The 54,259-nt window shown below is 40.4% G+C and overlaps 1 protein-coding gene across 1 annotated transcript; it reads right to left on the bottom strand.

Annotated features, from left to right (window-relative positions):
• Positions 1-18,392: 18,392 nt before the first annotated feature.
• LOC123858347 (cytochrome P450 2J2) lies at positions 18,393-53,814 on the bottom strand. The gene is made up of 9 exons (XM_045895409.3): positions 53,570-53,814; positions 42,201-42,363; positions 39,219-39,368; positions 38,659-38,819; positions 36,011-36,187; positions 33,838-33,979; positions 31,214-31,401; positions 25,282-25,420; positions 18,393-19,475 (listed from the first exon to the last, which is right to left on the bottom strand). Exons 1-9 carry the CDS (start codon positions 53,777-53,779, stop codon positions 19,297-19,299), a joined length of 1,509 nt encoding a protein of 502 aa, XP_045751365.1. The 5' UTR covers positions 53,780-53,814; the 3' UTR covers positions 18,393-19,296.
• Positions 53,815-54,259: the final 445 nt, after the last annotated feature.

Genomic DNA, 54,259 nt, shown 5'->3' with positions numbered 1-54,259 from the left:
AAATATAATTTGTGTGAAATGTCTATACCTGTTTTAATATGATGATTGTAATTATTGCTTTTAAGCATAAGATTATCAGGGCTTTTGCTGAAAAACATACTATAATAGTTTTTTCCTTGCACTGCAAGGAGATGGTGCAGTGAGAAAACAGTCTGGAATCCATTTGACTTTTGTTTACGAATTAAGGAATCTGTCCGGGACTCAGTTTATGGTCTTCAGTCCACTTCTGTCCAAACCTCTTCTTTTCAGAAATGTTATTTTATAATTTTTTTGGCCATTTTTAAGAGTCACACTTTAGAACTTTAGTTGAGTTAAATCTCTGCTGTCCAGTATTGTGGCCACAAGCCATGTGTGGCAATTTCTATAAAATTAAGATGAAAAATTCAGTTCCTTGGTCACATCCAGTCACGCATTTCCAGATGCTCGATAGCCGTGTGTGGCTGGTGGCTACAGTACTGGAAAGTGCAGATATAAGAAAAGTCCATCATTGCAGAAAGTTCTATTGGACAGTGCTCTGCTAAACCTTTTTATAGTAACTTGGAAATACTCTTTGATATTTGACGACAAAAATAAAAAGAAGAAAAATGTTAGAACTGTTTCAGATATGAAACGGAATTGAATTGTGACATAAAGAGCAGTTTGCATTCCTTAGAGTTGAATACCTTATGTTGTGACGTTCATTGTTAATCTTTCCAGCCGTTCAACAACTGCATCCCTCTCAGTGGATGTCTGGACCAGGGGTCAGCAAACTTTTTATAAAGAGAGAGATGGTAAATATTTTAGTAAATATTATAGGCTTTTTGAGCCATATGATCTGTCCCAAGTACTGGACTCTGCTATAGGTGTGAGAGCAGCAACCGTAAACAATGTATATGAGCAAAATGGATGTTATTGGGTTTCAATACAGTTTTATTTACAAAAACTGACAGTAGGACAGATTTGGCCTGCAGGCTATAGACCCTGGTCTGGATATTGTCAGCCTTTCTTTGCATATATGAGTATTGTTCCATTTACAGTATTATTCATTTAAACACTTGGTTTGTAGATTCTCTACCAATACATTTTTTCTAATCATTGACAGTACAAGAATTTCCTACTGCAGTTAGGTCTCTTAAGATTTAGGGAGCAGCTACCAGGATGTGTTGTCGCATCAGGGTTACTTCTGTTGACTACCTCTTAGATTTTGATGTTTTTTTATTGGTGCAATTATATTGTTGGTTTGCATTTTTGTATATTCTTAGAGTCTGCTTGCCTGCAACTTTTAGTGAAATGAAATAGCCCTTTGAAAATATTTTAGCATGCTAATTAACATTTTCCAGATACTATGGCATTTTGGTATATTTTGGTCAGTGTAAGACATCTGCTCCTTTGGTGTTTACTACTTGCTTATAATTGAGATTTTACAAGCTCTTCAAGCTTCCTTTTATTGGAATTTATTGTAAAACATCAATTTCAATAAATTAGTATTTTCACAGTCAATTGCTCATAAATTTTCAATTATATTTGGAATTTCTAAATAATTCATGCAATTTCTGAATTAGGACAGAAGGCTAGATTCTTTTTTTTAATAGAGAAAAAAACGAATTTTGTGATTTATCACTTTTCTAGTTGATAATTAGAATTTAAGATGCTCAATATAGAAGTATTTATACAAGAGTAATGTAAAGTTCTGTATTATTGTGATTAACCGTACAGAAATTCAGGAACTGATCAGAAGTGAGATTCTTTTCCACATCTGGTTAATGTAGTGAGATTGACACCCTGTGGGTGGTGCAGCATTATAAATATTCATCACGAACCATGATTTATACATGTCTGTGTTGTGAGGCTTGAGTGCATATGCCAGGGAAGAGAAATCCAGCATTTCTCTGTTTGATAAGGAATTGAATGTCCCAGTGATAAAAGATTAAACTACAGACCAATTTGGAAATGATCCTTAATTTTGAGCATTTGCTCTAAGGTTAATATTCCTCTTTTTAAAATAAAAAGTGTGTATATAAATGACAATGATCACTTAATGTATTGAGAAATATTTGAAGTTCATTCTATTTTTTCAATGAGTAAGGCTATTGAACTGATGATTTAGTATAGATTAAGAATTAATGTCTTATCTAGAAACATTAAACTGATATCCTTCATTAAAATGTCATCATCTTTGGTAACTGGATTGCTAATTTGAATGTTAGATAATGCTTCTACATCTACACCTCTTTCTGTATTTTGGCACATTTGGCTCTGTGGGGGTGGCTTTTAGGCCGCAGTACTGTGTTAGGTTCTCCGTATGCATATTTAATAAGAAACATTCCTATGTAAAAAATGTGTGTGTATGGGTGTATGCATACATGCCTATTGTGAACCTGTACATTGCAAAGAAGTAGTTTGGAAATTTGTAAAGCACAACCATTAAAGAAAATAGTGTGCACTTACTAACTTGATGTATCTTAAATGTTACATTTAGTTTATAAAAGGTTCTTTCTATTTTCTATGGCAAAGACTTTGACACTTGAAAAATAGAAGCAATACTTGATTTATTTTTGTAAGTATTTAGGATATTATTTTAAATAAATGATTGCCCAATAACAATATAATAGTTGTGAAAGGTTTTAAATAAACTTCCTGATTTCTGTGTCTGACAATTACAGTGGATTTTTTAGTGGGTATGACTGCACGTTTATTTGCTGCTTTAAATAAAGGACTTCAAATATTTAGTTTGTTAAAGAAAAATAATTGCATAAATTTAATTCTTCTAATTTTGTTTTTCATTTGAATTTTTTGGTGAATAAGAAGATGTGTAAAAGTGATTTGCTGGTGTTCCCTTTTATGTCTTTGGTTTCATCACTGTAATCTAGACATTTTGCATTATCATGAAATCCAGAATATTTCTGGGTTTTCTTTGGCAGAGATTGCTACTTATCTCTCCACAACCATTCTCCCTTTCTTTAGTAACAGAATGCCATATTTTTAGTTTGTTACATTTGCCATCCAATGATGGAGGGGTGGGGAAGGGAGAATAACTATTTCCCAGACTCCATTGTAACTAGGTGAGGCCATTTAACTAGGTTCTGGCCAAAAAGATGTGAATAGTAGTGAGGGGCAACCCTCAGGGACAGTGGAACAACAAGGAACAAGGCACTTGGATCTCTGATGCTGCCATTGAGTCATATCAGCTGTCACTTCCAGCCCAAATTTCTCTTAAGCAATTTTTTTAAAAGCTACTTTATTTTTTTTTTTCCCCAGCATCCTACTTATTTCCTAATCTCTACATGTTTGTTAAAATGAGTTGTGAAATTTTTAGGAAAATGCAGGTGTTCCACATTCTTGGAACATGTCTTGGAAAGGTTTAATTCTGTTGCTGTTAAGGGATGCTCAGTAAATACTTGTTTTATGACATGAATGAAGTTCATGTGCCAGATATGCAAAAATGGAGAAAAAAGTGAAATCCCATCTTCCTTTAGATTGATCCCGTTATCCCAAAACAACATGCTTCTATAAATCTAACTTTTTGAACTTAGCAATAAATGCTGGCCCAACATCATCACATAATTTTGTGATTAGTTCACTAAGAGCAACCAAAGGTTCTTGACCTGCACTGACCAATATGGTGGCTGCTAGCCACAGTGGGTATTGAAACATACATTTTAATTAAATTTTATTCTCTCACAGCCACACATGCCTGGTTGCTACAGCATTGGACAGTGCAAGTAAGGAAATTTCAATCGTCACAGAAAATTGAATTGGACAGCTCTGTTTTAGATGCGTAGGTTGAATGTATACATTCTGCATCTCTGAAGTTTCAGGTGATTTGTGATCACAGAAATGTAGTGAAGTAAAACTTTCAGACCTCTTCCTGTACACAATGACATGCTCAGGGATAGAGCTGCAGTTGGATTCTTAAGCTGGCTATGGTTTCGATGGCGAAGCACTCCACTCCCTTGTCACCTGGGCTGCAGCAACTTGCTATCGGTAAGTAGTAAAAGCTGCAATTTAGATGTCTTGCCTCTTGCTTCAGCTCAAATATTTCCGTCTTCCATAAATCTTTCCAGGGTTCCTCAAACAAGATGAGAGCTATTGTTCTGAAAATTTCCAACTCTGTCTTTGTGACCTTAATGTGATCTACTTTTTTTTTCCCTGAAATGTCTGTCCCACTACATTGGGACATATCTGAGACCATTGGCCATATCTGGTTCATCTCTGTTTCCCCCACAGTACTTGGCACAGTATCTTCTACACAGTCAATATATATGTACTAGCTGAACTAGACTTGTTGATTATGCACAGAACGTTTTCTTTAGAAGTCCAGTCTCAAGACGCTCTGAAGAGATAAGGGAAGTGCACTGAAGGAGCATCTGAATAGACAAGAAATTAAGAAATGCTCCATCCATGGACTCAGTGAATAAACTGCCACACATGGATCCATACCTCTGAGAGAAATCCAGAAAAACTGTTGTGAGAGACTTGTGCATACTAGGTGACTAAGGAAATAACCACATTGAAACAGGTAGGAAAAGCTGAAACATACTCTCACCATAAACCCTGCCCCCCCCAGCAAACAGTTTCTCCCTGGGGAGGAAAGGTTTGGACCATACATCCAGCATCCCAACTTTTACGGCTGCTACCTGAAGAACGAGGTTTTAACTAAGCCATCTCTGGGAGCTGATGGGGCCTGGTATTTGCTAGTCTCCTAGGACTTCAAAGAACAAGCATGTGGTTTTATTATTTTTTTTTATTTTGTATTTATTTCAATTTAACCAACATATAATTCATCATTAGTTTTTGATGTAGTGTTCAGTGATTCATTAGTTGTGTATAATACCCAGTGTTCATCATGTCATGTGTCCTCCTTAATGCCCATCACCCAGTTACCCCATCCCCCCTTCCACAACCCTCAGTTTGTTTCCCAGAGTCCAGAGTCCCTCATGGTTTGTCTCCCTCTCTGATATCTTCCCCTTCAGTTTTCCCTCCCTTCCCCTATGATCCTCTGCGCTATTTCTTATGTTCCACATATGAGTGATGAAACCATATAATTGTCTTTCTCTGATTGACTTATTTCACTTAGCATAATCCCCTCCAGTTACAAGGATATGGTTTTAAACGGGTGCACAAACACTTCCTGGGGCTCTTCCCCTGGCTCAGTGCTGAGTGACAGGCAATAAAGCTCAGCTCTGAGTTTCTCCCTGGAGGGGCTTAACTGCACATCTAACACTCTAACTTTCCCTGCTGCCTGAGGATTTGCCCACTAACTAGCCTGCATGTAGAAGCTGATGGGGTAGGCAATTACCAGTCCTCTGGAGCTTGAGTAGGCTTGTGAGCACTTCCTGTAGCTTCTCCCCCTGGCTCACTCCAGTGAAAAAACCAAGATTTCAGCTTCTCCCTGGAAGGAGTTGAACTATACATCTACTACCCTGACTTTTCCATCTGTTGCCTGATGGTCTAATTTCTAACTTTCTTGTCTCTAGGAGTTGACAAGAGGCAGCCTTCACTAGTCCCTTTGGGTCTATAGAGAAGGCGACAGTTTTGAATGGCCCTGCAGGCTCTTGTTATGACTCCTCATCTCAGCTCATTCTGCAATAAAATCCAGCATCTCTCTGGAAGAGGGACTGTATACTACTGCCCTGACTTTTCCAATTGCTGCCTGATAATTTGGCTTCTAACTTGCCTGTTTCTGGGAGCTGACTGCACAGGTAATGACTAATCTTTTGGGATTTTTGAACAGGTGTATGGGCACTTATACTCCTATATCCAGCATGATACAGCAATAAAACCAAGTCCCCAGCTTCTCCCCAGAAGGAGTTGAACTTCACACCTAACCTCCCTCCCCCCAGCCTTTTCAGCTGCTACCCAAGGGACTGGCTTCTAACCCAGCTATCTGTGAGAGCTAGCAGGACCCCCGCACTTGCTAGGACCCTGGGGGCAACCGAAAACAAAACAGCCATTTCAAAGAGTGTGTGGTCTAAATGAGGGAGCAGGAATTAGCCACAACTCCAGCTAGTGTAGAGCAAATGAGTGATAACCTCCTGTTCCCAGCTTCTCCCTGAGGAGAGAAGGAATTGGACCACACACCTAGTGCTCCAAACTTTTCTAGCTGCTATGTGAGGAACTGGCTTTTATCTCACCTTTCTTGAGGCACTGACAGGACTTGGCATACTCTGTTCTCTTGGGGGCCACTAAAAGCAAAGATGGCAGCTTGGACAAGCACACAGGTTTGAGAGGCATTCAGAATCTCTGGCCAAGCTGATTTGTGAGGCTCATCTCCTATACGAGGCCAGTCTGTGAAGACTGGAAGAGGTGGGTGTTTTAGCTAATGTGCAGAAACCAACATAGAATGTCAAGGAAAATGAAGAAAGAGGAAAATCTGGGGGGTGGGGGAAGCTGGCGGAGGAGTAGGGGACCCTATTTCCACTGGTCCCCGGAATTGAGCTGGATATCTACCAGACCACTCTGAGCACCCACGAAACCAGCCTGAGATGTAAGAAGATCTGGATCTCTACAAACAGAATATCGCAGGCAGTTGGTTTTGAGGTACGAAGCGGAGAGCCCTGATTCTGCGGGCAGATATCGGAGGATAAACGGCAGCGGGAGGGAGCCTGGACGTGGGGATCTGACACCGCCGGTGAGTGACAGCCTCGCGCTCTGGGGATGGGGCACAGACTCGCAGACCGGTAGCATCGGGAAAGGACTTTAGGGCAGCCCCCGGGGTGGAGGACCAGACCGCCGGGGTCGCGCGCACCCGAACTGCAGCCCCCTGGGACAGAAACCGGAGCGACGATCGCGTGCACGCAAACTGCAGCCTCCGAGATGGAAACCTGGTGCGCCGGGGTTGCACCTGTGAACTGGAAACCCCAAGTGGCGGAGTCACGTGCACATGAACAGGGAGTGGCTGGCGATTTTAGAAGCACAAAGGGCAGAGACGTGCCCCGACCTGGAGGCAGGACTGGGAGCGCTGCGGAGGGGCGCACAACCCAGGCCGCTGCAGCTTATAGCAGCACGGACAGAAACGGAGACGGTATGGCCTGGAGAGCTCACTGAAGAACAGACTGCGGTGTCTCTGCTCTGAGGCAGAGGATTGGAAACAGTCTCTCTGCTCTGACTCGTGGAAGAGGTGCGGAAAGCCGCCAGGGAGAGCCGCCAGAGAACAAAAGCCCCAAAGACTGATTCCCACTGAGCCCATCCCCCGCCACAGGGGCGCAGGGCAGCTCCGCCCAAACAGGGTTGCCTGAGTAACAGCGCGGCAGGCCCCTCCCCCAGAAGACAGGCTGGGAAAACAAGAGGCCAGCAACCCTAAGGTCCCAAGAAAACAGGTGCATCCTGCTTGGGTTCTGGTCAATAATTTGGACTCTATACATTCCCTCAAACACCCATCAACAGAATGACTAGGAGGAAGAGCCCCCAAAACAGAAAAGACTCAGAGATTATGACTTATGCTGCAGATTTACAAATGGATGCAGATATAATCAAGATGTCAGAGATGGAATTCAGGCTAGCAATTGTGAAGACAATGGCTAGAATGGAGAAGTCAATTAATGGCAACATAGAGTCTCTAAGGGCAGAAATGAAAGCTGAATTGGCAGAACTTAAAAATGCTATCAATGAGATCCAATCCAATCTAGATAATCTAACAGCTAGGGTAACTGAGACAGAAGAGAGAATAAGTGATCTGGAAGACAGTATAATAGATAAAAAGGGAAAAGAGGAGGCCAGGGAAAAACAACTCAGAATCCATGAAAATAGAATCAGAGAAATAAGTGACACCATGAGGCGTTCCAATGTCAGAATCATTGGAATCCCGGAGGGAGTGGAGAGAGAGAGAGGGCTAGAAGATGTATTTGAGCAAATCGTAGCTGAGAACTTCCCTAATCTGGGGAATGAAACAAACATTTGAGTCCTAGAGGCAGAGAGGACCCCTCCTAAGATCAAGGAAAACAGGCCAACACCCTGGCATGTAATAGTAAAACTTGCAAATCTTAGAACCAAGGAAACCATCTTAAGGGCAGTTAGGGGGAAGAGATTCCTTACGTACAGAGGGAGGAACATCAGAATAACGTCAGACCTATCCACAGAGACCTGGCAAGCCAGAAAGGCCTGGCAAGACATATTCAGGGTACTAAATGAGAAGAACATGCAGCCAAGAATACTTTATCCGGCAAGGCTTTCATTTAGAATGGATGGAGAGATGCAGAGCTTCCACGACCGGCAGAAGTTCAAAGAATATGTGACCACTAAGCCGGCCCTGCAAGAAATATTAAGGGGGGTTCTAGAAAAGGAGAAAGACCCCAAGAGTGATCTACAACAGAAATTTACAGGGACAATCTATAAAAACAACGTCTTCACAGGCAACATGATGACAATTAATTCATATCTTTCAATAATCACTCTCAACATGAATGGCCTAAACGCTCCCATAAAACAGCACAGGGTTGCAGATTGGATAAAAAGACAGGACCCATCCATATGCTGTCTACAAGAGACTCATTTTGAACCTAAAGATACATTCAGACTGAAAGTGAAGGGATGGAGACCTATCTTCCATGCCAGCGGACATCAAAAGAAAGCTGGGGTAACAATTCTTATATCAGACAAATTAGATTTTAAACTAAAGTCTGTAATAAGAGACACAGAAGGACACTATATCATTCTTAAAGGGTCTATCCAACAAGAAGATCTAACAATTGTAAATATCAATGCCCCCAACATGGGAGCAGCCATATACATAAGCCAACTGTTAACCAAAAGAGTCATATTGATAACAATACGTTAATTGTAGGAGACCTCAATACTCCACTCTCAGCAATGGACAGATCATCTAAGCAGAAAATCAACAAGGAAACAAGAGCTTTAAATGATACATTGGACCAGATGGACCTCATAGATATTTACAGAACATTCCACCCTAAAACAACAGAATACACATTCTTCTCGAGCGCACATGGAACTTTTTGGGTCACAAATCAGGTCTCAATTGATACCAAAAGATTGAGATTATTCCCTGCATATTCTCAGACCACAATGCTCTAAAACTGGAACTCAATCACAAAAAAAAAATTTGGCAGAAATTCAAACACTTGGAAGCTAAAGACCACTCTGCTCAAGAATGTTTGGGTCAACCAAGAAATCAAAGAACTTAAACAATTCATGGAAATCAATGAGAACGAAAACACATCGGTCCAAAACCTATGGGATACTGCAAAGGCAGGGGGAATACATAGCCATCCAAGCCTCACTCAAAAAAATAGAAAAATCCAGAATTCACCAACTAACTCTACACCTTAAAGAACTAGAGAAAAAGCAAAAAACAACGCCTAAGCCACGCATTAGAAGAGAAATAATTAAAATTAGAGCAGAAATCAATGAATTAGAAACCAGAAAGACAGTAGATCAGATCAATGAAACTAGAAGTTGATTCTTTGAAAGAATTAATAAGATTGATAAACCACTGGCCAGACTTATCCAAAAGAAGAGAGAAAGGACCCAAATTAATAAAATTATGAATGAAAGGGGAGAGATCACGACTAACACCAAGGAAATAGAAACAATTATTAGAAATTATTATCAACAACTATATGCCAATAAACTGAGCAATCTGGATGAAATGGAGGCCTTCCTGGAAACCTATAAGCTGCCAAGACTGAAACAGGAAGAAATTGACAACCTGAATAGGCCAATAACCAGTAACGAGATTGAAGCAGTGATCAAAACCTCCCAAAAAACAAGAGTCCAGGACCTGATGGATTCTCTGGGGAATTCTACCAAACATTCAAAGAAGAAATAATACCTATTCTACTGAAGCTGTTTCAAAAAATAGAAACAGAAGGAAAACTTCTAAACTCATTCTATGAGGCCAGCATTACCTTAATCCCCAAACCAGGATAAGACCCCATCAAAAAGGAGAATTTCAGACCAATATCCCTGATGAATATGGATTCCAAAATCCTCAACAAAATCCTAGCTAATAGGATCCAACAATACATTAAAAGGATCATCCACCAGGACCAAGTGGGATTTATCCCCGGGATGCAAGGGTGGTTCAACATTTGCAAATCAATCCATGTGATACAACACATTAATAAGAGGAGGGAGAAGAACCATATGGTCCTCTCAATTGATGCAGAAAAAGCATTTGACAAAATACAACATCCTTTCCTGATTAAAACTCTTCACAGTATAGGGATAGAGGGAACGTTCCTCAAGTTCATAAAATCCATCTATGAAAAATCCACAGCAAATATCATCCTCAATGGGGAAAAGCTGAGAGCCTTTCCCTTAAGATCAGGAACACGTCAAAGATGCCCACTCTCACCACTATTGTTCAACATAGTACTAGAAGTCCTAGCAACAGCAATCAGACAACAAAAAGAAATAAAAGGTATTCAAATTGGCAAAGAAGAAGTCAAACTCTCTCTTTTCACAGACGACATGATACTTTATATGGAAAACCCAAAAGACTCCATCCCCAAATTACTAGAACTCATACAGTAATTCAGTAATGTGGCAGGATACAAAATCAATGCACAGAAATCAGTTGCTTTCTTATACACTAACAATGCAACTGTAGAAAGAGAAATTAGAGAAGTGATTCCATTTACAATAGCACCAAAAACCATAAGATACCTCGGAATAAACCTAACCAAAGAGGTAAAAGATCTATACTCTAGGAACTATAAAACAGTCATGAAAGAAATTGAAGAAGACACAAAAAGATGGAAAAATATTCCATGCTCATGGATCAGAAGAATAAACATTGTTAAAATGTCTATGCTACCCAGAGCAATCTATACCTTCAATGCCATCCCTATCAAAATTCCAATGACATTTTTCAAAGTGCTGGAATAAACAATCCTAAAATTTGTATAGAATCAGAAAAGACCCTGAATCTCCAAGGAAATGTTGAAAAAGAAAAACAAAACTGGGGGCATCACGTTGCCTGATTTCAAGCTATATTACAAAGCTGTCATCACCAAGACAGCATGGTACTGGCACAAAAACAGACATATAGATCAATGGAACAGAATGGAGAACCCAGATATGGACCCTCAACTCTATGGTCAGATAATCTTTGACAAAGCAGGAAAAAACGTGCAATGGAAAAAAGACAGTCTCTTCAATAAATGGTGCTGAGAAAATTGGACAGCCACATGAAGAAGAATGAAACTCGACCATTCTCTAACACCATTCACAAAGATAAACTCGAAGTGGATGAAAGACCTCAATGTGAGACAGGAATCCATCAAAATCCTAGAGGAGAACATAGGCAGTGACCTCTTTGACATCGGCCACAGCAACTTCTTTCAAGATACATCTCCAAAAGCTAGTGAAACAAAAGCAAAAATGAACTGTTGGGATTTCATCAAGATAGAAAGCTTCTGCACAGCAAAGGAAACAGTCAACAAAACAAAGAGGCAACCCACAGAATGGGAGAAGATATTTGCAAATGACACTACGGATAAAGGGCTGGTATCCAAGATCTATAAAGAACTTCTCAAACTCAACACCCAAAAAACAAATAATCAAGTCAAAAAGTGGGCAGAAGATATGAAAAGACACTTCTCTGAAGAAGACATACAAATGGCTAACAGACACATGAAAAAATGTTCATCATCATTAGCCATCAGGGAAATCCAAATCAAAACCACACAGAGATACCACCTTACACCAGTTATAATGGCAAAAAATGGACAGGGAAAGAAACAACAAATGTTGGAGAAGTTGTGGAGAAAGGAGAACCTTCTTACACTGTTGGTGGGAAGGCAAGTTGGTACAGCCACTTTGGAAAACAGTATGGAGGTTCCTCAAAAATTTAAAAATAGAGCTACCCTATGACCTAGCAATTGCACTACTGGGTATTTACACCAAAGACACAGATGTAGTGAAAAGAAGGGCCATATGCACCCCAATGTTCATAGCAGCAATGTCCGCAATAGCCAAACTGTGGAACAGATGAATGGATAAAGAAGATGTGGTCCATATATACAATGGAATATTACTCAGCCATCAGAAAGGATGAATACCCAACTTTTACATCAACATGGATGGGACTGGAGGAGATTATGCTAAGTGAAATGAGTCAAGCAGAGAAAGTCAATTATCATATGGTTTCACTTATTTGTGGAACATAAGGAATAGCATGGAGGACATTAGGAGAAGGAAGGGAAAAATGCGGGGGGGGGGGGAAATTGGAGGGAGAGATGAACCATGAGAGACTGTGGACTCTGAGAAACAAACAGCGTTTTAGAGGGGAGGGCAGAGGGGGGATTGGTTAGCCCAGTGATGGGTATTAAGGAGGGCATGTACTGCATGGATTACTGGGTGTTATATGAAAATAATGGATCATGTATCACCACATCAAAAACCAATGATGTATTGTATGGTGACTAACATAACATAATAAAATTAAAAAAATAAAATAAAATAAAATACAAAAAAAAAAAAATTGAAAAAAAAAAGAAAGAGGAAAATCTGTTCTAGATAAAAGAACAAGGTAAATCTCCAGAAACTGACCCTAATGAAATGGAGATTTCTGATTTACCTAACAGAGAATTAAAAATAATGATCATAAAGATGTTCACTGAAGTCAGGAGAACAATGGATGAGCTAAGTGAGAATGTCAACAAAGAGAAAATATTAAAAAGTACCAAACAGAAATTACAGAGTTGAAGAACACAATAACTGAAATGAAAAATTCAAAAATAAGCTTTAGTGACAGACTAGATTAAGCAGAAGAAAGGATCAACAAACTAAAAGGTCATTGGAAATCATTTGGTAAAATGGGCAAAAAGAAAAAAGAATGAAAAAGAGCATATGAGACTTAGAGGATACTCATTATGGGAGTCCCAGAAGGAAGAAAGAGAAATGGGCGGAAAGCTTATTAGAAGAAATAATATCTGAAAACTTTCCAAACCTGGAAGAAAAAATAGAAATCCAGATCCATGAGGCCCAAAGGATACCAAATAAGATGAAAGAGACTCACACCAAGACACATTAAAATCAAATTGACAAAAGTGAATGACAGAATTTTGAAACAGCAAGAGAAAAATGACATGTTACACACACGGGAACTCCCTTAAGACTATGCGCAGATTTTTCAGCAGAAATCTTACAGTCCAGAAAGGAATGGGATGATATATTCAGAAAGCTGAAAGAAAAAAAAAATCCTGCCAACCATGAATACTTATCCTGACAAACCTGTCCTTCAAAAATAAGGGGGTGGTAAAGATTGTTAGATAAACAAAAGCTGAAGGAATTCATCACCACTAGACCTGCCTGAAAAGAAATACCAAAGGGAGTTCTTCAAGTTGAAATGAAAGAATGCTAAACAGCAACAGAAGAGCATAGGAAGTATGGAAGTCATCGGCCAAGGTAAATATAATACTATATTACTTTACAGTGGTGGGTAAATGACAAAGTATTAATAGCAACTATAAATGATATTAATGGATACACAATATAAATAGATGTAAATTGTGACATCATTAACATATAATGTTGGGGGAAAAGAGGTTAAAGTGTAGAGATTTGTTAATAAGTGAGGTTGCCCACTTGAAATTGTTATGATAGTTTATGTAAGCTTCATAGAAAAATACTTACAGAAGTTACATAAAAGAAAATGAGGACAAAACCAAAGCCTATCAATAGAAAAAAAAATACACAAAGGAAGACAGCAGGAGAGAAGAAGAAAAGAACTACAAAACAAATCATTTAACAAAAGGGTAATAATAAATTCTTCTGTATCAATAGTTATTTTAAATGAAAATTGATTTAGCTTTTCAATCAAAAGATATAGAGCAGCTGAATGGATTGAAAAACCTAGGACTATGTGCTATCCATAAGAAAGAATAAAGCAGGCTAGAAAGTAAAGGGCTAATAGAAATGGAAGACAGTCCTTTCCTATTGCAACCAGAAGAAATCAGGAGTATTTTTCAGCCTTTAAAAAAGAAGGAAACACTGCCGTTTGCAACAAGGGTGAACCTGGAGGACATCATACTAAGTGAAATAAGACAGACAGTGAAAGACAAATACTGCATGATATCACTTAAATGTGAAATCTAAAATGCCTAACTCATAAAAACAGAGAGTAAAACTGGTTGCCCAGGGGCTGGAGGGTGGGGGAAATGGGGTGGTATTTGTTAAAGGTACAAAGGTTCAGTTATGTGGGATGAATAAGTTCTGGAGATCTAATGTACATCATGGTGATGACAGTTAACAATATTGCATTTCATACTTGAAATTTCTAAGAGGCTAATCTTAACCCCCTGCCCACCCTCCCCCCCACACAAAGTTAACTATAGAGATGATGGATAAATTATGTGGCTTGATTGTAGTGATTTTTTTCACAATGCATACTTACATATAAAAACAAGTGATACACTATAAATAGATACAAAAATGTCTCATTAAAGCCTCTTAAATTGAAATAAATGTTAATTAGAATTTATTAATATTTTAAAGTTGTTAAAAAATAGCTTATCCTGTTTTTTGTATCATAAATCCAATTTCTGGGTGTCCTCAGGGAATTTCTGTTGTTTTCTTTGTATCCTGTGTGTCGGCCATAGTTTGCTATTTCTTTACCTGGTTCATAATTGGTTTGTTAAAAATTTGACATTTTAAATGATATGATGTGGAAACTCTGGAAATCAGGAACCACCCAGGTCTGTTACTGTTACTGTTGTCGTTTTTGTTGCTTCTTGTTTGGTGACTTTCTGGGACGAATTCTGTAAAATTTCTATTCTCCATCATGTGCAGCCACTGGATGCTCTGCTCTGTTAGTACTGCATTCAGTCATGTTTGGACAGAGGTTTCCTTAAGTGCCTTGAACCAGTAAATGTCTCAGGGCTCTGCATATGAGTTGGGTTACATCTTGGACACACTAGCAGGTAGCTTACAACTCTGTCTTAGCTTTAATTTCCTGCTTCTGCAGAGCCTCAAGTTCAGCCAGAATGAGAGATTAGGGCCTTCTCAGGTCCTTCCTGGCCAGGCACACAATCCTTACACGTGCCTGGCCTTTTAGATTCCCAGAAATATATTAGAGCTGTTTGAAGCTCCCATGGACATGTGGACATGTCCTTCCCCAGTTTTCCCTTTTAATCCTCTTGTGAGCACCAACTGGTATCACCACCCTGGTTACTGCAGTGTGTTGCACAATTGTTACCGATGTTTTTCAACAAATGCCTTACAGTGTGGTTCACACAGACTCAACTTTGAGTCAGGTCAAATAAAGACAAGCCCTGAGAATGGGGCTTTTCAGGGAACTGCCAGACAGGTCAAATAGTGACAGCTGTCTGGTGCTCCGAACCCGTCCTACTCCCGCCAGCGGTTACTTGGTGCTTGGTTTTCTCAGCCCCATGGCTGTGAGGTTGCTGATTTTTAAGGAGACTGCAGAGCTGGGGAGAAGAGAATGGGAATAGGGTAAGTTAAAATGCCACAGGGCTTGCTGTTCTTACTGAGATCCAGCTCTTTTATTTTGATTTTTTTTTTCCACCTTAAATGCTCAGATTGTTGCAAGACTTTGGTTACTTTTCAGAGTTCTGGAAATGTGAATTTTGACAACTTTTGTTAGTTTTCTAGCGCTTTTATGGAGGAGTGGCTTTTTGAAGGTCCTTGCTTTGCCATTTCAGAAGATCCCTCCACAGGTCAGATTTCTGGAACTAGAAGGGACCTTAGCGTACAGTCTTTGAATGTGAAGTTAAGGCACACAGAGCTCAGAAACTTGCTACATAGCAGCAGGAAATGTCTGACACCCTGCACTTTTAGTGCCCCTGCTCTGCCTTAGTCACTCAGCTGCTCTCCCCCATCCTATAGGTCCAACAAACATATACTGAGCATCTACTATGCACCAAAACTGTTAGGAACTGAGCCTGTGTGAGCAAGGCAAAATGCCTCCAAAAAGCTCAGTGTAACTGGGAGATTACATGGATAAAGAAAATGAAAACTTTTGAATAAAATCCTCAGAGAGTGAAGGAGGGAGCAACCAACTGGCTGAGAGTCAAGAAAATGTCATTGAAGAGTTGATGTCTAGGCTGGGTCTGCCATGTGTCATGAGATACTTCTTACAGGAAAAAAATTGCTTATCTAAAAACATGAAGATGTCAGAGGACCTAGTCTGTCTAGGGAATTGATAGGAGTTCACTTGTTTGGCAGAAATACTAAAAGATGTAATTGATGAAGTGAGCAAGTTTCAGATCACGAAAATTATCATACACCCAGCCAAGGAGCAGGCCCACACATACGGCCGTGCACAGTCCAAATGCAGAGGGTGCCATTCTCCTAGACTACCCATGATGGCACACTGGGATTTCAGAGTGCGGCAGCCCATCAAAGGATTTATGATGATCCTGTAGTCAATAGGGAGAATATATTGTTCTGTGAACCTAGCGAGGAAAAGATCAAATTGTATAGAAAAAAGGTGTAGAAATAACTAAAGTTTTTGTCTAAAATAACTGTAACATTACAACTACAATTTAATCTATTATATGCCAAACACACTGTGACTTTGTTTAATATAACATATAATAATTATATAATATATATGGTATATTATATAAATTTGTATGTTTAATATGTATTAAAGTAACATTTTATATATCGTATATATATTATATATATAATAGTATATATAGAGACACACACATGCATATTTGGTGTTCACAGTAACTACAAACATAAATATGTATGGTCCTCTCAATTAAAATGCTGATGTATCAGACAGTTTAGGATAACTTATGCTGCATAATCAACAATCCCAAAGTCTTAGTGGCTCACAAAAAAATAGGTTTGTCTTATTGCATGTCCATCTTGAATCAGCTGTCACTCGGCTTTATGTCTTTGTCAACTGGTTGTAGGCTGACAGACCTTTATCTGGGACATTGCTGGTCTCATGGCAGAGAAAAAAGAAACATGTTGAATCTGTGGAACTTTTGCTCATTTTATCGAGCAACTGACATGGCCACTCTTGGATGTATCAGGGCAATTATACATAATTGTCCCACCGGGAGGAGTACCACAAAGAAAGGCGACCCAGAGAGGGATAGTGGCTCTTTTGATCAGTTTCCTAATTTACCAGAGTAGGTATCATTTAATTCTATTTTACAGATTAGGATATGAGTTCAGGAAAGTAAAGTAGCCTGTTCAATTCACAGGTGGAAGTTAATAAATGGTAAAACCTGGAACTGAATTCAGGCCTGCCTCCCAGTTCATCTGACTCTCTGTGCTACACTCCTCCACCCCCTTGAATCTTTTAATGTTGTTTTATGTACATCAGAGCCGTGATATTTTTGGACCTTTGAACTATTTGGACTGAGAGAGGCCTCTGTTCTGACCCTGATTGTTGCAACGGCATCATCAATGACTCCATGCCAGCCCCTGAAAGTGGCCCTTTGCATTTGACCCTTTATTCTTGCTTAATTTCTTATCTGCTTCAAAAGCAGAGGGAAAAGTTCTTAGCTTTTCAGAGCAGAACACATAGCTCATGGTGAATGCACAAAAACACAGATAGTACAAAATACCCATCCAGGGACATCAGCCTATTCTTGAGAAGTAAGCATGAGGAAAAGGAATAGGTGGCCCTATTCCAGAAAGCCACCTGGGAAATGGAACAGCCACCTGGGAAATGGAACAGTGAGGTAAGAACAAGCTTGCACTCCTCCACTGTGTTCCTGAAGGATTATGCAGAAGTTGGCATGAGAACTGAGAAATAGGTCATTGGAATGAGGTGACAAGGACAGAGGGGTAGTGGCAGAGATCTGATTTGGAGTAATAGGTCCAATCTAGCACCAGCCCATAATTGTTCTACCTTATTTTATTTATTTATTTGCTATTTTTTTTTGAGCCCTATCATGTTCCAGGCACTGTTCTTGAATAAGATACCATTCCTGCCCTCAAGGAATGTATTAGTTAGCAATTGCTGTGTAACAATGCATCTGAAAACATAGTGGCTTAAAACAATAACCATTTAACTCATAAATCTAAGGTTGGCAGTTTAGGCTGGGTTCAGGTGGGCAATTCTCATCTCAGCTGGGATCACTCATGCGTTTGCATTCAGCTGCTGGATATGCTTGGGTCCAGCTCATCTCAGATGGTCTTAGAACAGCTCTGGTGGTCAGCCAGATGTCAGCTAGGGTTGCAACAGCAATGACTGGGCCATGTATTTCTCATCATCCATTGGGGTTACATGGGCCTGTTTAAATGGTGGTAGCACAGTTCCAGAAGAGCAGGCAGAAGCACACAAGGTCTCTACCTTAGGAAAAAAGATCTTCCATATGGTTTAGTCCAGTTTGGCAGGTGTTTTTGTGTTTGTTTGCATTGGGGTTGGCGTCAAAACTCTGTGGACCATCAGTGTTACCTGGCCTTCAATTTTCTGGCCATTGTCTCCCCTCAGCAAGTACATGCAGAAGGATTGGGCAGGATTCTGGCATTTCTGGCTCCCTACTATAAAATATTGCACCAGGGCCCAGTTGAATTTAGGCTGGTAACACTTAACCATTCAAAATCTGACCATCTATTTGCAAGAAAAGTTCACCTCCACCCCATAGTTAAATCCAATGTGAACAGCTTGAGAAGAGATGCCTGAAAGAGGAATTAAGACAAAGAGGTACCCTTAAGGACAGAACATAATTCCACATTGTTCCCCAAACCTGTTCCCTGGGTTTAGTTGGTAGTAGTCACACTCTGCTTGGTCCTGATTCCAAAGCCAAGGTAGTGTTTCCTTAGGTTAGGTAAACCACAGAAACTGCCTTCTCATAGAAACCTGAATATAAACAGGGAGTGATAGCTGCCTGGCTGACTTCCCAGAGGGCCATTCTAAGGTGGGAGCAAAATAAAGCCTGCATAGTGCCACCAAGTGTGAGAGCATTTGTGGTCAGCCTCTGGCTGCCCCAGCGTCCAAATTCTAACTCTTATCAATCATTTGGCACCACTGTGACCTGAGCCACCTCCACAGGCTAGAAGCAAAACCACCTCTAAAGAAGCAAGCAGGAAAGACGCCGATTTCAGCTAAAATTTTTATGATAAGCTGTATGGTTTCCCAAACCACTCAAAGTCCATTATTCCCTCTGATTCTCACAGCAGCTATTCCTTTAGAGGAGGAATCATTATCTGCTTTTCATCTCTTGGATGAAAAGGTAAATCATTCACAACATAAAAGATCTGCTAGCAAGGCTGGGATTTGGATCATGCTTCCTCTGAGTTCAGTTCCTACGATCGTCCCTCAGAGTCACTTTCCATTCCATCCCCTCCTTTCTGAGCAGGCGCCAGTGCCTTCAGAGGACACGGCACTTCTTGCTTTCCTTTCTCCTCTCCCTCTCAACAACTTCACGACCGAGGGACTGCACAGAGTTGGTGGTTGACTGGGGAGATGGTGAGGCCCGTTCTGAACTTCAGGCTCAGCTTTTCATTGTTGGGGGGCCTGAAGGTAAATTTTTGCACAAGGGAAGTGAAGAAAATAAACAGCTCAGACTTGGCCAACTGTTCTCCAAGGCATACCCGCTTTCCTGAAAGACAAAAGCATAAGACAAGTCATCTTCCCAACTGGTGTGGGTGCCCAGCCGGGACCGACATCTTCAACTTCTTGCAAAACCTAAGCAGAAGAAGGGGCTGGTAGGCCCCGTAGCTTTACATACAGAGGCTCATTTAATCTCACAATTACCCAGGCCAAAGTGTAAGTCTGGACTCGAAAACTCCAATGCTTTCAGGGGTCAGAGAGCTGACCCCCAGGGCGAAGGTACAGGGTGTAGGACAAAAGAGGAGGGAGGCCTGGGTTGACCTCAAAAGTGGATGTATAGCTGAAAGGCTTTTCAAAATCAATCAGCAAACAACAACATTAGACAGCAAAACAAAAAACTCTGTTGATTTTTTTTCATTCCTTAAAACTGTAGAAAAATATAAGCCAATAAATGTCAGAGCAGGGTTTCTAAAATGCAAGATAGCTTTCCCTTATGTCATGTTTTCCCCCCTAATGACTGTGGATCTGATAGCCATGGATGGCCCTCTGCATTGGAATTATCTCAGGCTCTCTGCTTGAATAGTCTTACACACAGCAGTCCTTCCCACAGTGGGGCCCTTGCTGCATCCGTTCACCCACAGTTGGCACCATCCTAGCCAAATCCCGCTCCCTGTTATGTGAGGGAGGAACTGGAGGCAGAAGGGAGATCCAATTCGAATCCTCTCACTTTCTAGCCATGTGATTTGGGCATCATGGGAAGTGTGTGTGTGAGCGTGTGTTTAAAATGGGAACCTTATTTTAGGGGCTTCTGGGTGGCTCAGTCAGTTAAGTGTCTGACTCCTGATTTTGGCTCAGGTCATGATCGCAGGGTCATGAGATCGAGCCTGGTGTTGGGCTCTGTGCTGGGTGTGGAGTCTGCTTAAGATTCTCTCTCTCTCCCTCTGTCCCTTACTCCTTAAAAAAAAACCCTAAAAATAAAATGGGAACCTTATTTTATATATTGTGTGGGCTACACACTGAATCCAAATAGACCAAAGAATTTAATAACTTAAATAGCAAAACAAAGTATTTTAACACATTACCTGAATAATAATAAACATTCTAGCTATAGAATAGCTTAGCATTAACTTCATCTAGTTAATTCTCAAAAAATGGAAGAATAAAATTTAAAAGACTACCTTTAAATAAAATGTTTTCAGTGGCAGCATTACTAAAATAGCTTTCTGTATATCACAGTTCTTCACTGTGATACTTTCCATATCATGCATTATATTCTGAAATACTTTCAAAGTACAAAAGACTTGTAAGAATAATACATAGAACTTGTTTCTTCTGAGTTATTTATTTGGAAGTACATTGTCTACATTACCTATGAAATCTTTAGTATGTATTTCCTAAAAGCAAGGACATTCTCCAGCATAACTACAATATAACCACCAATTCAGGAAAACATTGATGCATTACCATCACTTCACCCCCGAGATCCTCAATTAGGTTTTACCAGTTGTCCCAGTAATGCCCTTTATTGGAAAAGGACCAGTTGAGTATCAACTGTTGCATTTGGCTGTCATGCAAGTGACTCCTCAGCTTCCATGACTGGCTTTTTTTTTTTTTTCCTGAGCTTTTCATTTTAATTCCATACAGTTTTATATTAGTTTCAGATGTACAATATAGTGATTCAACAATTCTGCACATTACTCGGTGCTCATCACACAAGTGTACTCCTTAATCCCCATCAACTATTTCACTCATCCTCCCACCCCCCTCCCCTCTGGTAGCCATGAGTTTGTTCTCTTTAGTTAAGAGTCTGTTCCTTGGTTTGCTTCTCTTTTTTCCCTTTGCTCATTTGTTTTGTTTCTTAAATTCCACATATGAGTGAAATCATATGGTATTTGTCTTTCTCTGACTAACTTATTTCATTTAGCATAATACTCTCTAGCTCCATCCATGCTGTTGCAAATGGCAAGATTCCATTCTTTTTTTTATGGCTGAATACTATTCCATTGTGTGTGTGTGTGTGTGTGTGTGTATCCACACCAGGTCTATATGACTGGCTTTTTTGAAGATGACAAATTACTTGATAAATGCCTCTCATGTTTCCTCATGATTAGATTCAGGTTGGGAGGTCATGCATTTCTGAGAGAAATAGCACCAAAGTGAGGCTGTGCTCTCATTTCATCCTATTGGGTGGTACACAATTTTGATTTGTCCCATTTTTGGTGATGTTAACTTTGATCACTTGATTAAGGTGGTGTCTACCAAATTCTCCCCTGTAAAATGATTCTTCTTCTCTTTGTAACTAATAAATACTTTAGGACTATGTTAATAAACCATTCCCCATTGACTTTTCATCCACCAGTTTCCATTGCTATTTCTTGGCTAAATTATTTATTACTCTGATGGTTGCCAAAGCTTTAAAATTCCATCATTCCTTCCATATCTTTTAGCTAGAATTCTACTAAAGGAAATGCTTTCTCTCATCCCCGTTTTCCCACTCATTTATTTAGATCAGTATGAGTTCAGAGATTCCTATTTTTATTCAAAGGGTTATAAATTGTTATTATTATTTGTTTTGATGCTCAAGATGTTCCAGATTTGGCCATTAGATGCCCATTCAAGCTGGTATTTCCTTAACTTTTGGGCACAACAGTGTGTTTCAGGCTCATCTTACACTTTCCCTTCCCCAACCCTAGAATCACCTGTCTTTCTAGAAGTCTAAATTCCTTTCAGTGGGTAATAATATCTAGAAACCAAGATCTGGGCATTTGACATGCTTGTTGATATCAGGGTAGTGTTGCTCTCAGTGAATCAGTGGCTAGAGCTGGGGGATCTGTATGTATATAATGTGAGAATATATTTAAATTATATATATGCATCCATGTTTATGTCTATATTTATTTCTCTACCTACCTACCTATCAGAAATCTGAGGTCATATTGATAACCTCTGATTCCAATTCAACACCACAGAGTTCATTTTATCTTCTCTCTTTCCCTATTTGTAACTTCCTCCCATTATCATCAGTGGGTTTGCTTATTGGATCAGTATCCCTTGTATGTAACTTCTCTCTCATCACTGCCACAGCCAACCTGTGCAGACGCCATCTCATCTCACTTGTGCTCTGACATCTGCCCTAGGCTTCTATTATTCCCTCCCTTGCAACAACCTCCCACAGTTTCACTACCACCGTCTCTTTCGTGTGTGTGCTGTGATAACTTACTTTCTCCCTAAGTAATACGTATTCACTGGCAGACATTTTTTTAAAAAAATGCGTGAAAAAGAAAAGCATAAAGAAGACAATAAAAAATGTAAAAGATGGTTGTAATTCCAGACAAGAGCCCTTGTTAACATTCTGACATATTTCCTCACTGTCCTTGTGGGGATTCCCCTGGACACTGTAACTGGTATAATTCTCTGTAGTTAATTCTGTGTGCTGCATGTTACTTTGTATTTTCCCTTGTAATTAAATACCCTTGAAAACTCATTAATGTATGCATGCCTCCATTTTGTCCTTTGCCTATAAGGGGCTGTTGAGGAAGTAAAATTAGGTAACACCTGCAGAAGTGTTTAGTAAACGTGCTGCACAATTATGCTGCTATTATTTTTTGGGGGGCCTGTGTTTCCTACCAGCATGTGTCTCATTCATCTCCGTTCCCTCCGTGTTTATCTCTACCCATCACACATAGCATGATGAGGAAATTTGTTAAAATGGTACCTAGTTGGCTGTCCCGTAAATACTAAGATTCTCCTAGAAGAATCCATGTATGATGACAAAACTGGACCCAGAGCGTCAGGAACCAGGGTTAAAGTACTGGTTCCATCAGTAACAGCTGTGGGTAGTGAACAAACTCATCTTATAGAGCTAAATTTTTCCCACCTGTCAAATCCATGAAATAATCTCTCTTCGAACTGATTCATGTGGCCGGCTGGGTAATGATACCAAGAAGATGACAAGTAGGAATTTACTATTCAAAGCATGAAAATGAGGACTACTTGTTTTCTAAGCTTCCACCTGGATCACAGGAAACTGGTATCTTCTTGGTACTCCCACCACCTGGCTATCACCACCATCTAACAAGGTCAATTCTTCATTGGTAAAATGAGAGAAATGACCTAGGTGTTTTGGGATAAGTTCTTCCTAACCTCATCCTCTATGACTGAATGATTTTATTTGAAAAATAAGGAACCAAACTCTTGCCTTTCATAAAGCTGCCTGCTGCTGTGTCAGGTCAACCTGGAAGGACTTCAGTGAGGAAAAGAAAATAATAAATTTGCAATAATAGCTTCACAATACGCCCTGGCTATGCAGAAGTAGTGATTTCACACATGGTATTCTTTTCCCAAGAAAAGAGAAGGAGCCGTCCATATCTCATTCTTTCAGGGAGGCTGTCTTCAGAAGGTGCTAGACCAAGAACAAGGAAAAGCAACTGTGTGCCAAAGATGGGAGTGGGGTGGGAAAAAAACAGTGTGTCGACATTTTCTTAACTCACTGGATTTTTTAGATTTCTATTTCTTCTGTTTAACTAATCCTCATTCTGTCACACCTCCTGTGGGAATCCCCAAATTGTTTGCCTTCTTTGAATTTCATTCTTCTCAATCACAGAGATAAGACTGACTGCAAAAACAGCTCCAATTCCCCTCTTCTCCGCGTGCCCACATCATTTGCAACGTGACTTCATACCCTTTCCCACCAAAAATTACAGTATTTTCCCCTCCCTTAATTGGGTCTGACCTTACGACTTGCAGGGGCCAACAGAATGCAGTGGAAGTAACAGAATGTCAGTTTGCAGCCTGAGCCTTAAGAGACATTGTGTGTTTCCATTCTCTCTCTTGCGATCTTAACACTAACAAGTAAACAAACCAGACTAGTTTGCTAGAGGGTGAGAGAGAATGTGGAAAGCTTTGTTGTTCCAGCTGGAGTCATCCTAGATCAGCTTTTCAACCAGCTGACCTCCCAAACACATAAACAAGCCCAGCTAAGACCAGCAGAGCTACCTGTAGCTGAACTATAGACTTGTAAGCCATAATAGTGCTCTACACCATGGAGTTTTTGGACTGACTGATGCCTATGGAATGAATTCTGAATCAAAGTGGAAGGGCCCTTAAGTGGGAAGATGAGTTACATTCTAGTTGTGGTAAAGAGAGCAGTAGACTAGAAGTACAAAGCCTTGAGTCTTAGGCCCTGTTCTGCCAATTCCTTGAGTGCAGGATCTCGGATAAGAAACAACTCTCTTATTCTTAGTTTCCTTATATTAAGAATGGAAATACTGATCACTTTCCTGTCTAATTATTAATAACTGGGTTGCTGCAAAGATTAAATGAGATAATGTGCTTGCAAATGAAGTCTGTAATTAAGAGAGTATGATAAAATTCTCAACAGCAAAGCACCCAGTGAGGCAAGAAAAATTATAATCCTTGAAATATATGGCTGGGACTTGGTCCTGAAATACAAAACTTGAAGCTACTGTAGACAGAAGACTGGAAGGTATTCCTACGTCTCATAGCAGCTTTCCTATTTGAAGGGACTTGTCCAATGTGAACAACGATGACATAGAATGAAGTGAAGGTAAAACAAAGAAGATCTAATCAGAATCAGCCCAGATACTCTCAGGGCGGTGTGCTTCTTGGGCTTCAGGTCATCAAATTCCAGTTCCTCCCCTTCTGAGCCTTAGTGTCATCAGCAAAATGATAGTGGATCAGAAAACTAATCTATATTTATTTTTAAGTTAATGATAAGCAGACTATCATGTATTCCACAGTGTGGGCTCTGTGTAGCATGTATAGCAGGGAGAAGACTAGGGGGAGGGCTAAGAGAGGGACTCAGGATTCTGACACTCCTATTAGTTAGAACTCACCTACTGAGAAAGGCAGAAAGGTTTCCTTTTTCTTAAACTGTCCATTCTCCAGGAAATGCTCCGGATTGAAAGTGTCAGGGGTGGCCCATTCTGCAGGGTCCCTGTGCAGTGCAGTCAGATTGGTCAGGATCATGGTCCCCTAGAGAAGGCAGCAAAGACTCAGGCAAGGCTTGACCCACACAACACACCTACTCAGAAGAATAGCAGTTCCCTGACTCCTATGCCAGGGCCTGACCACACCCCACCCCAACTCACTGTCTTCTTAGCCCAATCCCCTACCCACCCACCCATGGCCCCTGCTCTTTGTGATGGGACAGCTTAAAATGATGGGCTTGCAGGGATTTGACCAGGGAAGTGTAGCTTCCATTGACTGCAGAATGGATCTCTCCACAGGGACATGTCTACATCAAGGAGAGAATAACACAACAGCTGGCTAGTCAGCACCGTTGTACCAAAATCCACCCAGCCACTCCGCAAAGTGATAACTATGGCAGCTCTACCCAGGTAAAAGATGTCTCATGCCTCTCATTCCTCTCTTCTTCTCCCATTCTCTTCCCTCCAGTGTCTGGTATACTCCCTAGGAGGTTGAATAATAGAATCAGGTACCTCAGTGAAAGGAACCACTATCCATCCAGGTGTGTAGAAAGAAACCCAGGAGTCCCCCATGTTGTCTCCCTTTCCCTCTTTCTGCCTTCATCCAATCCTTCAGTGAGGCTGCTCAATTTTTCTTTAAATGTCTCTTGATTCTGTCGCCTCCATTCTATGTCCACCCCTGCCTCTTAGTCCAGGCTACCAGCTGCCTTGCTTATCCTCCTGCAAGAGCTGCCCAACGGTGCCCACAGCCTCTCCCCTTTCAATCTGCTCCGCACTTCAAAAGCAGGGTGAGCTCTGAACATGATTTACTGATGCCACACCCATCCACCCACCCACACTTTGAATACTGAACTTTCAATAGCTTCCCACCACCTTTAGGGGAGAGACCCATCCCCTGAAACCCTGTCTAGACCACTCTCCTTCTACCTGCACTCACACTACAGAGGCCTGCTTTCAGCTTCTCAAAAATGCTATGTTCCCGCTCATTGCCAGGCCTTTTCACAAGCCGTTCACCTTGCCTGGAATGCCCTTCTTCTCTACTCTGTCACTGAGCTAATTCTCCATGACCCTCCAATCCTTAGCTCAAACAACACTTCCCTTTGGACGCCCTCTCCGACCACTCCTGCTCCTCCTCCCCATTCCAGCCGGCCTGTATCTTTATGGAAACCAGCGAGTTCTCCCAGCTGAGCATTTCTCATGGTCTGTAAGTATATACTTGCACGATTATTTTATTCAGGGTTGTTTTCCCAGATGGGGGCATTTTAGATGCTTAATGGACATTTATTAAATTAATAAAGAAATAACTGCTATTTTGAGCACTTTCTGTACTAAACACTACATGAATGATCTCATTTTATCTCCACTTGTGAAGTAGTTTACAGATAAATAAATCAGAGCTCTGAGACATTAAGTGACATGCCCAGGGTCACCCAGTGGGAGGAGATAGAGTAATGATTTGAACAAGGTCTAGTTCATGTCAGAACCATGGCTCCTTGCCTCTACAAGATATAGTCAATTAGATATCTCAGTCCCCAGGGTCTTTTTTAAAGTTAGTACTAAAAATCAGTGGTAGAATGAGTCTGTTAAGCTAAATGAATTGCTAGAAAAATGCAAACAGCACCTGTGAAATAATTTAGACCTCAGCCTTCACCCACAAGATGTCAATCAGTAAGAAAACAGTGAATGGAAACAGCTGTAGGAATAGGTATAGAATGGGTAAGCCCCTCTGGTTCTGCCTGTTGAGAGAGACCCCAGGTAAGACCCACGCAGAGGGACCTAGACAAACTGGAGTTGATCCACAGAGGCTGACCAAGGCCTTGAGAAAGAAAAGGAACTGTACATGTGCAATGTGCAGAGAGGACACTAGGGGGCAGAGGAGAGCTGTCTGCTGAGATCTTAAGACTGGTGGGCAGCTTGAGAACAAAATTTCCTTTGTGAGGAAACTGAATCAGTAATCAAAAATCTCCCAACAAACAAGAGTCAAGGGCCAAATGGTCTCCCAGCAGAATTCTACCAAACATTTAAAGAAGAATTAATACCTATCCTTCTGAAACTTTTTCAAAAAACAGAAATTTTTTGAACTCATTCTATGAAGCCAGGATTACCTTGATCCCCAAACCAGATAAAGACCACAATAAAAAGGAGAATTACGGACCAATATCCCTGATGAACATGAATGCAAAAATTCTCACCAAGATACTAGTAATAGAATCCAACAGTACATTAAAAGGATTATTCACCACGACCAAGTTGGATTTATTCCTGGGCTGCAAGGGTGGTTCAACATCTGCAAATCAATCAGTGTGATACACCACATTAATAAAAGAAAGAACAAGAACCATGTGATCCTCTCAATAGATGCAGAAAAAAACATTTGACAAAATACAGCATCCTTTCTTGATAAAAACTCTCTGCCATGTAGGGATAGAGGGAACATACCTTAATAGCATAAAAGCCATATACGAAAAACCCACAGCGAATATCATCCTCAAGGGGGAAAAACTGAGAGCTTTCCTCTAAGATCAGGAACACGACAAGGATGTCCACTCTCACTACTACTGTTCAACATAGTACTGGAAGTCCTACCCTCAGCAATCAGACAACAAAAAGAAATAAAAGGTGGGGCGCCTGGATGGTTCAGTCGTTAAGTGTCTGCTTTTGGCTCAGGTCATGATCCCAGGGTCTTGGGATCAAGCCCGCATCAGGCTCCCTGCTCTGCAGGAAGCCTGCTTCTCCCTCTCCCACTCCTCCTGCTTGTGTTCCCTCTCTCACTGTGTCTCTCTCTGTCAAATAAATAAATAAAATCTTAAAAAAATAAAATAAAAGGCATCCAAATCGGCAAAGAAGAAGTCAAACTTTCACTCTTCACAGATGACATGATACTTTATGTAGAAAACTCAAACAACTCTACCCCAAAATTGCTAGAACTGATATAGGAATTCAGCAAAGTCATAGGATATAAAATCAATGCACAGAAGCCAGTTGCCTTTCTATACACTAACAGTGAGGCAGAAGAAAGAGAAATCAAGGAATCGATCCCATTTACAATTGCACCAAAACCCATAACTTACCTAGGAATAAACCTTACCAAGAGGTAAAGGATCTGTACTCTGAAAACTATAGAACACTTAATGAAAGAAATCAAGGAAGACACAAAGAAATGGAAAAATATTCTATGCTCATGGATTAGAAGAACAAATATTGTTAAAATGTCTATGCTACCCAAAGCAATCTACACATTCAATGCAATCCCTATCAAAATGCCATCAGCATTTTTCACAGGGCTGGAACAAACAATCCTAAAATTTGTATGGAACCAGAAAAGACCCCGAATAGCCAAAGGAATGTTGAAAAGAAAACCAAACCTGGGGGCATCACAATGCCATACTTCAAGCTCTATTACAAAGCTGTCATCATCAAGACAGTATGGTACTGACACAAAAACAGACACATAGATCAATGGAACAGAATAGAGAACCCAGAAATGGACCCTCAACTCTGTGGTCAACTAATCTTCGACAAAGCAGGAAAGAAGGTTCAATGGAAAAAGGACAGTCTCTTCAATAAATGTGCTGGGAAAATTGGACAGCCACATGCAGAAGAATGAAACTGGACCATTTTTTTACACCATACACAAAGATAAACTCAAAATGGATGAAAGACCTAAATGTGAGACACGAATCCATCAGAATCCTAGAGGAGAACATAGGCAGCAACCTCTTTGACCTCAGAGGCAGCAAGGCAAGGGAAACAAAAGCAAAAATGAACTATGGGGACTTTATCAAGATAAAAACTTTGCGCAACAAAGAAACAGTCAACAAAACTAAAAGGCAACCTACAGAATGGGAGAAGATATTTGCAAATGTCTTATCAGATAAATAAAGATTTACCCCAAATCTATAAAGAACTTATCAAACTCAACAGCCAAAGAACAAATAATCCAATCAAGAGATGGGCAGAAGACATGAACAGACATTTCTCTAAAGAAGACATACAATTGGCCAACAGACACATGAAAAAATGCTTAACATCACTAAGCATCAGGGAAATACAGATCAAAACCACAATGAGATACCACTTCATACCAGTCAGAATGGCTAAAATGAACAACTCAGGAAACAACAGATGTTCGTGAGGATGTGGAGAAAGGGGAACCCTCTTACACTGTTGGTGGGAATGCAAGCAGGTGCAACCACTCTGGAAAACAGTATGGAAATTCCTCAAAAAGTTGAAAATAGAGCTACCTTATGACCCAGCAATTGTACTGCTTGGTATTTATACAAACGATACAAACCTAGTGATTTGAAGGGGCACATGCACCCCAATGTTTATAGCAGCAATGTCCACAATAGCCAAAATATGGAAAGAGCCCAGATGTTGACCCACAGATGAATGGATAAGATGTGGTATATATAAACAATGGAATATTACTCAGTCATCAAAAAGAATAACATCTTGCCATTTGCAACAATGTGGATGGAACTAGAGGGTATTATGCTAAGTGAAATAAGTCAATCAGAGAAAGACAAATATCCTATGATCTCACTCATATGTGGAATTCAAGAAGCAAAACTGATGAACATAGGGGAAGGGAAGGAAAAATAAAATAAGATGAAAATAAAGAGGGAGGCAAACCATAAGAGATGGTGAACTCTAGGAAATAAACTGAGGGCTGCTGGAGGGGTGGTGGGTGGGGGGATGGGGTAACTGGGTGATGGACATTAAGGAGGGCACTTGATGTGTAATGAGCATTGGGTGTTATATGCAACTGATGAATCACTAAATTCTACCCCCGGAACTAATAAAACAGTATATTTTAATTGAATTTAAATAAATAATTTTTTAAAAAAAGAATTTCCTTTGTGAGGACAGGAATTTAACAGAGACCAACTGAAAACAATTGCAGAGAGACTCTTTTAACGTGCAAATAAAGCAACTCCTGTGAAGAGAACATGGTGTAGTACAGAAAAGATGAGCCTGGGAAACAAAACAGATCTGCTTCTGGAACTCAACTCTTGTCACTTTGTAACTGAGCTATCTTATGCAAGCTTAATCACTCCTGAGCCTCGACTTCCAAATTTATGAAATGGAAATAACATTTAGTCTCAGGACTGATTCAGACCTTTTGAAAGAACCTATAGAGTCCATGGCACGTATTCCTTGCTTAATAAGCATTGGTTCCCTTCTCTCATTTTCAAATAATTAATATTGCACACACCTGAATTGGTTTCCCTTGTGAGATAGTCCCACTACAGGATTGTAGGTAAAAGCTGGAAAAATACTTGTGGGGAATAGCATGCTAGAAACACCAGCCTTAATGTGATATTGGCCTAGGTAGGCTCAAATGTTCCTTCATATTTTAATGTTCTATAGCCCCATGATTATGAAGCAGAATTTTCCAGGTCTGACAGGTCCCTAGTGCTGTGAGAAGCCCCACCCTGGCAAAGTAAAGGGCCCTGTGGCAAAGTCTGACTGAGAACAGCTGCTTGCTGTATCCCCACAAAGATCCATAATGTACATCACATGGTAAAAAAAAAAAAAAAAAAAAAAAAAGAACAGACTGAGACATCCCACCAGCAAAGAAAAGCCAGTCTTTGCCTAAACATATCTGACCAAGGAATCCTCCTTCCCCTCCATAATATCTATTAATGTCTAGTTGAATTAATGTTCCAAAGACCACACATAGGGAAAAAAGCTGGTATTATCTCAGGTGTAATATATCTCTCTTCCCATTTAAGTGATTCCCCAGGACAAGAGTTATGGGTCATCCTTTCAGTTCAGAGTTTCTACCATCTAAAAAGATGGGCTTGAAGATCTGAGGCTGGGAGTCCCTGGTTACCTTGGGCAGGTAGTATCCAGCAAGCATGGTATCACCTGTCACTTCCCTGGGCACATTCAGGGGGATGATGTTTCCCATTCTCTGCACCTCATGAATGACGGCATTGGTATAGGGCATGGACTCTCGAGTGGCTATACTTGGCAGCTGTGACCAGCCAATCACCCTGTCGATCTCAGCATGGACTTTTTCTGGAAAAGAAGGTTCTATTATTCTATTATTCCACAACCTTCCTTAAGCCTGATTAAGCTGAAGAATGGAATAATCAGGATCAAAGTGGCAAAAAAAAAAAAAAAAGGCTAAAACTATAGCAGGCACTGTAGACTTTGGTTTCTCAGGAGGTATTTCAGAGTGAAAAGTGGGCCTGGGTTTTAGACATATCTGGTTGCGAACTCTTGCTCTGAAACATTACTCTTGCAAGTTACTTAAACTCTTTGAGCCTCAGTTTTCTCTTATTAGTGAGGATAATCTACATTCCTCTTACGTCTTGAGATTTACATGAACCGATTTAGGTGAGCACCCAACAAATCAAAGAAATTTCTAATTGTGCCCCAATATACCTCTTTTCCTCTTTTTTTTCTACGATAATAGAGATGTTAGCTGTACACCCAGTTGCCCAGCTATAGACTACATTTCCCAGATTCCCTTGTGACTAAGTATGACCATGTGACTAAGTTCTGGTCAATAGAATATCTGTAGAACGTATGTTTAATACTTAAAACATGTCCTTAAAGGAAGGGTATATGTTTCCTTCTTCTTCCCTTCCTACTCGTGGAAAGGCAGCCCTTGAGGTGAGTCATCTTTGACCTTGCAAACAAGGGCACCATTCTAGATACAAAAGAGCAACATATTGGAAGGAGCTTAGAACCCAAAGGGCTCTGCAGAGTCCAGCTTAGGTTTCTTAACTTTAGAGAGAAATAGAGAAGGAGAATTTCTTTTTTACTGGCCATTTAAAACATTTTTAAAGTTGTGGTAAAACATACATGACAAAAAATTTACCGTGTTAACCATATTTAAGCATATAGTTTAATGATGTTACATATACGTTCACATTGTGCAACCAATCTCCAGAACTTTTTATCTTGAAAAACTGAAACTGTACATCCGTTAAACCATAACTTCTCATTTTCTCCTACCCCAAGCCCTTGGAAACCAACATTCTACTTTCTGTTTCTATGAATTTGTCTACTCTAGAAATCTCATATAAATGGAATTATACAGTATATGTCTTTTTGTGACTGTATTATTTAACTTGGCATAATGTCCTCAAGGTTCATCCGTGTTAGAGCATGCGTCAGAATTTACTTCCTGTTTAAGGATGAATAATATTCCACTGTATTCCATATTTTGTTTATCCATTCTTCCATTGATGGACACTTGGGTTGCTTCCACCTTAGTTTCTGTGAATAAAGTTGCTACGAAGATGGGTATAAACATCTGTAATTTTAAGCTATTGTTATTTTAGAGACCCTATTACAGAAGCCAAATCTATATTCTAAAATGAGGTAGCTTTTCAACTTTTTAGAAAATGTAATTCATAGTTCCGAAAGCATTTTACATCATGATTCAAGACACATAAACATAGGTATACACACATATAAAACATACTTCTATTTATAATTATGGAAAGAAATGAAGTTTCATGAACAAACTTATCCTTAGTACATGGGAAGTACTCTGATCTTTTCTATTCTATTTTTATTTTAGGAAGAAATGTTGGTCTTGATCTACTAAATTGATTTTATGTCCCATTAATAAACTGTTACCCACAGTTTGACAAACTGTATCCTAATATCCCATCTCTCATATGCTCAAACTGTTCTGGGTCCTAGAGGAAAAAAAAAAAAAAGATTATAACAGTCACTGTCTTTGAATGGACAGCAGTCTTTGGGGAAGACATATGAATAATGTACAATCAGCACAGTAGTGGAGGTATGTTAGGTCATCTCTAGAGGAGGAAAATAATCCTAATAATAATAAAGTCAACTTTAGAGGAAGGAGTTTCCTACAAGCTTGGGGGAACATCTTAGAGGAGGTTGTATTTGAGCAGATTCTTCAAGCACACCTGATGACTGACCATGTAGATAAATTGGGGAACTACGCAATTGGTAGAGGGAAGAGCAGGCCTGATGGCAGAGGCATAAATAAGGACAATGCAAAGGAAAAAACATGTAATTTAGTGAGGCCACTATGCAGGGTGGGTGGAGCTGAGGCTGGACAGACAGGAGGAGGCACATCAGAGAGCATGATATGCCAGACTAAGGAGTTTGAACATTATCCTCAGGGCAATGAAAGACATTACTTAAAAGGATGGAAGGCTGTAACTAGATTTCATGTAAGAATATAAGTCTTTTCCTGGAACTCACCACAATGTCAACTGACTTCATTGTTTCCCCTCTAGACTCTGAGTGTCCTGAGGGCAGGGACTCTGTTTTATTGGTATGATGTGAACCCATCAGAATCCTAACAGAAAAACCAAAGAAGGTACCCGTTCTTAAGTCCACATCACCTCATGACTGTCCTATCTTTTCATTCTACCATGCTATCTTCTAGCCCCAATTTGGGGGAAGTATGCTCTAGGAGGCAGCATTCTGTCCTGGCCCAGGCACACTCACTGACATGCTCACCTTGGATTTCTGGGTTGAGGGCCAAGTAAAGCAGACCCCAGCGCAGTGTTGTTGAAGTTGTCTCGGTTCCAGCAAAGAAGAGGTCCAGGGTGCTATAGATGAGGTTTTCTTCATGGAAACTTGAAGTAGCATTGCCCCTATTCTAGAAAGCACAATGTTTACTGGTTTATTCAGTTGGTTCTTGGTTGCTACAGTACACCGGTGCTTCATCCTGGGGCGAGACCTTGGAACAAAGGATCCCCAGGAAAAATATCTTTCCCTTTGACCATCTCAAGAGATAGAGGCTTATTACAGCGACATCACTAGCATCCTCCTGCCCCAAGTAGTGGAAGCTTTTGTTAGCTTTGGTGGATGAAAATCAAGACAATTCTTTAGTTTATGCCTAAATTTGGGAGATCTATTAGTACAGTGGAAAGAGAAACAGTTTAGTAGAAAGACAGGCCTGGACTCCAGTATTAGCTACATCGTTCACTATCTGCATGACCTAGGGCAAGTCACTTAATCTCTCTGCACCTCAGTTTCCTGTTTCAGAAAATAGAAATGAAATACACATGCCCTTTAAGATGGCATTATGAGTTACATGAGATGTAAAGAGCACGTTACAAATACTCAACACATGCTTGTATTGATACCAGGAAGAATAAACTGAATTCCTCTTATGTAAACCAATTCTCATATCTCCCCGTTAATCTCTTCCTTTCTAGGTGAAACCACTCTGATTCCATCAACCATTCCTCACAGCACTGCATCATCTTTATCACCTTCCCCTGGAAGCTTCAGTTTGTCAACAATCCTCTCAATGTGTGGCCCCATACCTGCACAACATTTAGCTAGTGAAGTCTCCTCCTCTGTGGAGAGATCAATGCTTCTACTAATGTTATCCAATACAGTGAAATAAAAGAAGGGATGGATAGAAATCCACCATTCTGTCAATTCCAAGAGGAGGCTCAACTAATCTGATGAAAGATTATGACACTGACACTGATGCATGGATGTATATTGACCACAGGGGTACTGTGCTAAAAGCTATACAACCAATTTGGCCTTTCCCTGCACCTTTCCCATAATGTTGGAAAGTGGATGGTAGGAAGATCAGGGAGGAAAGCAAAAGTTCCACTCGGGCCCTAAGCCTGAACTCTGGCATCCAAATCAGCCTTTTCTTGTGTTCTGTGCTGGGGGTTGAGGGAAGGGGCAGGCAACTGGGCACAGGTCCAACTAAAAATGAAAGAGTCCTTTGAAGCTCATTTGTTAGTTTTCCTTTTGTATATAGCTCCTTCAGATACAGGTAAAGGGCAGAGAACAGAAGACGAACAGGCAGTATTTGGGCATCCTCAAGGCCTCAAGCCAAATACCATTCAACCCCTGTCTTTTTTTTTTTTTTTAACTTATTTTTTATTTAAATTCAATTAGTCAACATCTAGTGTATCATTAGTTTCAGATGTAGAGTTCAGTTATTTATCCATCGCATATAACACCCAGTGCCCATCAACACCTATCTTTATTTCTACTTACCTTGTCAATCCTGAGTTAATGCTGCTCCTATACTCTATGAAATGCTGCCTCTATTTTGACTCCCCTGTGATAAACGAAATAATGACCCACCAAGATGTCCATATCTTAATCTCTGAAATCTGTGGATGTTACCTTATATGGCAAAAGGGACTTTGTAGATATGATTAAGTTAAGAATCTTGATGTGGGAAGATTATTCTGGATAATTCAAAGTCATTACAAGAGTCTTTATAAGATGGAGGCAAGGGGGTCATAAAGAGAAGATGGAAAGATGAAAGCAGAGAAAATGCTACATACTGGCTTTGAAGATGGAAAAAGGGGCCATAAGCCAAGGCAGCCTCTAGAAGGAAAAATCAAGGAAACAGATTCTTTCTTAGAGTCTCCAGAAGGAACCAGCCCTGCCAACACCCTGATTTTAGCCCAGTGAAACTGATTTCGGATTTCTGACCTCCAGGACCGTAAGAGAATAAGTCTGTGTTGTTTGGAATCCCCAGGTTTGTGGTAATTTGTTATGGCAGCAATGGGACACTAATATACCCCCATTTGCTCTTTAAGAACAAAGGAACAGGGGCGCCTGGGTGGCTCAGTCGTTAAGCATCTGCCTTCGGCTCAGGTCATGATTAAAAAAAAAAAGAACAAAGAAACAACTTTGGTTCCCTTACCTTTTCCATTTCCTTGAGGTAAGCGTCAATAAAATCTCTTGGTTCAGCAGGATTCCAGTCTCTCCTGTGGTTTTCAGTCATATGAGCAATGAACAATTTCAGTTTCTCCCAGTTGCTAAAGAGTGTTTGATGAGGTCCAGGAAGAAATTTCATAATCCGTGGACAGATGTTGTAGAGCTAATTGAGGAAAAACAAAACACTCATAGAGACAACTGGATGCCCGTTTTTCAAGACAAAATAATCGATATTCTCTTTCTATCTTTCATTTACTTGCTCTTAAACCTTGGGTAGCCTTGCCTCTTCTCTCTCACCCTCTTCTCTCCTGCTAGCAAAGCATTTCAGCACTCCATCCAAAGTGTATCCAGTTTCACACCGCATCTCACCCCCCCAGCCATGTTGTCCCCTAGTACAAACCAGCAGCATTTCTTACCTGGATGCTGTGATAGCCTCCATCAGCTTCACTGATTCCATTCTTAACCCACTCACAGTCTGTTTTCCACAGAGCTGCCAGGGGCATCATTTAATAGTTTAATCAGATCATTTCACTCCTTGGCTCTCAATCCTTCAATGACTTTCTATGACTCTCAGACAAAGCTCTGCATCATTCTTCTGACATACAAGCTCTGCATGCACCAGCCCCCTGCCCCACACCTGTCGCCTCCTTTGCTATTACTCCCCGCCATCATACTCTCTCTTACTCTTACTCTAGTGCAGCACCACAGTTCTACCTAGAACGCTCTTCCTCTGAAATCTGCATAACTTCAACCCCTCATTTCATTAAAGTGCTGCTCAAATGTCACCGCCTTGGGGTGGTCTTAACCTGATGATCCTATAAGGACCCCTGCCACCCTCTCTCCATTCCCTTATCCTGTTTCATTTTCCTTCATGGTAATTACCACTAATATATGTGTGTGTGTAAGATATATATACATGTCTTATGTATATGTATTTGCCCCGCTATGATGCAATCTTCATGTAGGTAAGACATATTTTACTGAAATAAAGTATTTTTAAAAATATTTTCTCCAATAATATCTGGTAGAAAGAAGCAGGACATAATGGAAAGTCACCTAGACTTAAAATGAGATAGATACAGGTCTATTAGCTCTGCTGTTTTCTAGCTATAATAGTTTGGTGATGATGATGATGATGATGATGATGATGATGATGATGATGATGATACAATCTGTTGCTCCTTAGTTTAACTAGCTGCCAATGGGGCCCTGGGATTATTCTGGTGACTGAATGAGATGAGGTCCATACAGCACCTAGCACAGAGCCAGTGGGCCACTATCTGGATTAGCTTACACGCTCCTATATCTGCTTGTCCACACCATGATGCTTCATTTCATCTTTAAAGGGGTTTTTGGTAAAAATTAACTGAGATAAAGAATGTATATTTGTCCATCGAGATGCTTGGGACTCCAAGAAATGCTTAATAACCTTACCTTACTGCCCCTTCTTACCTTCTCAGGAATTACTTTTCCCTGGGGAAAATCAGCTGGGTACCCACTGAACTCTTATGACTTCCTGTCTTAATAGGGCTGAAGAACATGGAATTATTGAATTGGTAATTACTGTTATTAGAGATGAGAACAAGGAATTCAAAAGTACCTCTGACAATGGTAATAATAATGATAGCTCACATTCATTACACCCTTTGAATGTGCCAGGACTCATGCTAACTGCTTTATTGGTTTTGATGCGATGGGTCCATAAAGCTCCAGGCAAAGATGCTTGTCAGGAATAAATAAAAATAAATCCACTTCTAGATACTAGAGAGGTGGCGTTAATAGGGCCACTTTTCCCATAGAAGTGTCTTCCAAATCCAGGAAAGTGGTTGAGAGACCAAGAAGATGAGCAGAGTTTCTGACAGACTCACAGGCCCAGTGGGACAAAATGGAGAGCAGCGTCCACCAAAGGAAGGGGTGAAGTTTGAACCCCAAAGGTCTATACCCTATGGAATGGGAAGATTGATAATGTCAAGTGTGGATGGGCATGTAAGTAGTGTAACTGCTTGCGAAACCTTTAGGCATCTTTTATGTCCAGGTATAAATTCAAGAGAAATGAGTGGGCATGTCCACAGATGAACAACTGTCCAAGAATGTTCATGGCAGCTAATCATAACATCCCAAACTGGAAACAACCCAAACGTTCATCAATAGAGAATAGAGCAACAAACAGTGCCATATTCATACAATGAAATACTATTCAGAATTTAGAAAAGAAAAGAGCAACTGACACAGATAAATCTGCAAACAATCTGCTGAGGGAGAAGCCAATCACAGAAGAGTACTTCTGGGGCAGCAGAGTGGCTGGATTAGGGAAGGACATAGAGGGGCAGGACTCAAAGGCAATGGCAATATCGTGTTTTTAAATAACACAACATGGATGTATAGGTGTATGGCTTGTAAAGTTTTACACTTCACATGCATGTTAGAAATGTTCTTTGTATGCAGTAAATATCCAATAATATTATCAAAAAACACTAAAGTCAACAGATGGATTTTAAGTAAGTTTGAGTTGAAGTCAATTGTAAAAGGTGATACTTCAGCTTAAACAAAAAGGTGGTATTTTAGTAAGAACTCATCTGTGTCTGACATCAGCTCCAATATTCTTACCCAAGATGTAGAAAGAAAACCCTTTACCTGGCATCTCATTGATGCCTCCAGACACGTGACGTCATCCAGCAACCTCAGCAATTCCTGAAACTGTTCATCCTCGTACTCAAAGCGCTTCCCAAAGGTGATAGAGCAAATAATATTGGAAACTGCACTGTTCATCTTGAAGTGAGGGTTGAAAGGCTGTCCTGGAGGTGAAACAAGAGATCGAACCTTTAGATTAGTTTGTTTCTATTTTCTACTAAGAGTCTGCTCTCCATGACATTTACCATACTGAGTATATACTGCCTGTGAAGCTCTGGCCACAGCCCCCTACACAGGGTCTAACATGTAGCAAGTACTCGGTCAATACCTGGGAAGTCAAATTGATGACCAGGGTTTAAAATCAGTAATGTGTTTAATACCAGTCCTCTTGTGCTTAATCCTAGAGCTCCATGAAGGTGGGGTCATGGTTAGTTGTTCACTGTAATATTCTTAGTGGCTGGCATGGTGCTGGGCACAGGATAAGTCCTTAGGCACTTAATAAGTATCTGTTCAGTGAATGAATGAGTCACAATCTCCTGTACCTGTCCTAGGAAACAACTCACCATTCTCTTCTTCTATTGCCTGGATGAGGTGATGGGCTTCCTCCTGAATGCGTTCCTCTAAGCTCTTCCTTCCTAGACCAAAGTTCCTTAGGGTCGCCAGGGTGAACCTTCTTTGCTCCTTCCATGTTTGGCCACTGGACATGATCAATCCTGGAAAAAAAAAAAGCCAACATTATGATATTCTTATTCTATTATGTAAATATCTGGCAAATGGTATGGAAATATGTATTGGTGGGAAGAAGAAGGGCATTAAGTCACTTGAAAACTATTCAGGGAAATAATCCCAAGGTAGTGGATATAGTGGCCAGCATTATTGCTTGTAGTGCAGGGACTTGAGTGTTTTTACTGCATTATGTAAGTTAGCACTTACAGAAACTCTATGAGATAGGTATAATCCTTACTCCCCTCTCCCATTTTGCTGACGAGAAAACTGAGGCACAAAAGAAACTTTTCAGGGTCACAGTGAGCAGCTGAAGAGGCATTCAAATTCAGGTTTGCTGGATTCCAAAGCCCCTGCTTTGATTACTAGTCACATAAGTATACTGAAATACTTGTTTTATGCTACACACTAAGAATGCACTCATGGATAAGATAAAATACAACTCAAAAGGAGGCAAAGCTTTCTAGGAGAGTCTTATCTAAACTGGACCTTGAAAGATGAAGGAATGACTCAAGAAAGCAAGGAAGAGTGACTATTCCATGCAGAAAGAATAGCACATGGAAAGGCAAAGAAAAAAAAAACCAACTTGTTATGTTCAACAATTCATCATTTGTTTTACAACACAGATAAGGCCACCCTCCTTTCTTTTCTTCATCTCCAGAGTACTCTCTAACTCCTTTTAGTGCCTGGCTTTGGCCTCCACCATCTCCACGAGATGGCCATCTTTGTCAAATCCAGGGAAACTTTTCAACCTTATCTTTCTTGATCTTTTAGCAGCACGAGGCACTTCTCTCCTGAAGCCCTCCCTTCCAGAGGTGCTCAGGACAGCACACCCTCCAGATTTTCCTCCTTCTCATATCTTTTGCTGGCTCATCTTCTTCTTTCAAATTTTAAAATGATGGAGTTCTTCAAGATAAGGTATAAAGCCTCTTCTCTTCTTCCCTGAAACCCCATTCCTGGGAAATCTCAACTCCAAAAGTTTTGGAGATCTATTGATACTGACATCTATTGATAGTGACAATTTATTTCTGTCCCTGAGCTCCAGACACATACACACAACTGTTTGCCTGACTTTGCCCACTTAAAAGCCTTTCAAACTCAGCATATCCATGATTGGATTCATGATGTTCTCCGTACAACTCCACACCCAAGCCAAACTACATACCTGTCCTCCTCCAAATATTCCTCCTTTCCATCATCTACCCACTTGGGTGTCTACCTCAATACCTCATTCGGCTTTCCTTCTCCCTCTATTTGGGTCATCATATCTTATTGGATTTACCCCTCTGGATACCTTAAATTCATGTACCTTCACTGCTACTAGCCTGGTCTAGTCTACTCTATTGTCATTTCTTGCCATCTCCCTAGTCTAAGCTACAACCTTCTCTAACCTAAAATGCTACCATAGTCTCTTGTTCCCTGTATAGTCTTCTGCACTGCAACCTACATAAGTTTTTAAAATGTACAATGTAAATATGGTGATTCCTTTCTCTACTTAAAATCATTTAAGAGTTTCCATTGTTATTAACATAAAACCCAACACCCTTAACAAGAACTTGCATGAACAATTCTTGGCCAAGCTCAGCAGCTTTATCTTCCTTTAATTATCTCCATTTAATCCCTGTACTTGCCACACTGGCCACCTTTTACTTCCTCAAGTTCGTTGTCCTTCTTCCCACCTCAGGGACTTTTCCTATTCTATTCCATCTGCCCGATTGCCTCTTCACTTTGTTAAATTGATTGTCATTTATTTACATTAGCTTTCTTTGAATCCCAGGATTAGATTAGATTCCCCCTAATAAATGCATCCTGCACATATCTTCATAAGACTAATGCTTTAAGTTATTAGAGCTAATTGATACTGTTTTTCTGACTATAAGTTACCTAAGGACATGGATTTTATCTGCACTACTCACGGTTGGTTGGTTGCCTAGCACTGGGCTTCACATAGTAAATGGAGTAAGTGGATGTAGAGTTGGAAGGTAAACTATTTCAAAAAGGTATGGGGAAGCACCTGAAAAAACGGTACTTGGGTAGAGTACTAGATTTGAGTTATCCATTTAGATTTTTAAATGTTTTAAATGTTTTAAATTTTTACATTTATTTATTTATTTATTTGTAAAATAATTACTAAAACTAATTTAAGAAATAACAGAAAAAACTTGAATATATCTATATAACCAATAAAGAAACTGAAAAAACATTTTTTAAAATTTTTGGGTGGTGTTTACAGAGATTTTATTTATTTATTTATTTATTATTTATTTATTTTTATTATTATGTTCAGTTAGCCAACATAGAGTAGTGTTTGCATTTATTTAATGATAATTTTAAGTATTCTTGCCAAACTGTTCTAACACAGAATGGAAGGCTTGAGATACTCTGTGGGAACAGCCCTACCAAGAAAGCATAAGGAACTTGAGGCAAGAAGAGGGACTTATGTAAGCAGCAGAAGGAAGCAGATCTACAACGATTTGCCTAAGGGAAGAGATTGGAGCATGAAGCAGAAAGAGGGAGCAAGAATGCATTGCCTCTTCCTCTGCTATCACTGAGTAATGCAGTTACTTGTTTATCAGTGTGTCCAGAGTGAGTTCATGCAGGAGACACAGCTTCTTCCAAATCCCTGACAGGATCTGCCATGTTCTCTAAGGGGGTGCCTTCAATAGGGAAATGTGGGCATCCAGCATCCAGCTTTCTTTAATTTCAAGAATTTTATAATGGGCCTGCTCCCTGAGAGTGTTGGAGAATTATAGTCACAGAGGCACCTTTAACAGACCATAAAATATCAAACATGGCCATCTTACATTGGTTAAGAAACTTACCATTGTTCTTGAAGATACGTTCTCGGATAGGAGTCATAGGGCGGTTCACAAAGACTTGGTTCTGGTCGATAAGGACTTCTTTGATCAAGGGCAATCCAGTTATAACAACTACAGGCAAGTCACCTAGCTGCATGCTCAAAATGTTTCCATATTTCTTCACAAGCTGAAAAATAGTTAAATAGGCACAGTTGAATATGCACATGTCTGTGTGTCTGGGAATGGAGGGTATATGTGTAGCTGGGGAAGATCTTGTACTGAGGAGAGTCTGTGTGCACCTTGGCATGATGGGAGCTTTTCTCCTGTTTCCTTTTCCCCTTCTTTCAACTAGACTCGGATTGAATTCACTACAGGATGTGGATGTTCCTTATAAATATTCATTCATATATTCAACCTACACAAATTGAGTGAGCATCTACCACGTTCCCAAGAACGAGGTATGAAGATGTAACTATAATAAAACAAACAAGGTCTCCAACCCTGAAGCATCTTAGAGTCTAGTGAGGGGAGAGAATTCAGAATATGTGACTAGCCAAAGAAGGCTGATATACTTAGTGTAAGTCTGGGGTTGCAAGCATGGACTTTTTAGCAAATCATGACTGTTGAAGTAGAAGAGAATGTCCCCTTCCTCAACACGTGCTAGCTGACTGAAAATTCTTGTCATAGTTGGGGCCAGTTATGCAGAAAAGCACTCTAGTTCTGGAGCTATGTGGGCACTTTAGCTGTATGGTTCACTAGCTGTGGGCTCTTGGGAAAGTTGCTTCACTTTTTTTTGAGCCCCAACTACAGAAAGGAAAGAATTATTCCTCCCTCAAAGGGTTTGGTGAGGAAGAATAAAAGCAACAGTGTGAAAGGCACTTGGTTTTCTGGTACCTGGCACACAACTGCTTGAGTCCCTGAGGAATGACTGGGCTCATAGCAACAGAGAGGATGAGAGCACATAGATGATGTACTGGAGGAAGGCACATGGACACTGGGTGCCATGTGAAGCACATTTCACTCTTTATTTCACTTAATCTCACAACCACCCTGTGGAATTAATGATTTTCCTTGTCTTTCAGAAAAGGAAAATGAGTCATAGCCCAAGTAATGTCACCAAGGTGACAAAGTTATTGAGTGGTGGAGGGAATTTGTCAGGCATTGTGTGTGATTTGTGGACAAAGACATGAACCTGAGAAGGCACCAGGCCCTTAGAGTTTAGTGGGAGGGAAAGAAAGGGAGGGAGGGAGGGAGTGGGAGGGAGAGAATGGAAAATTGTGTAGTGTGTCACAAGTATGCACAAATATGTAGGTATGTGCAAGTGGGTTGGATGAGTGAATGGCTACTAATCAAGGTATTTCCTGACTTGTTCATTCAAGAGATGACTCTGAGTAGATCCTACCCTTGCCTCTCATCTACCCAGGCTGTGGCTAGTTGCAAGCAGTGGTACCAAGCAGAAGCGTTCCATTTCCTCCGCATGTCTGTGGTCCCTCCTTCCCAATCCCTACGCACTCATGCTCCCCTTTGCTATTCTCAGGGCCTTGGACCCTCATCAGAGCAAATGCAATGGATTACACCAGTCTCATTCCACCACCCTGCTCCCACATTAAAAACCAAGCCTGAACTCAATGCTTCCCTTGTCCTTTTATCCCAGAGTCTTCCATCAATCTTTGTTCATCTCTAGCACAGTATGTCCTATCTTGCTGGAAAGGGTGGAGCCAAGATTTGCTTAGAAATGGCAGGAATGGGTCCATGAAAATCAAGCAAAAGCTTTTTGTTTGTTTGTTTCATCTTGCTGACTGCCTGAATGAATTTCTTAGGGCTTTATAAAAAGGATTTCTTGACTACTTTTGAATATTCAGGAAGGATTTTTTTGGAATGGTTAAAAATCTCAGGTTAAGCTAAATGACTCCTAACTGACGATGTGCATATACAACCTAGAATCTCAGAATATATGACAATGTGCATATACAACCTAGAATCTTGTACTTGGCAGGGACATAGCACTCCACTAGTATTTACTGAAATGAACTCTTTCAGAATTTCAGCTCTACCAGCTCTCTGCCCATGTATATTTCTAGTCCAAAAGAACTGGACCAGAAACTTTCACAGCATAGTCAATTGTAAACATAGATAGATCAAATGACCTCCCAGAGCCCCCTTAATGACTATGGTGGGGTCTAACAGTTCTCACATGCACTGTGCCCATCATCTTGCCCAACACTTTACAGGATGTAAATGTGTGACACACCAGGCATCTGAAGATGTCATAAAATAGAGCATACTGTCCAACGTACAACAATAACCCAAGTCACTACAAAAATGAGAGAGCAAGAGAACAAAAGAGGTTAAAAATACGATGATTCAGGAGGCTAAAATAGGCTTAATATCAGAAAAGAAAATAGAAAAATAAAGAGAAAAGAATTCACACGAACTCTAAAAGGTGAACAAAAGTAATAGGAGACAGAAATTTAAGACAAATGGTCAAAATTCCAAAAGTGGGATTAAGTACTTACATAATAAGGTGGAACAAAATTAATGTTGAGAAAAAAGAAAAATTAGAAGGGTTAGTGAGATAAGAGCTTGAACCATGATACCCAAGAGACAGACAACTGGGAGAGATTCCACTTCTAAATTCTTAAACTCAAAAACCCACAGAACAAAGACACAAAGAGAGGAAAAGGAAAAGAGGAAAAGTGTAGCAATTCTCATTTCCAGGGCAGCAGGGGAGAAGGTCTGCTCCTCTGAACTCTGACCAGCCCTGAGCAGTGTGCGTGCGTGTGTGTGTGTGTGCGTGCGTATGTGCACATATCATTCTAATAGACAAAAAAATGCATGCTGTTTCTATATGTTACTAGGGTTTAACATCTTTTCCCTAATATATATGTATAATATATATTATATTTTAAAAATTGTCTGTTTATGTCTTCTAACTATTTTTTAATTGGGAAGTTCAACTTTTTACTCACTGATAGGTAGAAGCTCTAATAAAAAGTTATGAATGGGAATATTTTTATTTTATTACACAGGAGTCTGGAGAGATATATACCAAATCCTATAGAGGAATTGCTCAGCATGTTTGGGGGGCTGGGTTGGCACAAGGAGGGGCAAGATTTTCTCCCTCTCACTCACTAGTTGTATTCTTAAATGTTTTCTTAATGTGTTTGTATTGCTTTTATTTCTTTTATTCCTTTTTTTTCTTTTTTAAAGATTTTATTTATTTGTCAGAGAGAGAGCAGAACCAGGGGGAGCGGCAGGCAGAGGGAGAAGCAGGTTCCCTGCTGAGCAAGGAGCCTGATGTGGGGCTTGATCCCAGGATCATGACCTGAGTCAAAGGCAGACGCTTAACTGGCTGAGCCACCCAGGTGCCCCTGTATTGCTTTTATAGTTCAAAAGTATTTCTATCTGATGAAGAAAGAAAGAAAGAAAGAAAGAAAGAAAGAAAGAAAGAAAGAAAGAAAGAAAGAAAGAAAAGAAAGAAAGAAAAGAAAGAAAGAAAGGAAAGAAAGAAAGAAAAGAAAAAGAAAGAAAAAGAAGGAAAGAAAGAAAGAAAAAAAGGAAAGAAAGAAAGAAAGAAGAAAGAAGGGAAGGGAAGGGAGAAGGGAAGGGAAGGGAAAGAAAACAGACCGAAGGAAATAAGGAATAAAGCATCATTAACAATTGTTCTTACTCTTTTCTGAGTCACAGAATCCTTTGAAAATCTAGTGTATGGCATGGATCTGCTCTTAAAGAAGCTCACAGTCTAGGGGTGCCTGGGTGGCTCAGTCGTTAGGTGTCTGCCTTTGGCTCAGGTCATGATCCTGGGGTCCTGGGATTGAGCCCCGCATCGGACTCCCTTCTTGGTGGGAGTCCTGCTTCTCCCTCTCCCACTTACCCTGCTTGTGTTCCCTCTCTTGCTGTCTCTCTCTCTGTGTCACCCATAGACCCTCTCTAAAGGAAATCCTAAATGATGTACTTCAAACAGAAGGATAGTGATCCCAATAAATAAATAAAATCTTAAAAAAAAAAAAAAAGAAGCTCACAGTCTAATGGAGTATATGGAAAAATAATCAGTTCTTATTTTTACTATTCTGTACAATAAATCATTCGATGAGGGCAAGTTAAGAAGCACATAGGGGGCCCAGGCGCTAGGAGAGGTTCCTGGGAAAAGTATCTCCTCATTTGAGTAAGGAGATAGGAGACAAGGCTGGCAAGGTAATCTGAGCTAGATTGAGGAGAGTCTTCATGCCAGGTGAAATAGTTTGAATCCTGTTTTGTTTGTAATTAGAAGTCTGGAGATGTTTGACTAGGAGATATAATGTAAGTGAGTATTTAAGAGCTTGGACTGTGAAGTCCTACAAATCTGAATTCACCTGTGACTTTCTGTGTGATTTGGGGGCATTTGCCTTCCCTGTGTCTCAGTTTCCAAACCTATAAAATGGAGGTTATGGCAGGATTAGCCCCAATACTAATATTAATAAAAAAGTTATTTATTGTTATTGATATATTTGGGAGCATATTTTAGCAAAGGGACTCTGGTAAGATATTGACAAAGGAATGAAGGGGAAGAGGCCAGAGAGTGGGATAATGGAGCCCATCCAGCAAGGAGGCCAGACAGGGGATGCCTTATATGCAAGAATAGTGACTTTCCTTGAATTTCTTGCTATCAACTTTTAAAGAAAAGGGAAGAGTGGTATATAGAAATAAGCATCAACTATGTGCTAAGCACCCTGGCAACAAATTGATATTCATGGGATTATTTGATCCTTTTAACAATCCTGAAAGCATTTTCAGTTTTCAGAAAAGGAGGCACAGAGATTTCGCACATAGCTTGGGCACATAAAGTTTGGGCTCTTTCTAACTCTTTAGGTTTCATCCTTAAATGAAAGGATGAAGATACTCTCTCTTCTTCTGAGTGACGGCACTCCCTAAATATTAACGAGCCACATGACTTCCCAATCAAAAACCGCATTCCCAGCTTCTCCAGGTGTAGCCAATGGTACAGGAGTAGTGGTGATGTGTGCACCTTCTGGGTCTCAGCCTTAAATGAAAGCTGCTTGCTCACCACCTTCCCTATTCCTCTTTTTTTTTTTTTTTTAAAGATTTTATTTATATGACAGAGAGAGACACAGCGAGAGAGGGAACACAAGCAGGGGGAGAGGGAGAGGGAGAAGCAGGCTTCCTGCCGAGGAGGGAGCCCGATGTGGGACTCGATTCCAGGAACCTGGGATCATGACCTGAGCTGAAGGCAGACGCTTAACGACTGAGCCACCCAGGCGCCCTTAAGAAATTGCTTTTAATACTTCACCATTGAATATGATGTGTGCTGTAAATGTTTGTAGATAATCCTTCAAGTTAAGGAAGTACCCCTTTCATTCTTATTTTGCTAAGAATTTTTTTTTTAAGATTTTATTTATTTATTTGACAGAGAAAGACACAGTGAGAAAGGGAACACAAGCAGGGGGAGTGGGAGAGGGAGAAGCAGGCTCCCAAGGAGCAGGGAGCCCGATGCGGGGCTCGATCCCAGGACCCTGGGATCATGACCTAAGCCGAAGGCAGACGCTTAACCATCCGAGCCACCCAGGGGCCCCCCTATTCCTCTTTCTGTGGAGCAGAACTCACACACAAAGGTGTTGCAGGACCAGAGCTACAACATAGAAGGAACTGGAGTTTTTGGATGACCTCGAGGTATAAAGCAGCTTCTCGCTCCTGGACTTCCTGCCTACATCTGAACTCCTTTGTGGGAGAAAGGTAAATTTTGATATTTTTTTACACCATTGCATTTTGGGGTCTCTGTTATAAGCGCTTAATGTGTATCCTAATACATTTATCTACCCTATCTACCATTTTCCCACTTTGGTCCAATAAAGTTTTCTCTTACTTAGATAAATACTCCTCTAATAGGTCATATAGCTGTGATAGAGAAAGTTTAGAAAATAGGGGAAATAACGGAAGAAAAGGTCCCTTCCTGCCATTTAAACAGGCTAGTTTCTTCACTGTGTTGCTGCCGTGTTCTGGCTCATGCCACTTCCGCACATTTGAAATACCCTGTCCCCTTAACTCCACTTAGCCACTTGCCTAACATTCATTTAAAGCTCAGTCCAATTTATTCCAATATTCTACAAGAGGTTATCTCTAGGGCTTCCCATTCTCCATGATCCTATCTCCTGATACCTCGTTTGGTTACCCTGAGTCTACACCACACATTTCATCACACGCTGTTTTGCGTTGTGGATGCGCTACGGTAAACACTTCATAAATGTGTGTTAAATAAATGAATTCATGAACAAATCAATTATCCTCTATCATGAAAAGTCAAGCGGCATAAATAGAGAATAGGTCTAAGAGGCAAATCGTCCTGGATTCCAGTCCTTCTTTTGCCATTATCTATGCTGAATAATTCAAGCAAATGACTTTATTGTTTTCAGCCAGTTTCCTCAATGGCCAAATGGAACCACCACCAGATAATACCTAACTTCTGTGTCCTTTGTGAAGATTAAATGAAAATGAACATATAAATCCTGATATAAGACCTAGCAAATAGTTGGTACTTAATGTTTCCAAATTGCTAGAATGTAAATTTCATTATAACTGGATGAACCATTTGACTCCATTTGTTTTACAACCAAAAACTTAAAAAATGCAAACCTATATGGAGTAAAATTTGACAGTCTGACTTGAGAAAACATCAGGCCACAGATAAGATCCTAGCCTCATTACTAGCCTCATTACTACCTAGTTTCATTACTAGCCAGTTTTATGACAGGCAAATCATTTACCCTTTCTAATTAGCTCTATCTTAATGGTAAAACAGGCACAGATCAAATTTCTGATTCCAGACAAGATTGAGTAAAAGCATTTCCATTTTACTTCTTCTACTAATCATGACCCTAATTAGCACAGGCAAAAATAACTCCAAGAAAGTCCTGTTTTCTCCAGCCAAAGTGCCAGAAAAAGCCTGGCCTAATAGGACAGAAACTTTTTAACCTTTCTACTTCCCCGTTCTGGAGGCAACACCATGAAAAAAGATGTGATTCTCCCCCACCCTAATGGGGGCTGCATCAGTGGAAAACATGGGTGGGAACTTGTCTTTACCCTACCTTTGTAGCAACAAGGTGATGCCCCTTGCCTGCCCAGTCTGTGAGCTGAACTGTAACTATCACTCCCAAACTGGAGGGGTTAAGAGGGGGAATTCTAATTTCTACCCTTCTACAGAAATAAGGAGATGCTTTTTTCCCATGGAGCAGATATGGATAGATCTCTGACTTCCATCCTCCCTGCAGTAAGGAAGAGGCTATCGTACCCAGGGCGGGGGGGAGTTGTCTTTTGTCCCCATTCTCATTCTCCCCAGCCTTCACTGACGAGAATGTAGGATGGAGTCCTCTGTGGGTGGACAACACATAAGTGGGGAAGACTAGAAGTGCTACAGAGGCTTTATAACTTAAACTGACATTTGAACCACTATCCACAAAAGTAAGCTTCTGACCATAAACAGGTTGACTCTCTGCCAAAATGGAAGAATTTACATGTCCCAAGTCATATAAAACACAAAATGTCCAGGATATATTCCAGAATTACTCACCTTACCAGGAGCCAAGAAAATCTGTTTGAATGAGTTGATACCAATACTGAGATGACACAGATGTTGGGATTATAGGAATAAGATTTTAAATCAGGTATAATATGTTTCAATAAACAATTACAAATATTCTCAAAAACATTTGAAAATAGTTGGGGGCACCTTGGTGGCTCAGTTGGTTAAGCCTCTGACTCTTGATTTCTGCTCAGGTCATGATCTCATAGTCACGAGATTGAGCCCTGCAGTAAGTTCCACGCTCACTGCAGAGTCTGCTTGGGATTCTCTCTCTCTCTCTCTCTCTCTCCCCCCTCCTCTCCCTCTGCTTCTCCCCACTCTCAAATAAATAAAATAAATCTTTAAAAAATTAAAAAAAATAGAAAATCTTACCAAAGGAATAAAAATATATATAAGAACCAAAGGGAAAAATTAAAACTTAAAAAATACAATAACCCAAAGAAAAAACTTAATGGAGCAACTCAACAGCAGAATAGGAATGACAAAGGAACCAGTGAAACTGAAGACAGATCAATAGACTGTATCCAATCTGAACAACACACAGAAAATAGATTGAAAAGAACAAAACTGAGCCTCAGGGATCTATATTAGAATAACAAAAGATCTAACATTTGAACCATCGCCATCCAAGAGTCCCAGAAAGAGAGGAAAAAGGATGTGGAATTGAAAAAATATTTGAAGAAATAATGGCTGAAAACTTCTCAAATTTGGTAAGAGATCAAACTACAGATCTAATAACCCAATAAGCTCAAAGAAATCAACACCAAGACATACCATAACCAAATCTTTGAAAACTAAAAGCAAAAAAACCTGGGGCACCTGGGTGGCTCAGTCAGTTAAGTGTCCGACTCTTGGTTTCAGCCCAGGTCATGATTTCTTGGTCGTGATATCAAGCCCCAGGTCAGACTCTGCACTCAGCACGGATCTGCTTCAGATTCTCTCTCTCTCTCAAATAACTAAATAAAATCTTAAAAAAAAAAAAAAGGCAAAAAAGTCTTGACATCAGGCAGAGAAAAACAACTTACTACTTATGGGGAACAACAATTCAAATCACAGCAAATCTCTCATTTGAAACTACAGAGGCCAGAAAGAAGTGGTACAACATTTTAAAATGTTGAATGAAAGAAACTGTCAATCTAGAATTCTACATTAAGTGAAAATATACTTCAGAAATGAAGGCAAAATAAAGACATTCTTAGGTAAAGGAAAGTTAAGAAAAGTTTTTGCCAGCAGACCAGCTCTAGAAGAAGGGCTAAAGAAAGTTCCTCAGGTAGAAAGGAAGTGATAATGGTAGAAAATTTGGAACTTTGGGAATGAAGGAAGAGCAACATAAAGGGTAAGTGGATAAATATAATAGACTATTCTCTTGAATTAAAAAAAGTGTTTAACAGTTAAAAGCAAGTTTATAATATTGTCTGATGTGGTTCTCAATATATGTAGACATAATATTTAAGATAATTAATTGTAAAGCAGGGAGGAGAGGATAAAAGTACCTAATGGTTGTAAAGCATCTATATTGTACTTGACATGGTAAAATGGTGATACTAGTAGATTGCATTAAGCTATGTGTGCCTCTTGTAATCCTTAGGCAGACACTTAAACACAATGCAGAGATATGCTAAAAAACACTATAAATAAATTAAAGTGGAATTCTTAAAAAAATGTTCAAGTGACCCACAGGAAGACAGAAAAGGAGAAATAGGGGAATAAAAAACAGAGGAGAAAAATAGAAAATAAATAATAAAATGGCAGACTTAAGTATTAACTTATCGATAATTACATTAAATATAATGATCTAAATCCACCAATTAAAAGACAGAGATTGGGACGCTAGGGTGGCTCAGTCAGTTAAGCATCTGCCTTCAGCTCGGGTCATGATCCTGGGGTCCTGGGATCGAGTCCCGCATTGAGACTTGCTCAGTGGGGAGCGTGCCTCTTCCTCCACCTACTGCTCCCCTTGCTTGTTCTCTCTCTCTCTCTCTCTTTCAAATAAATAAAATCTTAAAAAAAATAAAAGACAGAGATTGGCAGAATTAAAAAAAAATGATCCACCTATATGCTGTCTGCAAGAATCTCGTTTCAAATATAACGATACAAATAGGTTAAAAGTGAAAGGATGAAGTATATACCATGCAGATAATCATCAAAAAAAGAGCTGGTATGGCTGTATCACATCAGCTAAAGTTCAGGCAACGAAAATCACCAGGGATCAGGAGAGACATTACATAATAACAAAAGAGTCAATTCACCAAGATGATATAATAATTTTAATGTGTATCTTCCAAATAACAGAGATGGCAAATACATAAAGGAAAAACTACCAGAACTGAATTGAGAAATAGACAAAGCTGCAATTATAGTTGGAGACTTCAACATGCCTCTCCTAGTGATTGACCGAATCAATAGATAAGAGGTCAGGGTATAGAAGGGTATAGAAGAACTAAACAGCAGGATCACCCAACGAGATCTAATTGATATATATAGAACACTCCGCCCAGCAATAGCAGAACACATACATTTTTTCAAGCATGCATGGAACTGTATCCTGGGTCATAAAACAAACCTTAGCAAATTTCAAAGACCTGAAATTATACAGAATATGTCCTTTCACCACAGCGACATCAAACTGGAAATCATTAATAGAAGGAAAGCAGGAAAATTTCCAAATACTTGGAAATTAAATAACATATTTATTTCTTTTTTTAAAAGATTTTATTTTTAAGTAATCTCTTAAGTTTGAGGCTCAAACTCACAACCCCAACATCAAGAGTCGCACACTCCCCCGACGGAGCCAGCCAGGAGCCCCTAAACAACATATTTCTTAAACAAGGGTATAGGTTTAGGAGCCTAGCTTTAAAATTCTGTGACTAATCCTGTCATTTAGTGTTACCAACTGGGGGTTTCTCCAAAAAAGTGATAAAATCTTCTCCATCTGTACTTTATAGAAGTATGTGTTTAAAGTGCTCTAGGTACGTCTAGGAAAAGGGGAACTAGTATTTGTTGTGCACCTACTAAAAGCCATGTTTGACCATTGATGGTTTTATTTAACCTTCACAGACACCTACCACAGTGTTGTCACTCAGCTAGGTAGTGATAGGTAGCAGAGGTACCTAGCTGAGTGACAGGAAACCAGCTGAGGATTTTTAAGAGAGGGTTGGATGTTGGAGGGAATTTTAAGAAAATCAGAGGGGCCAGAGTTGGGAAACCCTGGTGGGACATGATTATAAAAAGGTGGAAAGAGGCTGAGTTAAGAAGAGTTCCAAGGGGATCCCTAACTCTGGAAGGCAGTGGGGAAGCACTAAGAAAATTTAAGAAGAGGGACATTTTAGAACAAATTACTTTAGTGAGAACAGATAGCAGGGAGAGGAGACTGAAAGGGAGGGGCTCAGCTACTGACAAGTGGCGAGGATTTAGGTAGTACTCTTACCATTTTATACTCAGGAAATATAGCCGAGAAGGTAAGTACAGCTTCCCAACAAAACCACCGCCCCCCCCCGACAAAAATATTAAAGAGGACAAAGTGATCATATTATCAATAGGATGTTCCAATAACATTTAACAAGATACACAATTAAATGGGTTAAAGAATGTAACATGTCTGGTACCCTTAAATAGTAAACAGTGAATAATATTTCACTTCTAGAAAGGGCAGGTGTAATCATGCCAGTTGACAGTGAGGAAACCGAGGCTCAACGCAGGATTTACCAAGTAACCTGCGTTAGCTGCACAGCCCCCCAGCCTCCCGCCCTCGATCCCCGGGATGCCCCCTGTCCCGCAGGTCAGGGTCAGGGCACAGCCCTGCACCTTCTCCCGTTCCTACCCGCTGAATCGTCAGGTGCGACTGCTCAAAGTCCAGATGGAAGAAGTTGCCCACGAAGGGCAGGGGTAGGGGACCTGGCGGGTAGTTCTTTGGGCGCCGTCTTTTGAGGAAATCAGCAAAGAACAGAAAGGCGACGGCACCCAGCAGGAGGGCGCGGAGATGGAGCACTGCCCAGGCGGCGCCCGCCAGGGAGCCCACCGCCGCAAGCATGGCTCTTCGGTCCTCTCCCTCGGCTGAGCTCTGAGCGGGCGACGTCCCTGCCTGTCCCTGCCGCTAAGCTCGCAGGACCGCCCGCCTGCCCCGCCCAACTCGCCCCGCCCCTGCCGCCCCCCTCCGCCCCGCCCCTGCCGCCCTCCCCACTGCACCCGGGGTGGGAACTCTGTCCCAGCTGTTCGCCCCGCCCGCCTCCTGCAGTGCCGAGCGAGCCTCCCTTTTCCCTCCTTCCTTCGCTGGACCCCAGACCCCACGCCAGCCAGGCTGCCCTCCAGAAGCCTGGAACTGAATTCTTGGGAGGACCCGTACCGGTCTTGGAAAAGGCCAGGCTAGGAGTGTTGTTCTTTTCTGTTTAGAGAGCTTGTCTCTCAGACCACTGGGGCTCTTGGTGTATGGTTTCGGTGCATCTCCGAGAGCACCGCGAGCACTGGAGCTCTGTGTTTTTCAATCACCCTCTCATCCAACAGCTGGAATCTT

The sequence above is a fragment of the Mirounga angustirostris genome, unplaced genomic scaffold, assembly GCF_029215605.1.
Source record: "Mirounga angustirostris isolate CCGP_5_RB_7025 unplaced genomic scaffold, mMirAng1.0.hap1 SCAF_4, whole genome shotgun sequence".
Taxonomy (NCBI): Eukaryota; Metazoa; Chordata; class Mammalia; order Carnivora; family Phocidae; genus Mirounga; species Mirounga angustirostris.
Note: the sequence above shows the minus strand (reverse complement) of the source record. Positions and strands in the feature narration are given on the sequence as shown.

Bases quoted from the DNA above. Each gene is read 5' to 3' on its own strand.
- LOC123858347 (XM_045895409.3), bottom strand. From the start codon at position 53,779: ATGCTTGCGGCGGTGGGCTCCCTGGCGGGCGCCGCCTGGGCAGTGCTC. The intron at 42,364-53,569 runs GTAGGAACGGGA...ACTATTTTTCAG, and splicing joins CGCACCTGACGATTCAGCGG to CTTGTGAAGAAATATGGAAA. The intron at 19,476-25,281 runs GTGAGTTCTAAC...TTTGTCTTTCAG, and splicing joins CTTTCTGCCTTTCTCAGTAG to GAAAGCGGGTATGCCTTGGA.